This window comes from Larimichthys crocea, chromosome III, assembly GCF_000972845.2.
Source record: "Larimichthys crocea isolate SSNF chromosome III, L_crocea_2.0, whole genome shotgun sequence".
Taxonomy (NCBI): Eukaryota; Metazoa; Chordata; class Actinopteri; family Sciaenidae; genus Larimichthys; species Larimichthys crocea.
The window spans coordinates 52,015,273-52,087,361 of record NC_040013.1 but is presented as its reverse complement, the minus strand read 5'-3'; the positions used below and the strand labels follow the sequence as shown (position 1 = coordinate 52,087,361).

The following is a 72,089-nucleotide window of genomic DNA, read 5'->3' as shown; positions in this document are numbered from 1 at the left end:
GAGTCTAGAGTGTCCTAATGAGCCTGTAGTACTACAACTAGATAATCTATTTGTGAGGGCTAAAGGACAGACGAGTCCTCTGTTACAGAGACATGGCATTGAAATTCAGTGCTGAAGGAATCACTTCCTTAAATTTGGCACAGCACTATCAGATAAAACATCTGCTGTAGGAGGTTTCTGAAAAAGGCTTATATCCGTATATGAACCAAAGGTTATAAAAATGGTCAGACGGAAGAGGATCTGTGGAAAGAACAATAATAATCAATTTCAATGCCATAGAGACAAGATCAAGAGTGTGGTTCAACAATGAGTCGGTTTATTTACACAAAAGCCAATTGAGTCTAAAGAGAGATAAACGGAGTACTAAGACTATCATTGTGGTTGTCCACATGAATGTTAAAATCACCTACAATAATTGAGTGTGCGTGCAAGGCGCACACTATATGTTATCCATCGCGCTTATTGAGTGTGCCTGAAGGAGCACACTCTTTATTATCTCTCGGGCTTATTCTTCATCTTCCATTTCTTCTCCTGTGTTTTTCGGTTCGCTTCTCCTCCCAGAGTTTTTGTCGCACAACACAAAACAGGTCAAACGACCGGCTTATTCAACTTTTTCTACAAATATTACCATTTCAAATACATTATACAACTTCAAATCTTTATACAGACCTACAATTTAAACTACCTCTCCTTCCACTACAAGTTCAGTCAAACTACACAGTTCACCAAGACTTGTACGATTGAGTGGCGTGCAAGGCGCACACTATATGTTATCCACCGCACTTATTATTGAGTGTGCGTGCAAGGCGCACACTATGTTATCCACCACGCGCTTATTATTGTGACGAGTGCCTCACACACTCGTCAACTACTCCCAGAGATATTGTTCTTCCTGCGGTGTTTCATGCAATATATAGTGACGAGTGCGACACACTCGTCAACTACCACAGAGCAGCAGCTCGGGAGTAGTTGACGAGTGCCGTAGCACTCGTCAACTATTGTTCTTCTGCGTGTTTCAATGGCATTAAAATTATTAGTGACGAGTGCCTACGACACGTCGTCAACTATTGTTTCTTCTGCGTGTTTCATGGCATTATTATTAGGGACGAGTGCCTACGACACCGTCAACTACTCACAGAGCTACAGCTCTGGGAGTAGTTGACGAGTGCCGTATGTTCTTCTGCGTGTTTTCATGGCATTAAAATATTATTATTGTTCCGCCCTTTTTCGAACATGAATGCGGCCCGCAGCGGTGAGAGGACCCCAACAATATATATATCAAAACGTGCGTCTTGCCCGAATCGAGTGCTATTACTTTCTAAGAGATCGCGTGTTTTCGGCGAATTTATTCTGGAAAAATGCGAAAAATTTCCCATAGGAATGACTGGGTAGGCCTGAAAAAAATACATTTCAACAGACATTCAACAATGAACTGCCTGCGATACTTTAACCGAGAGACTGCATTTGAACTTAAAACGGAGGTATGCTTCCCTTATCTTCAGGATTCACGACACTCAATCGACAGCTTTATACCGTTTTTAAACTATCAAGGCTCAAAGTTTGAGCAGGTTTTTAGTCAAATTTCCTGGGTTTATAAGGGTGTGTAGTGGCGGAAGAGTTTGAGCTAGAGTGGATACATCATCAGCTTGAGTTAGGAGCAGGAGAAAAATCAGTGAAAAAATAAAACGTATTCGACTACCGTGGCCTCAAATGCCCAACTAAACAGACAGATTATCCCTCAAATGTAGGAAAATTCGAGGTGATCGCAGTGATAACACTGTTGAAGCTGGTCCTTTATAGTTTTGGTCCATACAGGCCAACTGATCGAGTACAATCCCCATCCTCACCTCATCTGACTCCCATGTTAAAAAAGGAGGGAAATTTGCTTAAGGAAGGCAGAAGTAACGTTTCTCTCTCTTGCTCCTGAGGGCACGTTCTGCTTCTTCTTTATCGACACAAAATAACTATGTAAAACGATCAGGAAGGGCATGCGATGCCCCCAGTTATGGTCGGTTTCAATGATTGGAAATACGGTTTGGTTCCATAAGCCCTCCTCTTTCGAGGGGCTGTCTCAGCAATTTTCCCTCTCTCTCTTCAGGATTTCAACTGCCCGTTCCAACGAAACAGTGCAGAAGCCCAGTGGCGGCCATTTGAGCAGTTATTGGCGTCATTTGAACTTGTCTGTGTAAAATGGCCGACAGATACAGCAGACAACTAGCCACATTAGCGCTATGGTAAGACAATGCTAACTGCTAACATTAGTCTGTCTCTCTCTCTCTCTCTCTCTCTCACTCACTCACTCACTCACTCACTCACACACACACACACACACCACACACACACACACACACAGTCCTCTCTCTCCTCTCTCTGACCTCTCTCTCTCCTCTCTCTCACACACAAACACACACCACACACACACACACACACACACACACCAGACTCCTCTCTCTCTCTCTCCCTCTCTCTTCTCTTCTTTCTCACTCCAACAAACACACACACACACAACAGTTCCTCTGTCTCTCTCTCTCTCTCTCCTCTCTCTCTCCTCTCGCTCCACTCACACACACACACACACACACACACACAAACACACACACACGACGCTACCGGAATTAAATACCTGTTAATGTTAACATGCTAATGTTAAGTGCTAGGCACGTCAGTGCTCAGCCCATAAGTTTAGTCACTAAGAAAACTCTAATGTTAATATGGTAATATGAATGTTTAGCGCGCCAAAGACAGCAGAGCAGCTAGCGTTAGCACTAGCTGTAAGACATGCTAACTGCTAACATTAGCGGCCAAAGCTAAATTACTGCAAAGGAATTGCTAGCGCGTCAACACTAGCAATTAACATTAGCCACGAATAACCAATACAGCAGCCGGCTAATTGCTAATGCAACATGCTAATGTAATAGCACTAGCCACAAAGAATTAAATACATGCTAATTCTAAATGTTAATGTTAATTGTTAGCCGTCTGCGCTAGCAATGAGCATTAGCCAGGAAGAATTAAATAAATGATCATTGCTAACATGTTTATGTTAACATGCTAATGTTATTAACATTAGCCACTGAGATTAAGTACAGGATCATTGCTAACAGGTATTGGTAACATGCTAGTTAATTAGCATTAGCCACTAGAAATTAAATACATGATCATTGTTAACATGTTAATGTTAACTGCTAGCTTAATTAGCATTAGCACTAAGAAAAAATACATGATCATTGCGAACAGGTTAATGTTAACTTCTAAAGTTAATTAAACATAGCCACTAAGAATGAAAACATGATCATTGTAACATGGTTAATGCTAACATGCTAATGTTAATTGCTAGCACGTTAGTGCTGAGCACTCATTTTCAGTCACTAAGACAATACATGCTAATCTAATTTTAGTCCACAGAATACTGCTAAGGTTAATATGGTAATATTAATGGTTAGTGCGCCAAAGACAGCAGAGCAGCTAGCGCGTTAGCACTAGTGTAAAGACATGCTAACTGTTAACATTGAGCAGCCAAAGCTAAAATTACTGCAATGGTAATTGCTAGTGCGTCAACACTAGCAATTAGCATTAGCCCTAAGAATTTATTACATGACAACTGCTAACATGCTAAGCTACTTGCAGCCCGTCGGGCTAGCAATTAGCCTTAGCCACAATAACCAAATACATGCTAACTTGCTATATGCTAATGCTAACTAGGCAATGTTAATTAGCACAAGCCACAATAATTAAATAAATGCTAATTCTACCATGTAAGTGAATTGTTAGCCGTCTGCGCTAGCAATGAGCATTAGCCCACGAAGAATTAAATACATTGATCTTTGCTACAGTGTTAATGTTAACATGTATGTTAATTAACATTAGCCACGAGGAATTAGTACATGATCATTGCTAAACATGTTATTGTTACATACTAATGCTCCTGGCTAGCGCAACGGCCCACTTAACATGAACATGGTAGAATTAGCTTTAGTTAATTATTGTGTTGGCTAGTGCTAATTACGCATGCGCATGTTAGCATTAGCATATAGCAGTAGGCAGGTGAATTTGGGGTTTCGATGTGCGTGCGCGCGAATTGCTACCGCTGACGGGCTAAGCCCAGTAGCTTAGCGTTACCAGTTTGTTCGCGTCGAGCATTCTTAGTGCAAATTCTAATTGCTAGTGTGACGCCACTAGCATACCATGTTGCGCGTAATTTTAGCTTGGGCGGCTACTGTTAACAGTTAGCATGTCTTTACAAGCTAGTCTAACCGCTGCTCTGCTGTCTTTGGCTCACTAACATTAATATTACCATATTAACATATAGCAATGTTATTCTTAGGACAAAACACACACGATAGCACTAGTCATAGTGACTAAATGAGTGGCTAGCACTAACGTGCTAGCACATAACATTAGCATGTGAGCATTAACATGTTAGCATGATCAGGTATTTCATTCTTAAGTGGCGTCATTTAATTAACTTTAGCAGATTAACATTAACATGTTTAGCATGATGTATTTCATTCTTAGTGGCTTTGCGATTAGCTTTTAGCAGTTAAGCATTAACATGTTAACATGATCATGTATTTAATGTCTTGTGGCGAATGCTAAGGAACAGTAGCATGTGAACATAACAGTTAGCATGACATGTACGTAGTCCTAGTGCTAATGTTAATGAACATTAGCATGTTAACATTAACATGTTTTAGCAATGATCATGTATTTAAATTCTTCCTGGCTAATTTCCTCATTGCTAGCGCAGACGGCGAACAATTAAAGTAGACTGTTAGAATTACATGTTTAATTCTTTGTGGCTTAGTGCTAATTAACATTAGCATGTTAATAGCATATTAGCAAGTAGCAGTAGTGTTTATTCGTGCAGATGTTAATGCTAGTGTTGAACGCGCTAGCAATTACCATTTGCAGTATTTTACTTTGGCCGCTAAGGTTAGCAGTGTAGCGATGTCGTTAGAGCTGGGCTACTCGCTAGCTGCTCTGCTGTCTTTGGCGCCTAACCATTAATATTAACCATATTAACATGAGCATATATCTTAGTGACTAAAATATGGGCTAGCACTGACGTGCTAGCCTGTAACATTAGCAATTTAACATTACAGTATTTAATTCCGGTAGCGTCGTGTTTGTGTTTGTGTGTTGGGTGTGTGTGGGTGGGTGTTAATGAGAGAGAGAGAGAAGAGAGAGAGAGAGAGAGAGAAGAGAGACCTGTGTGGTGGGTGGTGGTGTTATGTGTGTGCTGGCCAGAGAGCGAGCGAAGGAGCGCCGAGCGGAGCGCCTGGTGTGTGTGTGGGGGTGTGTGTTGTGTGTGGGTGTGTTGGTGTGTGCGAGCGCAGCGCGAGCAGAGCGCGCGCTAACGCGAGAGCGCCTGTGATGTGTGTGTGTGTGTGTGTGTGGTGGGGTGTGATGGGTTTTAGTGCGTGCGTGACAGTGCGTGCGTAGCGTGCGCGCGCGCGCGACGACGCGCGAGCCCGCCGCCATGTCGCCTTCGCCTGGCTTTCCCGCTCGCGCTCTTCTCGCTGCTCTGCTGCCGTCTGTCGCCCATTTTCCCCAGCCCCGTTCAAATGCCAGCCCCTACGGCTCCCTGGCCCGCCCCAGGGCTTCTGCCCCTGTTTGTCAGTTGGCACGGCAGTTGCACATCCTGCTCGAGAGCGAGGGGCACTGCATGCCCCAGCCCGCGCGCGAGGGCGCTATGGCCAACCGGAGTTCCCACTCGTGAACCGACCTACCGGGGAGGCATCGCATGCCCTGCCTGCGCGTTTTCAACTAGTTCTTTTGTGGCCGAGCATGCAGACACGTGACCTCAGCGCAAGAGAGAAACGTTACTTCTGCCGTCCTGAATAAAATTTACCTCCTGTTTTAACAGGGGAGTCAATGAAGGCTGAGGATGGGAGTTACTCGATCAGGTGGCCTGTATGGAGCCAAAACGATAAAAGAGACAGCTCAACAGGGTTTTATCACGGCGATCACCGCGAAGTTTTCCTACAGTTGAGGGATAACCATGTTCTGTAGTGGGGCAGTGTGAGGCCACGGGAGTCGAATACGTTTATTTTTTCACGGATTTTTCTCCTGCTTCCTACACTCAGCTGATGATGTCATCCACTCGAGCTCAAACATCCAGCCACATAACACCCATTATAAACCAGAAAAAGTTGACTAAAAACTGCTCACTTTGAGCCTTGATAGATGTTGAAAAACGGTAAAAGCTGTCGATGGAGTGTCGTGAATCCTGAAAGATAAGGAATCATACCGCCGTTTTAAGTTCAATGCATCTCTCGGTTAAAGATGCCAGAGCAGTTCTTTTGAAAATGGTCTGTTGAATGAAAGTAATGTTTCAGGCCGTCCCGTCCATTCCCCTGGAAATTGTTCGCAAGTTTTTCAGAATAAATTCGCGAAAACACCAAGCTCTTAGAAAAGGAAGAGCACTCGATCGGGATCAAAGACGCACGTTTTTGAATATATACTATGTTGGGGTCCCTCTCACGCTGCGGGCCGCATTCGATGTTCTAAAAAAGGCGAACATATAATAATAAGTGAATGCCTGGGAAACACGCAGGAAGAACAATACGGCACTTCGTTCCAACTACTCCCAGAGCGTGCTAGCTCTGTGAGTAGTGCGCGATTTCGTAGGCCCTCGTCCTAATAAATGCCATGAAACCGCAGAAGACAATAATTGCGAGTGTCGTAGCAACTCGGCACTAATAATTTTAATGCCAGGAAACACGCCAGAAGAACAATATTGAGACGAGTGCCTACGAGGCACTCGTCCAACTACTCCCGAGCTGCTACTCTGGGAGTAAGTTTTGACGAGTGTCGTAGCAACTCGTCAACTAAAATAAATATTGCATGAACACGCAGAAGAACAATAGCTCTGGATAGTTGACAAGTGTCGTAGGCACACGTCACTAAATAATAACGCGGTGGGATAACATAGAGTTGTGCGCCTTGCACGCACACTCAAATAGTACAAGATCTTGGTGAACTGTGTAGTTTGACTGAACTCTGTAGTGGAAGGAGAGGTAGTTTAAATTGTAGGTCTGTATAAAGATTTGAAGTTTTGTATGTATTTGAATGGTAAAATATTTGTAGAAAAAAGTTGAATAAGCCGGTCGTTTTGATACCTGTTTTGTGTTGTGCGACAAAAACTCTCTGGGAGAAGAAGCAAACGAAAAAAACACGGAAGAAAAGAATGGAAGATGAAGAATAAGCCCGAGGATAATAAAAGTGTGCTCCCTTCAGGCACACTCAATAAGCGCGATGGATAACATATAGTGTGCGCCTTGCACGCACACTCAATTATTGTAGGTGATTTTAACATTCATGTGGACAACCACAATGTAGTCTTAGTACTCCGTTTATCTCTCTATTATGACTCAATTGGCTTTTGTGTAAATAAACCGACTCATTGTCTGAACCACACTCTTGATCTTGTTCTCTCATATGGCATTGAAATTGATCATCTAATTGTCTTTCCACAGAATCCTCTTCCATCTGACCATTTTTAATACCTTTGAGTTCATACTACTGGACATATAGCCTTTTTGCGAGAAAACTCCTACAGCAGATGTTTATTGATAGTGCTGTAGCCAAATTTAAGGAAGTGATTCCTTCAGCATATGAATTCACATGCCATGTCTCAATGTAACAGAGGGACTCGTCTGCTTCCTTTAGCCCCTCACAAATAGATTATCAGTTGATAGTACTACAGGCTCATTACGGACAACTCTAGACTCTATTGCACCTCTGAAAAAGAAGACAATTAAACAAAGAAGGCTAGCACCATGGTATAGCCAGCAGACTCGTAACTTAAAGCATGTTAATATTAGCATGTTAGCATTCACATGTTAGCATTAGCATTTTAGCATTAGCATTGTTAACGCTGATGCACTAGCAGTTAGCATTAGCATGTTAACATGAGCATGTTAGCGTTAGCATGTTAACATTAGCATGTTAACGCTGATGCGCTAGCAGTTAACATTAGCATGTTAGCAGTAGCATGTAAACGATGATGCATTAGCAGTTAACATTAGCATGTTAACATTCGCATGTTAACATTAGCATGTTAACGCGGATGCGCTAGCAGTTAACATTAGCATGTTAGCATTCGCATGTTAACATTAGCATGTTAACGTTGATGCGCTAGCAGTTAACATTAGCATGTTAGCATTAGCATGTTAGCATTAACATGTAAACGATGATGCACTAGCAGTTAACATTAGCATGTTAGCATTCGCATGTTAGCATTAGCATTTTAACATTTGCATGTTAGCATTACCATGTAAACGATGATACACTAGTAGTTAACATTAGCATGTTAACATGAGCATGTTATCATCAGCATGTTAGCATTAACATGTTAACGCTGATGCGCTAGCAGTTAACATTAACATGTTAGCATGAGCATGTTAGCATTAGCATTTTATCATTAGCATTTTGGCATTAACATGTTAACGCTGATGCGTTAGCAGTTAACATTAGCATGTTAACATTAGCATGTTAACATTAGCATACTTTAATTCTTTGTGGCTAATGCTAATTATCATTAGCATGTTAATGCGCTAGCTGCTCTGCTGTCTCTGTCTGCCATTTTAGACAGACAAGTTCAAATTAAGTGCCAAGAACTACTAAAATGGCTGCCGCTCGGCTTCTGCTGGCCCCTCCCCCCTCTCCTCCTTCAAGCAGACTGAGGTTGCCAAGCAACCAGGACCTAATCCGCTGCAGCTAATCTGCACCTGTTAGAATTAACATGAGCATGTTAAGATTAGCATGTTATTGCTGATGCGTTGACGTGTTAGCAATTAACATTAGTATGTTGACATTAGCATGTTAGTAAGTAACATGTATTTAATTCCTAGTGGCCAATGTTAATTAGCACTCATTTTAGCATTGGTCGCTAATGTTAGCAAAAAGCATGTCTTTACAGCTTTACACAGACAGGTTCAAATTAAGGGCCAAGAACTACTAAAATGGCCGCCGCTCGGCTTTTGCTGGCCCCTCCCCCCTCTCCTCCTTCGAGCAGGCTGAGGTTGCCAAGCAACCAGGACCAACTGTAATCAGCAGAGCAGTTACTGCACCTGTTAGAATGTCACTTAGAAACTGAGAGAAAATGCTGAGACCTCCTCTCGAACAGGAAGGATTTCTGGCCAAAACCGTATTTTCAATCACTGAACCGGCTTAACCACAAGCAAGATGAGACCTTCCTGATCGTTTTACATACTTGTTTGGTGTCGATAAATAAAGAAACGTGCCCGTAGGAGCAAGAGAGAGAAACGTTACTTCTGCCTTCCTCCAGAAAATTTCCCTCCTTTTTAACATGGGAGTATATGAGGCTGAGGATGGGAGTAGTCGATCAATGAGCGCGTAGGGAGCCAAAACTATAACAGAGACAGCTTCAACAGTGTTATCACTGCGACCGCCTCGAATTTTCCTACGTTTTGATGGTACAATTACGTCTGTAATAATAATAATAAGCGCGGTGGATAACATATAGTGTGCGCCTTGCACGCACACTCAATAATAATAAGTGCGGTGGATAACATATAGTGTGCGCCTTGCACGCACACTCAAATAGTACAAGATCTTGGTGAACTGTGTAGTTTGACTGAACTCTGTAGTGGAAGGAGAGGTAGTTTAAATTGTAGGTCTGTATAAAGATTTGAAGTTTGTATAATGTATTTGAAATGGTAAAATATTTGTAGAAAAAGTTGAATAAGCCGGTCGTTTTGATACCTGTTTTGTGTATGTGCGACAAAAACTCTGGGAGAAGAAGCGAACCGAAAAAAACACGGAAGAAATGGAAGATGAAGAATAAGCCCGAGAGATAATAAAGAGTGTGCTCCTTCAGGCACACTCAATAAGCGCGATGGATAACATATAGTGTGCGCCTTGCACGCACACTCAATTATTGTAGGTGATTTTAACATTCATGTGGACAACCACAATGATAGTCTTAGTACTCCGTTTATCTCTCTATTAGACTCAATTGGCTTTTGTGTAAATAAACCGACTCATTGTCTGAACCACACTCTTGATCTTGTTCTCTCATATGGCATTGAAATTGATCATCTAATTGTCTTTCCACAGAATCCTCTTCCATCTGACCATTTTTTAATAACCTTTGAGTTCATACTACTGGACTATAAGCCTTTTTGCAGAAACTCCTACAGCAGATGTTTATCTGATAGTGCTGTAGCCAAATTTAAGGAAGTGATTCCTTCAGCATTGAATTCAATGCCATGTCTCAATGTAACAGAGGACTCGTCTGCTTCCTTTAGCCCCTCACAAATAGATTATCTAGTTGATAGTACTACAGGCTCATTACGGACAACTCTAGACTCTATTGCACCTCTGAAAAAGAAGACAATTAAACAAAGAAGGCTAGCACCATGGTATAGCCAGCAGACTCGTAACTTAAAGCAAGAGACACGTAAATCTGAACGCAAATGTTGTGCCACTAAACTGGAAGAATCTCGTCTAGTCTGGCAAGATAATCTCAAAACATACAGGAAGGCTCTCCGTAATGCCAGAGCAGCCTTCTACTCTTGATTAATAGAGGAGAATAAGAACAACCCCAGGTTTCTCTTCAGCACTGTAGCCAGGCTAACAGAGAATCACAGTTCTACTGAACCATCTATTCCTTTAAGTCTAAGTAGCAATGACTTCATGAGCTTCTTAAAATTATAACTATTAGAGACAAAATCCATCACCTCTTGCCCTCAACAGGTATTGATCTGCATTCTGATACAGCAAGTTTGGAAACAGCTGTTAAACCTGATAATTATTCAGACTCTTTTTCTCCCATCGACCTTCATCAAATAACTTATATATAATAATTTCTGCAGCTAAGCCGTCAACCTGTCTCTTAGACCCCATCCCAACCAGGCTGCTTAAGGATGTTTTACCTCTAGTTAGTCATTCTTGTTCACATGCGACCCATTTGTGGCTCAGGCAGCACCTATCCTGGCTACTGGGAGGAAGTGAACCCCGTTGACTGCAACTGAGCAGGCAAAGTCAGCACTCAGACACTGAGACATTGTGGGAGGAGTGGTCTTGGCCTCGGTGCTAGCACACCGACTTCGAGCAAGGCCAATCCAGCTCAGAGGCGCAAGCTGGTGGTCCAAGAGGTGCGTCGGGAAGAGGAAGCAGTAAGGCGCGCACAAGCCGCGGCACAGGTAAAGCAAGGGCAGTGGATGGCTTGGGAAGGAGTAGAGAAGAGAAAGGTCTCCTGGAAAGGCATGGAGGCATTCAGAGCAAGCTTCACAATCAGAGCTGCATACGATGTTCTGCCTTCTCCTGCAAACCTGAGCCAATGGTATGGCGACGACAGCACATGCTCCTTATGCCCTAGTCCAGCAACACTAAAGCACATTTAAGTGGTGTGCAAGACTAGCCTCACCCAAGGCCGCTACACCTGGCAACACAACCAGGTGCTAAGGTCTCTTGCAGCAGTACCGGAATACCCCCCCCATCCCACCGGCAGCCAACACTTTTTGTCCGCGAGGGTCAAGCCAGGTTCACCACCACCAGTAGGGCTGACATTGGGCAGCACAGGACTGGAAAATGCTGGTAGACCTGGACAAAAAACTGTGCTTCCCACTGGAAATTGCATCCACCAACCTGCATCCAGACCCTGTTCCTTGTTCTTGTCCTCCTTTCTCAAGCTCATTTACATCATTGAGCTCACGGTACCCTGCGAGGGGGCGGTAGAGGAGGTCTATGAGCGGAAGAAGCTGAGGTACACCGATCTCGCAGCAGACGCCCAACAATGAGGCTGGAACGTGAAGGTACGCCGTGTGGAAGTAGGCTGCAGGGGATTCATAGCCACCTCAACATCTAGGCTACTCAGGGAGATGGGAGTACAAGGGAAGGCCCACAGGCAGACAATCAAGGACCTCTCCAAGGCTGCTGCGAAGGGGAGCCAGTGGCTGTGGAGCAGGAGGAAGGACCTGACCTGGGGCTCTAAGTGGGTGATGGTTGATGGGAGTGAACCTGGGACGCTGGGACTCACTGCTGAACCCTCTGGAGGTGTCGTGGGCCTATCAGCGAAACACCCAAAAAGGAGGGCGCCCACTTGAGAACCCAAAGGATGCCATCACTCACTTGATGTCCACAGTGTCTCGTCGGTGCCTTAGGTATCTATTGGGATAACAACACCTAGTTCTACACAACAGATTTGGATACGATTAATCTGTCTTTATTTTCAGGATATGTACTACAGTCCTTTAAGGTAGCTGTAATTAAACCTCTTCTTAAAAAGCCCACTCTAGACCCAGAGGTCTTAGCCAACTACAGACCGATATCAAACCTTCCCTTTCTGTCTAAGATACTTGAGAAAGCTGTAGCTAATCATCTGTGTGACTTTCTCCATAACAATAGTCTATTTGAGGATTTTCAGTCAGGATTTAGAGTGCATAATAGCACAGAGACCGCATTAGTCAAAGTTACAAATGACCTCCTAATGGCATCAGACAAAGGACTCATCTCTGTACTTGTCCTGTTAGATCTTAGTGCAGCATTTGACACCACTGACCATCAAATTCTTTTACAGAGACTGGAACATCAAATTGGCATCAAAGGAACCGCCCTAAGCTGGTTCAAGTCGTATTTCTTAGATCGATCTCAGTTTGTTCACGTCAATGATGAATCCTCCATGCATGCCAAAGTTTGTCATGGAGTCCCACAAGGTTCTGTACTAGGACCACTTCTATTCAGTTTACATATGCTTCCTTTAGGAAACATTATTAGGAATCACTCTATCAATTTTCATTGATATGCTGACAACACCTAATTATATTTATCGATCAAGCCTGATGAAACCTATCAATTAATTAAACTCCAAACATGCCTTAAGGATATAAAAAGTTGGGTGAGACTTAGTTACTTTAGATGGGATCACCCTGGCCTCCAGCTCCACTGTAAAGAATCTTGGAGTTGTTTTTGATCAGGATTTGTCCTTTAACGTCCACATAAAACAAATTTCGAGGACTGCATTCTACCACTTACGTAACATCGCTAAAATCAGACGCATCGTCTCTCTAGCGGATGCAGAAAAACTAGTCCACGCATTTGTTACTTCTAGGCTTGACTACTGTAACTCTTTGTTATCAGGCTGCTCCAATAAGTCTCTTAGGACTTTGCAGTTAATTCAGAATGCTGCTGCACGTGTTCTGACAGGAACCAAGATCAGAGATCACATCTGTCACATTTTGGCTTCCTTGCATTGGCTACCTATTAAATCTAGAATACAATTTAAAATCTGTCTCCTTACTTACAAAGCTCTTCATGGTCAGGCACCATCATATCTAAAAGAGCTCATAATACCTTACTACTCCTCTAGAACACTGCACTCTCAGGACGCTGGGTTCCTTGTGGTTCCTATAGTTTCCAAAAGTAGATTGGGAGCCAGAGCTTTCAGCTATCAGGCTCCTCTTCTGTGGAACAAACCAGCATTCTGGGTTTGGGAGGCAGACACGGTCAACACTTTTAAGAGTAGACTTAAGACTTTCCTTTTTGATAAAGCTTATAGTTAGGGCTGGCTCAGGTCCCTTAGTTATGCTGCCATAGGATTAGACTGCCGGGGGACTCTCCTTCCCTTCTCTCTCTCTCCCTCTTTCTCTCCCTTTCAGGTTCAGACAGACAACTCCCTCTCTCCCTCTCCCCATCTGTGGAGATACATGTCTCATTAATGCATGTTACTAACTAAACTTCCCCAGAGTTTCTGTGCTCTGTCGTCCAGCAGGTTCTCGTGGATCGTGGCTGCTGCTGTGATCCTGCACGACATCCACTACACATATTATTACTCATTATTGCTATCATATCTGCTACTGTGGTCATTTTATCATTGTCATTGTAATTGTACAATATGTTTGTGTTGATTTGTTCTGTACACGTGACATCCACTGCACGTCTGTCCGTCCTGGGAGAGGGATCCCTCCTCTGTGGCTCTTCCTGAGGTTTCTTCCACATTTTTTCCTTGTTAAAGGGTTTTTTGTGGGCAAGTTTTTCCTCACTCGAACCGAGGGTCTAAGGACAGAGGGTGTCACTCCCTGTACAGATTGTAAGGCCCATGAGGCAAATGTACTTTGTAATTTTGGGCTATACAAATAAAATTGATTTGATTTGATCTTTTCTTTCACTTCAGTATTTCTAGAAGTTATCTGCAGTCTTTTTTGAAGAAACAGTGCAACATTATGCAACCCCAGCTTTAGATGTATGACTCACAACCAAGAAGTCAACATCTTTCCAATTATTTTCATTTCCTTTCATTTTTGTTTTTTATTTGATATTTCTTAAAATTATATTTATATAAATTATATATTATTTATGTCCCTAAAAATAGTCTGTATCTGAACATCAACAACATCTGCCATAAAAAAAACACCAAGCACTGCTGGACCCCCTGCTGCTTTCATGTTCAAAAACCATCTCCAGAACCTGATGAAGTGACCTCTATGTTAGCCTTTTGGTAGTGAACATGGTGCCACATAGGTTGCCCTCTACCTCTCTACCTGTTTCTGGAAATGGTCAAATGGTTCCCTGTGTTTTTTCATGATGTAGTAAACTTTGAGTCACTTAATAAAACACTGTTTCACCATAAATGTAACTTTCTGCATATTGGTGCCACTCAAAAAAAGTCTCACACCAAGTGTCATTTGTGTTTGACAATGACAAAAGAAACCAAAACTACAGATTAAAATACTGATGTGGAACAGTTTAATAGCTAACCAACTTACAATGCTACAGCATTAGCTTGCTAATCTTTGACTCATCTGGACTAAAAGCAAAACAGAGAAACTCTTTAAATTACATTTCACAATAAATAACACAATATATTAGAGTCAAAAACAGATAAGAAATATTCTTAAAATGAATAAAACAACAAATTTAGTGCAAAAAAATAATTCACAAGACATTTCTTGAATTACAAAATACTATACTAAAATTGTTATATTTGAAAGCTACACCTTTGTATCTGTGATGCAGCTAGATTTACACATTACTTACACATTAGTTTAGTAATGCCACCCTGTCCAGGTAGTTAAAGCCTCATGTCCTCACGTCCTCATTGGTAGCTCTGGCCCTGTTTTAGCACAATACATATTCTTTAGTTCCTAACAGGATACAGCTATACTTGCTTGAATACTTCACTTCTGCTCCAACCTGGAAAGGAATTGTTTTGTTTTTCTTCTTCTCCTGCTGTATTTACTGTCATATAAGCAGACACTCAAAAGCATTTTCCCTTATTAGCACAGCCTGGCCTTCCCAACAGCAGGGATTTTTCCCTCTTAGTTAACGTCACTGGAAATGTTGACACAACACCAGTCTTCTCCTGAAAAACACTCTTCTGCTTTTGTTGGATCCAAATTTCAGTCTGGTTTGACTCAACCCACATCCTACTCAGCAATGCTGTGGAGCTGTCGTCACAGCTCCAGCTCATTGTCGTACCATGGTCTGCAGGTTTGTGTCTTCAGCTGAATGGAAATTCTGCAGGGCTGTAGTAAATTCACTGGCACCGTGTCTGTGGTAGTGACTCAATGCAGGGCAACCAAATCCTAGTTAAGAAGAAGGATGCTGGCAATGCTTTAAAAACATTTCATTTCTTTTTCTGTAGACAATATGTGGGTTACATGGGAGCATTGAGAGCTGGATGTTGCCATGGGGTTGAACGGGGCACAGAAACTGAGTTTACCTCAGCTATACTTTTCCGAGAAGTGCTGTGTTTAAAGTTGGCATGGGACAATGTGATTTTCTCGGCAGGGATTAGAGTTGGGCGTAAAATCTCTCACTTAATGACAACTTTCCACTTCTGTTCCACTGATTGAACTTGATGTTTTTAAACTTGATGTTTAATCAGTGGAGCAGAAGTGCAAACATACCATAGGATGCTTAAAGGTCTTAAAAGTGGCCTTAGTTTAAGTGGCTTTCAGCCTTAATCATATAAAATATGTCTAAAAGTCAGATTTTTGTTCCACACTTCACACACAGACTCGCACAGTTATTGTCTGTTACTGCATGTCTAGAGGTGAAATAAAGGCAGCCTCTGCACAGCCATGCTGGATGACATGGGAATACTGGCTATACACACACACACACACACACACACACATACACACACACACATCGATAAGCATCTCTATATCTGTGACCCCTATGTGCTAGAAGACATACCTTGAAAGTGTCGAAGAAATCATCGAGTCCAGTTGTGTGTTTATTCTTAAAGCATGCCGGCACACTGGTGAACTGACAGTCACAGAGGGTATCTGATCCAGTGAGTTGACCCAGAGCAAATGAAGAGGAACACTTTTATACAGACAACAGCCATATGTAAATAGGGATGGAGCAAAAGGTGGGGAGGGTAAAGAAAAGGATTGGACAACAAAGGGTAGAGAGAAACAAACTGATTGTTAAACAGGTTCAAATGTATCAAGCAAATGACAAAAATTCAAAAACATGAAAAAAAAATGAAACAACAAAAAATTTCTTACTCAATCATAATCAATTGCAAAAAGAAATCTGAATTTTCGTCTGAATTTTCTTCCGTTTGTGGAGAAGGTTGGGTTGTAGTGGAATACATTATCTTCGTGGTTGTTGTGGTGACAAGTGATTTAAAAAGACTCTTGAAGCAGGAGATCAGGATAGTTACAACAAACACCTAGTGAGGACTCGCATGGCTGGTACCACATGACCCAGGCCACATTTTCCCAACCAGCCTATCGGCAAATGTTCATAAGCTTTCATGCCACAAATCCAGTATACCCCTTTGGGTAGAGGTATAGAACAATGGTTTACTAGTTTTGCAAGGTCCGTATAGTTTCTAGTAAACTCAAGTGATAACTGCTGTTTAGATAACACATTTGTTTTGGATTCAAAAATTAGTTCTTCTGTTGAACTATATGTAGAGTTGCATTTGGATGTTCCTAAATAAATGTTTCCTTTTCCTTCTATACACCATTTTAATATCTTTGGAACCATTGTGAGTGTGATAGGGTTAGGAGTGTTGCAAGAATAGCAGTTGTCATGTAGTTGTTTGCAGTGTAATTGTCTAGTGTGAGGTGGGTGAAAACAGGCACAATTTTTAGTGGCACTGAAATTCAACACAAGGCAAGAGTCACAAGGGGTTATATGTAAAGCCATAAATGGGAGTCCTTCTTCGGTGCTATGTGGAATGAACCCACAGACGTAGAGGTTGACTGTAGAGGTTCCACGTCTGCTTCTGGGCCTCTGGGGCTTGGCAGTCCTTCTGGTGGGGAGGTCTCCTCCATTTTATGGCACCGTTGACAATGAGTAAGATGATACACAGGGTGAAGAAGGATCTTGTTGATTTCAGGTTCATGCTGGAGGGGAAGTCTTTTTGCAGTGGGATGCGTGAATCCTTCACACTTGACTGCTGTGTTAGACGTGCTGGGGTTTTGACCAGCGTGGTTTCAGGGCGTTCTTTCTTCGGAACTCTCTGATGCAGACCCAATCCCCGGGTTGGATATCGTGGCACTGTTTGTCACTGGGGGAAGACTGGACAGCTTTTACTTGTCTGTGGATTGATTGCACAGCGGAGGTTAAAGCAGAACAAAAGGATATCATTGACTCATCCATTGCATGGAGATCTGTATTCTTTATACAAAGCACTGTGTAGCGTGGTATAGTCATTGGTCTACCCGTGATGGTTTCATGAGGTGTGAGTTTGTGTTTCCTGATGGGTGTAAACCTCATTGACATTAAGGCCAGGGGTAACAGCATTGTCCATCTCAGGCCTGTTTCAGCACACAGTTTGACTAGTTTGTTTTTCAAGATACCGTCTTACCGTGTCTTTCCACTAGTCCCGCAGACTGTGGGTGGTATGGACAATGAAGGTTTTGTTTAATCCCAAGTGATTCATAAAGTTCAGTTACTAAATCTCCCTTAATATGTGTACCTCTGTCTGAATTGATACACAGTGGAATGCCAAATCTTGGAACAATCTTGTCTTTCAGCAGGCATTTTGCTACGGAAACAGAATCAGCCTTTCTACACGGCCAGGCTTCAGGCCAGTTTGAAAACACATCTATACACACAAGAATTTTGTCATATCCATCACATTTTGGCATATGTATAAAATCTATTTGCAATGCTTCAAAAGGTCCCTGTGGGGGAGGATGTGTCGACATTATTGTTGGTACTGCTTTACCAGGGTTGTGTTGTTGGCAGATTAGACACTTTTCATAGTGCTTTTGTGCAAAGTTGTAAATCCCGGAGCATACCAGTCTTTTAACACTGTCAGACACATCCCCCCTTTGCTCACATGTGACTGGCCATGTTACATGCGAGCTAGCCACAGGTACAGAGAAGTGGGAGCCACGACGCAGCCATCGTCATGGACCCACAGGTTATTTACATTTTTACAACCATGAGAAAGCCACAACCTTTGCTCCTGTTCATCAGCGGCCTCCTGTAATAGAGCCACATCATTAGGAGATGCAAGATTGTTAGCAGGAATAGAAGGGCAGAGCTTTACATTTACATATTTTGCAGCTGCCTTGCCCTGCGGCTGCATGGTCAGCCAAGGCATTGCCTTGTGAAACAGGGTCATTGCCTTTGGTGTGAGCTTCACATCTAACAACAGCAATAGATGAAGGTAGTTGACTGCATCTAATAGTTCGCTAATTAATTTTCCATGTTTGACGGGTGTCCCCGAGGATGAGATGAATTATCGGTTCGCCCACAACTTACCAAAATCATGTAAACATTCAAAAGCATATCTGGAGTCTGTGTAAATGGTAACAGTCTTACCTTGCAAGATGACAGGCTCTCATTAATGCGTATAACTCAGCTACTTGGGCAGAGCTCGAGGGTGGCAGGGCAGCGCTTTCAACAAATGACAAATGATCACAAATTGCATACCCTGCGTAAGGTACACCATTTTCTCTATAAGCTGAGCCGTCGGTGTAGAAAACAAGATCAGGGTTGGAAAGAGGAGTTTCTGAAAGATCAGGACGGGATTTGGAAGAGCATGCAACAACATCCATGCAATTATGGGGATCACCATCATCTTCTGTAGGTAATAATGTAGCAGGGTTAAGAATAGAACATCTTTTGAGTGTGATGTGTGGAGCAGTGAGTGTTAGTACATATTTTACCTCTCTGGTCCCCGTTACATGCTTGTGTGCCTCTCTGGTGATCAGAGTGAGGGCATTGTGAGGAACCATGACTGTGAGTGGAGAACCTAAGACAATATCAGTAGATTTGTTAATTGCAAGTGCAGCTGCGGCTACAGCTTTTAGGCAAGGTGGCAGTCCCCTTTCTACAGGGTCCAGTCTGGAGGAAAAATAGGCAACTGGTCTGTAAGAGCAGTTATGGCGTTGAGTGAGAACAGATTGTGCAAACCCACGTTTCTCATGTACAAAGATTGTGAAAGGTTGGTTATAGTCTGGGAGGCCTAGAGCAGGAGCTGACAGCAATGCTTGCTTTAGTTTACATAATGAGTCATCAGCTTCAGATGACCAAGTGAGAGGTTGAGTACAAGTTGAAGGTTTGGACATGTCTTGGAGTGGTGCTGCAAGTGATGCATACTCCATTATCCATTGTCTACAGTAGCCAGTCATGCCCAGAAATGTTTTCATCTGAGACATATTTATGGGTTTGGGCACATCTAGTATGGCTTTCACTCGAGAAGGAGTAAGGACTCTTGTAGAGCCAGATAAGGTATGTCCTAAATACTGGACTTCACTCTGACACAATTGGGCTTTCTTTAGTGGTGTTTTGTGTCCCTTTGCAGCCAATGCCCTGAGAAGGGCACAAGTGTCAGTCTCACAAGCAGAGGCAGAGGGTGAAGCCAATAAGAGGTCATCCACATATTGGATCAGAGTAGAGCCTCCTGGGAAGAGAAGATCTTTGAGGTTATTATGCAAAATACGAGAGAAGATTGTAGGTGACTCAGTGTACCCTTGGGGTAACCTTGTAAATGTATACTGTTGCTCATCGTAGGTAAATGCAAACAAGTACTGACTGTCTATATGTACAGGCACAGAAAAGAAAGCACTACAGAGGACAAGTACGGTATAGCAACTAGAATTGGCAGGTATTGAAGAGAATACAGTGGTAGGATTTGGAACTGTTAGATCCCGAGTTACCCCTGTACAGGTGGTTTCGGCCCAGCTCTCCGTCTCATGGGTCCGATCCTCAAGCCCGTGGGTCTTACCCTATCGGGACGGTTTAGAGGACTGTTTAAGCTGGTGGTGAGGAGATTCGCCTAGCTTCTAACTGCCTTCATCCACACGTCTACCCTGCTTACTCTAGTATGGCACCTGACCGAAAAGCCCCTGTGGGCCAAATACTACACTAGCCGCGTGCGTTCACGGCAGCTCTCCTCTCATTGATCTGTGCACTTGGTATGGTGCTAGGATATTTTTTAGTGGCTCGGACAGTGAGCCCCAAGGGTCTGTTAATTTCAGTGGGCTAGAGTAACCTATTCGAACCTTATTTGATGTTGAACACACTATACCTCATGATTACACCCTGTAGGAGATGTCATAAATGTGAGGTCCACAACTTAATCTTTAACTGCAGTGGATATATTGTTGCAAAGTTTAGCAAGAGCAAGCATACAGTTTAATTCATTCAGATTTGATTAATCCTATCCTCTAAAATCACTATCATTATATTAATAAATTTGATAACCTGATACGAAGGCTGTTGCTGAGTTACGGAGGTTGGTCCAATTTGAGAGAGGGAGGGAAAGGTGAAGGGTGATCAGTCGATCCAATCCTTTCACGACTGCCAAACTGCTGGATTTCATCGAGAGTCCCTGGCTTTGTCCAAAGCCCGAAAGTCCCCGACCTCCACAGTTTCTCCTTGGCAGGATGAACACGAAAAGAATTCTGGTTGGTCCAGTTGAGACCACAGCCGGGTTGGGGTGGTTAACCTCCTTCGCACGGCTCCCCTCTTGCAGCTGTGGCTCCCCAGATTCTTCTCTTTGCGATGTTAGGCTGTTCGTCTGTTCCTTCTCGGTGGTTTAGAGTTTAAGTCCGTAGATCAATGCCCCATTTTGGTCTGTCGTCGCATGTCTCGAACTTGGGTGCCGGCTGACGAGGATAACCCCGATCTCCGTTGTGCAGTGGCTCTTATACTCCCTGCCGTTGGATTTCCCCCTACAGGCTACAATGAGTCACTTGCCGGAGTCCAACCATATTAGGTGGTAGCTCATCCTCCTTGTTCATTCCTCAAGAGTTTCCTGTTTGCTTCACTTGTTTCTCCCTCTGGTCCATTACGAACTCAATTTTCTTGGCCCAACCTCTCAGCATGATTTGTTATGGTTACTCACTTAGTACTAGCTGTTGCAATGATTCACAATTTCCAGTAGTCAGAACCAAAACACAGTTATAATCACAATCTTTTCTTATGGTTACACTCATTTTAACATTTCATCCTTACATTATTTAATACAGAATCATCATTGATCATATTTCAGTTTAGCTCATTTTCTCTTTATGTATTACTCAACTCAGACAGAAAGTCCCCAATTGTCCAGCTCAGAAGTGGAAAGTCCCAAAATGTCCGACGGTTTATGCCATTACTGGTCATACCAGAAAGTCCCCATGACTATCACATTAACTCCTTTGCAGTGTCGGCGGATCAGGGATCTCAACTTACTTGACACCCCCTCCTTGAGATCCCCCGCTGCTCCTGACGCCTATTCTTTAAGCCTCGGGGGACAAGAAATCGTCCCCCTCGCGTCATCTGGAGAAGCAACACGTCCGGGTCTCCGACGGGACTGGTGACAGGTGAGGCAGTTCTGGAGATGCGTCCCACCGATCAACGACGAGTAGTTCATCCATGCATAGAGTTTCTACTCCACATCGGCCGCTGGGTAGCCTGTCGCTGAGATCTAACTGGGTCAAGATGGCAGTGACCCTATCGTCGCTTGTTCCTTAACCTCCTGGTATGCCTTGGACACGGGATCCTCCCTTTGCAGGGTTGGTGGCTCCTCCGGTGTGTGGTTGGGAGCTAGGGGGTGGCTGCGGTGGCTCAGGTTCGATGTCCGGGTTGGCCTCCGCCGCTAAGTTATCCACCGCCATGGGTTCAATTTCGAAAATCTCGCCCCCTCTGTCTTCCCAGCACACACCATCCATTCGGTCTGCGTTTCCACGCACGGGTCACTGGTTTCGTTGGTCCGCAGTTTTTCCAGTGGCCGTCCAAAGTGGGGGCAACCGGGGTCCTACGCCGAACCGTCCGTCAGTCAGATGTGCCGTGGCACTCGCTCTCCCCCCGAACCCACATCTTGGTGTAGACCGGGTAATGGATACCATTGGGGTATTCTGTTACAACTGCGTCATCCGGGACTCTGCTTTCAGCGAATTCCAGACCACCCTCGGCTCTGGTTTCGAGGTCCATTGGGAGTTCTGGTACTATCATCGGCGTGTAGAGTCCATCTTTGCGACTCATTATGCCTCTTGCCGATTGGATGGGAAAATGGCCCACGTAGCACTCAGTGCACCACAATGCAGGCGTAACATCCCAAAGGATTTTGGCCTGGTCCAGGGTGAGTCCACAGCGGATACAGCCCACTCCGTTCTGTTATGAGATAAAACATTTTTTTAGTTTCAGCGCATGTTTCAGCGTAGCAAGCAAGCTTAGAGGTGCTCTTTCCAGAGTCCCTCTATTCTCTTCCCGCGGCACGTCTTTGAGCTATTGCAGCCAGCCAGGGGGATCTCAGAGTGATCGGCGGGCTTGGTCCCAGGCTGCTGGTAGTTCTGGATCTAGGGAAGAAGGCGGAGTAGGTCATAAGCCACATGACCACCACTATCTGGTTAACTCGTTTCATCCAATACAAAACTGCTATTACGCCCCAACCTAGGCACTAGAGGGTAGCGGCGACGAGCCTGATCAGCCAACGCCTTCTCCCTCTTTCTTGTAGGCCCGTGGTCAGGTAGGCCACGTGGCTTAATACGCCTATGATTATCAGGGCTTCGCACAGCGTACTGGCAATTTTGAAGGGTGGGTAGAAGATGTTTGCTGTGTCCAGGATCATCCAGAGCACAATTGCTGCGCCTTGGCAGATCCCCTTCCGATCGGTGGATATGGTAAGGCGGCCCAGCATGTAGGTTGCAAACATGGAGACTGCTAAGTCCTGCACTCCACCCCACATACTAAGGATGACCACTCTCGCACACCCTTGTAATAAAGCCAGTATTCTTAGCGGTTGGTCGGGGCTCCAGTGGCCAGTGCAGCAGTGGATCAGCCATATCGCCAGAAGAGCATAGAAATCTGCTGTACTCACTCGGAATAGAGCTGTACTGTCTGCATCTGTGGTGTTGTTAGCCATGTTTAATGAATCTTTTTTCTTCTTCCGTTGCTGGTTCTGTATTTTCTCACTTATCTGTTTACCAAGGCTGCCTATGCTGCTTCTTCGTAGAGTTCCGGGACTGCAACTGGCTAGGGCGTGCCGGGGTTGAGTTTTTATACGCTATCTTGCTCCTCCCCTTTCCAGAGGAGGGGTTTCTTGTCTTCTTCCTTTTTTGCGGATTTTCTCCTTGGGCATGTGATTGCTCTAGCTCCGCCCTTGACTAGGGCGGCTACTATTGCTCCTGCTATCACGAGGCCAATGAGCATCAGCAGATAGGGCCACAGTTGGGCGAGCAGGCTAGTTATCCAGCTTTTTATTACCCCAACTCCTTCTTCAATGATTTCTGTGGCCTCCTCGATTGCTGCCGTTACAACCCCCGTGACGGCCATTCCTGCCCTCTCGACCCAGGTGCACTCATGTTTTTCTTTCCCACTCCCACAGTGCAACCAGTGTTCCGCCGGGGAGTGACAGGTCCCGTTATTGTAGATCCGATTCGGCCCTAGTCATTCATACCCAGTGGTTTCTTTGCCCTCACACAGGCTCTTTCGGAAGGCATGTCCCTCTGCTAAGATGATCGTTGGGTCAGCTACAAATGGTACCATTTTTCCCAGTACTTCTTTCCTTTTTGACATTCCATGTCCCAGGATTACTTTGGCACATCCAACCCCCGGAGGGTAAGCTCTTACCCACTCGTCCTTTATCTTTTTCCAGACCACTTGGCTCCCATAGGTGTCGTACTTGCCTTTGTAGTGCTTTAGGCAGTGGAACATGTTGACAGTGCCTTCTTGCGAGACTGACAGTGCAGGTGCTGTTGGCCCTGTCACAACTCATAGCCCATGGTCTTGGACTTACTACGGGCATGGGTTTGCTCCACATCCCCGGCCATATGTCTCGATCTTTGGAATAGACTGTCGCGATGTATTGGTACTTCAGCCAGTAATTGCTGGTGTTTACTAAGCATGGCACAACCCAGCGTCTCACCTCGTCTTGTTCCAGTCCCCACCATGTTGACTTAGAGTCCCTTCGGTACCCTTCTTTCCAGGCTTGTAGGACCCCTTTTATGGTTTTATTGGCTCTCAGTCCGCTACAATTGTAGATCCAATGCGCCCATGCCGTCGTTCTCACTTGGTTAAGTGGGCATCGAGGTGATTTACCATCACTCACGAACACTGTGTTATTCAGGTCCTGGAAAATCTTCTCTGCTACGCATCGGTCTACATTCTGGAAATCCCCACTAGGCACTGATGTTAAGTCGTTGGGTCTTGGGACTTTTTGGACATACATATCTGTTTGGTATGGCCCTTTGAGTCCCAAGCCTGTCCACCGTTGTCCTTCAGGGAAAGTCCCTACGAAGTGCTGTAGCGGTGTGACCCATATCCAGGGCAGGGTGCTATTCAGCCAATCTTCGTGGTACGCATTTGGTATGGTACCATATGCCCCTTTCTGGTCCATGAACCATGGCCTGGTAGCTGGTGTTATGACCATGTAATTCTGACCATAACACTTCTTCCCGGTGTTCCAAAAGCATGGGTTTAGGCTTTTTAATTGTTTATACACACAGTTTCTGGTGACATCCCTGATCCATTGTGGGTACGGGCCCTCTTTGGGTTCAAAGCCTGGATCTATTAATTCCAAAGTGAACTCCTGCATTGGTGCTTTCACTGGTGCAGCTGTGCCTGGTGGTGGGGTAGTACCTGTTGATGAGGTATTTTCTGGTTCTGGGGATTCATCTGGTGTTGAGGTTGTGGGAGCTTGTGCATCATTACAGTCGGTTCCCTTCGTGGTGCTGTCTTGGTTAGTCCCTTTCTCTTTGGGTCTCCGGTTTTTAGGGGCTCGGCTACTGGTAAGATCACATGTGAGATTAAGGCTCCCCCAGAACGTCCACTTGGGGAGTGCAGCGGAGCATGTGTCGTTTCGTGATGGTGCTGGAAAAACGACTTCTTCTTCCCAGTACCCTTGGTTCTCCAGGCCTGCCAACGGCCTACATCCCCACGTGCAGTACCATCCCTGTTCTTCGGATCCTGGCTGTATCCACGTACATCTCACAGTTTTTGTTTCTTTGCCTTGTAGCTTTAATACCTGTAGCATGAGTCCTCTATCTTCCATTTGTTGCAGTGCCTGTAGCACTGTCTCCAGCAAGTCTGGTGCACAGTTTTAGTCGTCCCATGTTGGACCCTGGTATGGGCTAGGACCCAAGGGTGACTGCCATAATGGTACAGGATGGCCAGGACAGCCACCAGTCCTGCCATTACTGCCATTACTTTCGGCATGATTTTCATACACATGCAAGCTTTTTGTCCGGTTGAGCGTTTTCCTTGTGATTGTCGTTGTCCTTTGTCAGTGTTTTCCTGTTCCAATTCTTTTAGGTCCGGTGGGTGAGGCCCCTTTAATCTCGGCCTCCCCTTCCAGGCCTGGGCATGTAGTAGCGGCAGATCCATCCGTCCTTAAGTGAATAGGACCAGACAGTACTCCGCTTCTTGTTCTTGCTTTTCCGGGGTTTTCTTTGTACTGTTTCTAGTTGCACTATGATAGGAGGTGATCCCTTTGTACCGCCGCTTGAGGATCTGGTGGTTCGTTGCCTGAAGAGTGCCTTATACACTGGTGATTTGTACCGGATCTCAGGGTCCAACCCCTTCCACGCCCATTTCCAGCAGGCGACCAGCATCTGTTCCGGTTTGGGTAGGGGTCCCTCAGCAGGTGTTCTTCCTTCTCGATAACCCCCAGTTATGAGGCTGTCATATGCTTCCCAGAAATGCTCCCCGTCCCCTCAGGCTTGAGTCAGCATCATATACAGGGGTTGTTTAGGGTGGTAACTTTGGGTTGGTGACTCGATGGTGAGGTTTGTCACTCCAGCACGCATATCATGCTTTAACGCCTACTGCTGCTGCCAGGAATACCTATGGCTATCAATCAGGGGTCATCCTGCTGAGACATCCATTCTGCTGGTGACCCTCACGTGCTCGTGCTGATTCTCAACCACCACACTCCCTGGATCTCCCTCCTTTTGGGCGAGTTGTCGATACGTCTCTGGGCTGTTAGTCCAGATCTTTCCCGACCCTAGCCAGAGGTCAAAGTACATCCCCTGCAGGGGTTCGGCGTAATTGGGCCCCCATCTTAGTTTGAATAATTTTCCTTTGGTTGCTATGTAGGCCGTGTTCAATATCCACATCAAGTTCTCTGGACACCTTGGCACCGGCTGGTATTTGGTCATTGCGGGGTTATAGGGCATGTACTTCTGCAGCTACATTCCATCCAATATTACTTCTCGCCGCACCGTTTCCCCCGAAACTGATGGACCTGGGTTCAATGGATCTGGATCTCGCCTGTACTCCCAGTTGCTACAAAAATACCCTGCTGTGCCTCGGTTCCATCCTGTGTCGAAATCTTGTCTAGGCCAGTCCAAAAATACTATGAGGTTCGGTAGCACTAAGCTTGGTGGGCTCTTCTTACTGCCGGGACTGTTCAGGGTGAAGTGATCCAATCTAACTGTCCGTTTAGACTTCTTACTCATTTTTCATTGACTTTGGGTTATCCGATTCCTATATTCTTTATTCTCCGGGCTGAGGTTTCTTCTGTGATTTTCCTCTTCCAGGGAACGAATGCCAGAACCATGAACCTAGTCGCTTGATTGATCTCTTTTCCGGTGCTTGCTTTGGCTCTTCTGGCTTGATGTCTTCTATTACTGTTACATCTGCTCCTACCAAGTAGATTCCTCTGTATGGGACTGCTATCATCTGGACCGTTATTTCCACTTTTACTGTTTGGTCCGGCCTTATGGGCGTGGCCGCTCTACTGGCCACCCTTCCAGGCATCTGCAAGAGTCCATCCCTATGCCACGCTTCTGGTGTGATGTAGTACTGGGCCCTTTTTGCTTTTGCCTTTGCTCCGGAATTTCCCCAGGCGTCCAACCCCGTCACGAAGTAATACAGGTTAGTGCCTCTAGCCCCTTCTTCTCTTGGGACTTCGGGTAACTCTTCGGTTGGGATACTTGGGCTCTGGACAACTTCCTCGATTAGTCTTCCCCACGTAGTGAGCTCCCAGGGTCCTTCCCATCCTTTCTCACGGGCCTGCTGTCGATCGTCATCCGTCAATGTCTCGAGTCCTGTAGTGTAGCCTGGTTGCGCGGGGTCCCTGAACACTCTCATTACCAACGGGACCTGATTTGTGGAAAACGGTGGACATGCCATTTGCCCATACTGAGGGATGTAAGGCCATCCGTGGTGTATTGCTTCCTCCAAAAGTGATCTCCTTCTACTACACCCCTCAGCTATTGTGCTATATCCTTCTAATTCATCAGCCCCTATGTTTGGGTACAGGGCTGGTGCTGATGGGCTGGTACCCGCGTACCTTCGTGGCTCCTCGTTTCCGCTCCTCTGTGGCGCGGCTGCAGCCACGGGTAATGCGCTCCAACCCCCTTCTCCAGGTGGCAATTCAAAGCCTTTCAATGCATCCAAATACCTCCTTACTTGCCAACCTTTGGCTCTGCTCACCTGCAGAAGTCTTCCAGTTCTCAACTGGATGGAGCAACCGCTACAGTGCAGGATGTGGGTCCCATCCCACTGACAGCTACATTCTGATGGCTCCAATTTCGTTCCTCACAGATCCCATTGAGTCATGATGATCAGCCTGGGTAGTTGGACTATACGGCATAGTCCACAGACGTAAGCATCCATCACTTTTACTGGTTTGTAGTGCATGTTCTTGAATTCTCTTTTTGATCCATCTGGCTTGAGTGGTTTCTCACTCCCTGGTCCTTCCCATTGGACGGACAGGGTGGATGGCCTTGAGCAAACCACACAGGTATTCTTTACTTCTTTCCATTCGATGATCTCCTTCTCTTCTGACAGGAATCCTCGCTTAGCGCAATCTAGTTTTCTCAGTCCTCTGCCTGCCCAGAGTCCCGAGGTTGTTCTCCTTAGGGCTACCACCCCATAGACAGTGGCTACTCTGATGTAGGGTGGTAGGTTCTGTGTGTTAGTAGCCATTCTTGGTTCCTAGTTTCCTCCTAGCTTGGAACAGGCTTAAGCTGCTCTACCCCCTGGATTCCTTTCTTCTTTAGTAACACTGTGTTACTATCTAAGATCTTTTCTACTATGTCTGATACTTCGTACTTAGCTTTGACTGCAGTATTCACGGGGTGGTCGCGTGCTTTGATCCACACTCTCTGTCCGACTTCGAATGAGATTCTCAGTCCTGGGGCCGCCTTTTTCTCCTCTTCGCCCCGCCCTACCTTCTCTGACATGAATGGGCATCCGTTTAGCTCCTCTGAGGGGGAGGGCCTGCCACTTCGATGTTGGTCGTTTAGGGCCTTCCCCATCTCCAGGGCTTTGGTGCTCCATTCTTTGGTGTTGGCATTTTTCCCAATCCAATTCTTTACCAGACCAATAGTCCGTTCCACCACCCCATTTGCCTGAGGGGTGTACGGTGGAGAGTAAATTCTCATTACTCCATTCTGCTGGCACCACTGGTCCACTTGGGCATTGCGGAAATGAGTCCCATTGTCCGTTCGGAGTTCTTTGGGCACTCCCAAAACGGAGCATACTTGATCCAGCATGCTAACCACACTGCTGCCATTGATTCTCCTCACGGCTTTGACGAGTACGTACCCCGACATAGAATCCACTAGCACTAAAAGGTACTTCTCACCCTTTTTCCCTGTAATCCCCAGCGGGCCAGGTGCATCCATACATACTGATCCCCAGGGTACAGTGCTCTTTATGGTGAGGCCGTCCACCCTTCTTCCTCGTCGTCCTGCATTGTATCGACCACATACGTCGCAGTCCTTGAGGACTCAGCGGACTCGGCCTACTGGAATCCAGAGTTGCTGCTTTTCCAGTTCCTTCCGTGTAGGCATGGTGCCAACATGGCCTAGCGCTTCATGTACGGCCTGCACCACTTCTACCACGGAACCTTCGGGAACCACCCTTCCTTTGGGTGTCTGTTCCCACTTCTCTCTCCCAACGAAGACGATTCTTCTCTGTTGTACGTACTGATCCACTTCATCATTTCCTTTCCAGTGAGCGCCTTCTTTTCCATGGGCTTTCTGATGCACCACGTCTAGGCACATCTTTAGTCGTAGTTCAGCTATTTTCTTCCATAAGTCTTGGTGGGCCACCATTTTGCCTTTAGCTCACTCATAACCATTTTCTTCCCAAATGGTGAGGTCCTCTTTGAGTGCTTGCGTGCAATAGTAGCTGTCCGTTATTATTCTGGCTGTCTTTACTTTTCTTTTTTCCAATTCTAGCAGTCCTTCCAGGATTGCTGTTACTTCGCCTGCTTGGGCACTTCCTGAGGCTCGACCCTTCTGTCGAAACTGCTCTTTTCCATCTTGCTTGAGGATGTAGCCCCAATACGCAGTATCGTCTTGTCCTTTCCTAGATCCGTCGGTGTATAAAATCCATTCGTAGGATTTTTCTTCTGTTCCTTGTGGTTTCTGTGCCTTTCTGTTAGCTGGTTGTGCCGGGCCAATTTCAAGATCTGGGTCCAGTAAGATGTCCTCCCACCTTCCCCATCTTGTGTTCGTAGCTTTAGTACTTTCAATTGTCTCTTTCCTCAGGTACCGATGAACTTGGCTTTGGGTGATAACCTTGATTCCTTGCCCTTGGGCTAGATCTTTCATTGTGGCCCAGTATCTTGCCAGGACTGCTAACTCCTTTTCTTCTTGCGGGAACTTCTTCTCCACTGATGATAAGGTGTAGCTCCACAAGGTTACCATTCCCCCTCCTTCATTTTTCACCTTTACCACTGCATCGTCGTCCTCGCAGCTTACTTCAGCTACTAGCCTGGTGGTGAGGCTCCTTGGCTCCAGCCTGATGGCATCTTGAATCACAGCCTTTAGGCGTCCCAGATTTTGCTGGTCTGTTGCTGTCCAGTTCCACTTCTTCGGGGTTTCTTCCCCTGATTCTTCCCCTTTCTTTTTCAGGCAGGCATAGAGGGGCTTGGCATACTTCTGGTAGTTCGGGACATGGTCCCTCATATAGTTACATAGGCCTAGGATTTTCTGTAGGTCATTCTCCGATGCCGGTGGGAGGACTTGGTTCAGTTTTCGACAGTCCCAGGTCTGCAGCGACCTGGAACCCCAGATAGTTCACCCAAAACTGGCCAAATTGACATTTCTTCAGATTGAGCTTCAATCCTGCATCTGTCAATCGCTCCACCACTTGCTGTAGCCTTTGAAGGTGCTCTTCTTCGGTGTCATCCGCCAGGAATACATCATCGATGTAGATGGTCACTCCGAGGTCTTTCAGGACGTCCATTACAGCCGCCTGGAAGACATTCGGGGAATTCTTGTATCCCTGTGGCAGGCGCTGCCACACATAGGCTTTACCTTTGTGTGTGAACGCCGTTTTCCCTTGTGACTGTTCGGCCAGCCTGAGGGAGAAGAATCTGTTCGCTAGGTCGATACATGACTTAAACCTCTTCACCTGGAGTGTCTTCAGCGCTCCTTGGGGGTTAATCAAACTCGCCCGATTGGCTACAGTCCGTCGGTTAAGGGCCTTGAAATTAATTACGGGCCTCCAGCCGCCTCCCGCTGCTTCTGGTTTCTTGACTGCCTGAATAGGGCTGTTAGTAATCGGGTTCGGTTCTTCTCGAACAATTTCCAGTGCACTTAGTTCTGTTACTATCTTGTCCATTTCTTCTACTGCTCCTGGATTCAGGGGGTACTGTCTCACCGGTGGGTGTACTCCTCCTTCAATAGTATGGACATATTTAGATCCTAGATCCCCACAATCGTTCTTGAATCTGGCGACCGTTGCTCTTGTGATTACTTGTCTCAGCTTCTTCTTTCCTTCGGGGGAGAAGTCACTCTCCTCCAACTTTTGCTCCGTAGCTTCTGGTATATTTACAGCTTTGTACCATTCTCTCGCCGAGCCGCTCTCGGGGCCGGACACCAATCTCACTGCTCTGGATTGTATTGTGTCCAGCCTACGCCTCAGTGATTTCCGTCCTCGTCTTGGCTCGTTAAGTCTTTTTAGATCTCGGGTTGTTAGGAGGTTGTTGGGACCTTTAAGCCATATTACTCCTTTCCAGATCCCATACAGCATTCTGTCTATCTCTCCATTAGCCAGCATGATTTTTAGGTGTCCTTTTGTTTCGAGGCTCCTGCGGGTCATCGACACCTCTGCCCCGGAATCGACCAGGTAGGGCTTCCCATCCACGTTGGCATAGATGTCTTCCCCCACCCAGTAGGCATTCCTTAGGGTGACCCACGCCTCGGATGCCATTACTTCTGTGGCCCTCCGCCCTGCATCATTGCACGGGTGTTTTGGAGGGCCTTTCTCTGTTCTGGGGTTAGTTTACTATACTCTTCTGGAGGCAGATATCCACCTTTCTTAGCTGCCGTCTTGGACTGCTGCACTTGCTCTGTAGGGGCTCTCGACTGTTCAGCCTTGCTGCCCATATCCTGCGCTGGTTTGGGTTTTCGACTGATTTCCTCGTTCCTTGCTCCTTCTGCTCTCCCAATGCTGTTCGGCTAGGTCCCAGCTTTGTACCGCTGCATCCATTTGAGGCACCGTGGTGCTCCCCACGGGCATTTTTATGAATTCTAATTCCCCCGGTTTGTTGGCAGTTACCGCTCTCAGGGCTCTCACGTATCTTGCGGGGGCTATCGCCTGCTTCAGGGTGTGCCACACCTGTGTTAGGGTTTGATTTCGCTCCAACCCCGCTCGAGCCCGGGCAATGTGCGTGTCTTCATCATCCATGTCTTCCAGGACTAGCCTCTCGTAGCTCTGCCCAGCTGGTTCACTCCTATCGACTGGTTGGCTTGTAACATGACTGAGCCAGAGCCTCTTCGCCTCTTCATCGGCGGTGCCTCCTTCGACGAGTCTCCACACTTCTCTCAGATATTCTCTTATGTTTTCTCCTGGATGCTGGTCCCTTACCAGGAGTTTGAGCTTCCTGACCTTTCATCTTCATCTGTGGAGATTTCCTTCTGGATCTCCCTTATTACTTTTTGCGAGTACATCACCGCAGCCTTCTTCATTCTTCTTAACATCGCATCGTGTGCCACAGCGACGTACCCTATCCGAAAATTGCTGGTTAGCTCTTTGCATGCCACCAGAGTGGGGTAGGTGGGCATCATGATGATGTTGGCCCATTCTCCCAGGGTCGCTGTCACTTCTAGCTTCAGGTTTTCTTCCAGCCTGCCTCTCCAGCTGTCTGGGATGTCGTAGCCGGTTTGGCCAGCCTCTGGTACATAGGCTTGTCTCTTATCTTTAGTCTCCACGTATCCCCACTCAACGTCTCGCGCCATCCTCTTCGAGGCGGTCCGCACGTTGTATATTTCAATATCCTTTTGTCCTCCCTGTCGCCGGGCTATTCTTAGGTCTTTGCGTTCTTCGGTGGTTTGTCCCGCCACGGAGGATAGGCTACCCCACTCTTCTTGCCCCTCGGAGTCCTGCTCCTCTTGGTTTGCCTGGAACAAGGGTTCGTCTGTCTCCTCTTCTTCTTCCTCCTGACGAGACTGTCTGGCTGACATGCAGACTGAGCCGGGTGAGTTGCATTCCTGTGCCCCCTGTCGAAGTGGATAGCTTCTTCGTCGGTTCTCGTCTGGTCCTTTGGGTTCAGGAATCCGTTCATCGGGGTCCCCTTCTTGAGTCCTGGTTGTCGAGTCTCTGTGCCGAGGGCTGGCCTGGACTGAAGCTCTCGCCGGTGATGTTAACGCCTCCGGGCTTCTGGTGAATCCTTCTGGCTGCATCAAGGGCTGAGCCGGAGATCCCAACCAGCCATTTTGCCAGCTCATGCGTTGTAGCCCTCGACCCCCTTGCTCATCTCTGGGCAGAGGCATCAACTTTATCCCTGGTTCAGATGCCGCCCTTGGTCTAGGCAGTTTACCTGCCTCGTCTCGTAATCTGGTGCTGGCCAGGATCCTTTTCGTACGCTCTTGGTCTTGACTCTTGCTGGTCACTACCACCAGTTCTTGTATGCTGCCCCACATACCTGGCATCCTCATGTACAGCTTCGCCAGTGCTACGGCAGTACTTTCGGCTTGTTCCCAGGGCATGTGGTTGGACCTCAGGCCGTCAATGCACACTACCACTCTTCTGAATTGCATCACACTTGCTCGGCCGAGGCCCTTTTCCAGCTTGGCCAGCATCTCTTCCTGGTATTCTTTGAACTCTTCGGCTCCTACATAAGGGTCGATGGGTACGTGGAGAACGGCATAGTAGGGCAATCTTGCTCCACTTGTCATTATTACCTGTCGGGCGACTTGCGTTTCCCCAGGTTTCCTGCTTTTCCTTTGCAGTATTTCATCCTTGTAGTCCTGCCCGGCTTTGCCCACCAGGGGCCTCATGTACGAATACTTGCGTGGATTTCCTACTAAAACTTGCCGTACGCCAGAACCCGGAAACTGTTGTACGCACAAAAATATTCAGATGTATCAAAGTGTGCGTTCGCATGGATCCAAGCACGTTTCTTTTGTACATGCCAATCAACGTGGAATTGAGCGCACGTGCAACTCCTCCCTGTCCACACCCCCATTTACATATGCAAATCTATTTAAATAGGCCCTGGACCTGAAATTCACCTCTTTGTCCGATCAGATAACGCAATGAACAAAGGAAAGAAAATGAATTTCACAGAGTCTAAGCTAAAGATTCTCGTGAATGAAGTGGAGATTCTGTTTGGTTCCCTGTCAACAGGGATAAATATGACCAAAAAAAGACGTGAGTGTGAGCGTGTGTGTGTGAGGCTGTAAATGCCGTGGGATCCGAGCAGCGCACACACAGGTGTGGACAGGTGTGGCGCTGTGGCTGACATTTTACGGCCACTTTTACTGACAAGAATACTGAACACAGGGAGACAATCAGGGCTTGTTAGAAAGCTCTGCAGCTCTAATTTCACCAGCAGAAAATAAAGAAAACCAAAAACAAGATATTTGAATGCCACATGCCCAAATATGCACTGGCACACTGGCACGGCCTCTGGGTAAGTAAAGAGTTTATTCGTTTAATTGTTTCGTATGTAATCCAGCGTTACATACGGGACAATTAAACGAATAGAAGCCACCCATCGCGCACCGTGCCAGCCTCCAGCCTGTTCCCAACCATGCTGTTAGTCATAATGAATGAGTCATGCGTTGAACCAGGCCACCTTGCCGCGATATTAGTTAGCTGCATTCGCGCATCACATATGATTTGAACATTGATGGAATAAAAATGTTTCCTACTTACATAAACAAATTCATCCTGTGATGGCGCTTTTATAGTAATGTGTGTGCAGTCAATAGCTCCGATTACATCTCCGATTCCCGCTGGAATGCCCCTGTTGCCAGGAACCCCAGCGTAGTCAGGCACCCGGCCTGCCGGCCCCCGTTGCGCTCTAGGCCGGCCGCAGCTCTGCGCACAACTCCAGTAACACTGGCCTTGGTAACCGAAATCGTCTTATGAGCCAATTATCATTGTTTGCAAGTAAATCCTTGCGTTCCTTAAATCGCTCACGTCGGATCGCACCATTTACAAGGTCCTCTAACAACACTAACGCTGCCTTTGTTAATATCATTTTCTTCATCACATCACGCATGCTTTTATATCCACCCATATAATTGCAAACACGTGGGTGTGTTAAATGTTCATAAGTGTGTCTCTGATGTGCACATCACTCTGATGACTACTTGTTTTCACATTATTAACAGTTTCCCAGCGTCACCTCTAAGTGTCGCCAAAGGAACAATAGCTGTAGAAACGTGCGTACGACAGCTATGAAATTGGCGTGGGGCATGCACATTTCTACGATTGTTTCACGTTTGATACATTTGAACGTGAGCGTGGAAAAGGACGTACGCCCCTTTTTTGTGCGTACGCATGCTTTGTACATGAGGCCCCAGGTCTCTTCTAAAAGTGGCATTGTAGATTTTTAGGTTAATGTCAGTGAACACCAACAGTGCGTCTCCGTCGATCTGCCATGGGCTTCCGATCCACTGGTAGACTCCAAGCTTCCCCTGACTGGGGATCCTGCGAATTTCATCTGGGAGTCGGGCTAAGGGCCGGAGACGCTCGTCGTTCCTCCTTTCTTCTTCGCTCTCGCTGTCCGTTGGTGGGAGCAGATGCTTCTGCTTTTCTTTGCGTTTCTTCTGGGCTGAGGTTTGCGGCCGGGGGTGGTAGTTGGCCATCTTCCGGAGCAGCTCCCCCTGCCGGGCCAGATGTTTCCCTTGTTGTTCTGATGCCTTCAGCAGTCTCCGTATTGACGGGGTGGCCTCCCTGTTCAGGGCTGACGGGAGGTTTAGATTTCCCTCTGGTGTGAGGCCGCGGTTGACTCCTCGGTCCTCTTCCACGTCTGAGGTTATTTCTGTTACGGTTGCTAGGTCTTCATCAGGATTTGGCCCTAAATCTGGTTCCGATTCTGGTTCCTCCTGAGGGTTGATCTCTGGGTCTTCCGAGTCGGTCCCCGAGCCCTGACGACCTGCCGTACTGTTTTCTTGGTCAGATGCAGGGCTTTCCTCTGGAGGGTCCTCCGTAATACTCCGGCGATCATCCTCTTTGCTCATGGCCCGGAGAAGGGCCCCTCTGTTATGCAGCAGCGCTACTTGCTTTGTGAGACTGCTACTTCTGCTGGTCGCTCTGGTATGGTCAGGGTCTTCCAGGACGCACACTGTTCCCAAAATCCCTGCCGTCATTTTTATAATTGGGTCTTACTTCTTGGATGGGCTGATGAGAGCGGTTATCCGGCCTTCACGCCACCGATCCATCAGGTTTATCCACCATGTCAGCCAGGCCTGGACCTCTTTCTTGACTTCGGTGGGGTGCTTCAAAATCATGATCGCTTGGCTTCCCATTAACTGGGGCGCGTAGTAATACCCATTCCCGGCCATCGCCTCCACTATTTCGTCCTCTACTTCCGACGGTTCTCTCCCATCCACATATCTCATGAAGTAGTCGTGAACCGCGGGGCTCCAGCTCTGGAGGCCCTCTCCATAGAGGATAATCCGATGTGGGATCCTGGGCTTTGCTTGCTTCTCACTAGCTTCGCCGTCGATGTCTGGTGGATCTTCCTTCACTCCAGGGTTTCTCGGCGACTGTGGTCCCGCACCCGGTGCGGCCTCCGCCATCCCTGCCTTTTCTGTCTTTGTTGTTCGAGTTGTCTGTCTCGGGCAGGGGATGAGTCACAGACTAGTTGGGCTATTCAGCGCCGCTTCGGGTATTCAGCCTGACTGCTCCCGTCGGTCGCTCCTTCTTCCCGCTCCTCCTCTAGGGTCTCTGCGGGCTGGTGGCTCAGCTTCTCTCACTGGTCACCTAGCAGTACTGCCCTCTGGCAGGACTGCTCTGCCAAAGTGATTCCTCCTCTGCCGGGGGTTCTTTTTAGGCCCGATGAACCTTTTCATCGAGCCCCACGTTGGGCGCCACGTGTTAGATCCCGAGTTACCCTGTACAGATGGTTTCGGCCCAGCTCTCCGTCTCACGGGTCCGATCCTCAAGCCCGTGGGTCTTACCCTATCGGGACGGTTTAGAGGACTGTTTAAGCTGGTGGCGAGGAGATTCGCCTAGCTTCTAACTGCCTTCATCCGCACGTCTACCCTGCTTACTCTAGTATAGCACCTGACCGAATAGCCCCTGTGGGGTCGCCGGGGCTATTTTTAGGTCTTTGCGTTCTTCGGTGGTTTGTCCCGCCACGGAGGATAGGCTACCCCACTCTTCTGCCCCTCGGAGTCTGCTCCTCTGGTTTGCTGAACAAGGGTTCGTCTGTCTCCTCTTCTTCTTCCTCCTGACGAGACTTCTGGCTGACATGCAGACTGAGCCGGTGAGTTGCATTCCTGTGCCCCTGTCGAAGTGGATAGTTCTTGTCGGTTCTCGTCTGGTCCTTTGGGTTCAGGAATCCGTTCATCGGGGTCCCCTTCTTGAGTCCTGGTTGTCGAGTCTCTGTGCCGAGGGCTGGCCTGGACTGAAGCTTCCGCCGGTGATGTTAACGCCTCCGGGCTTCTGGTGAATCCTTCTGGCTGCATCCAGGGCTGAGCCGGAGATCCCAACAGCCATTTTGCCAGCTCATGCGTTGTAGCCCTCGACCCCCTTGCTCATCTCTGGGCAGAGGCATCAACTTTATCCCTGGTTCAGATGCCGCCCTTGGTCTAGGCAGTTTACCTGCCTCGTCTCGTAATCTGGTGCTGGCCAGGATCTTTTCGTACGCTCTTGGTCTTGACCTTGCTGGTCACTACACCAGTTCTTGTATGCTGCCCCCACATACCTGGCATCCTCATGACAGCTTCGCCAGTGCTACGGCAGTACTTTCGGCTTGTTCCCAGGGCAGTGGTTGGACCTAGGCCGTCAATGCACACTACCACTCTTCTGAATTGCATCACACTGCTCGGCCGAGGCCCTTTTCCAGCTTGGCCAGCATCTCTTCCTGGTATTCTTTGAACTCTTCGGCTCCTACATAAGGGTCGATGGGTCGTGGAGAACGCATAGTAGGGCAATCTTGCTCCACTTGTCATTATTACCTGTCGGGCGCTTGCGTTTCCCCAGGTTTCCTGCTTTTCCTTTGCAGTATTCATCCTTGTAGTCCTGCCCGGCTTGCCCACCAGGGGCCTCATGTACGAATACTTGCGTGGATTTCCTACTAAAACTTGCCGTACGCCGAACCCGGAAACTGTTGTACGCACAAAATATTCAGATGTATCAAAGTGTGCGTTCGCATGGATCCAAGCACGTTTCTTTTGTACATGCCATCAACGTGGAATTGAGCGCACGTGCAACTCCTCCCTGTCCACACCCCCATTTACATATGCAAATCTATTTAAATAGGCCCTGGACCTGAAATTCACCTCTTTGTCCGATCAGATAACGCAATGAACAAAGGAAAGAAAATGAATTTCACAGAGTCTAAGCTAAAGATTCTCGTGAATGAAGTGGAGATTCTGTTTGGTTCCCTGTCAACAGGGATAAATATGACAAAAAAAAAAGAGGTGAGTGGAGCGTGTGTGTGTGAGGCTGTAAATGCCGTGGGATCCGAGCAGCGCACACACAGGTGTGGACAGGTGTGGCGCTGTGGCTGACATTTTACGGCCACTTTTACTGACAGAATACGAAACACAGGGAGACAATCAGGGCTTGTTAGAAAGCTTTGCAGCTCTAATTTCACCAGCAGAAAATAAAGAAAACCAAAAACAAGATATTTGAATGCCACATGCCCAAATATGCACTGGCACACTGGCACGGCCTCTGGGTAAGTAAAGAGTTTATTCGTTTAATTGTTTCGTATGTAATCCAGCGTTACATACGGGACAATTAAACGAATAGAAGCCACCCATCGCGCACCGTGCCAGCTCCCAGCCTGTTCCCAACCATGCTGTTAGTCTATCTTGTCCATTTCTTCTACTGCTTCTGGATTCAGGGGGTACTGTCTCACCGGTGGGTGTACTCCTCCTTCAATAGTATGGACATATTTGGATCCTAGATCCCCACAATCGTTCTTGAATCTGGCGACTGTTGCCACTGTGATTATTTGTCTCAGTTTCTCCTTCCCTTCGGGGGAAAAGTCACTCTCCTCCAGCTTTTGCTCCGTGGCTTCTGGTATATTTACAGCTTTGTACCATTCTCTCGCCGAGCTGCCCTCGGGGCCTGACACCAATCTCACCGCTCTGGATTGTAGTTTGTCCAGCCTACGCCTCAGTGATTTTCGTTCTCGTCTTGGCTCGTTAAGTCTTTTTAGATCTCGGGTTGTTAGGAGGTCGTTGGGACCTTTAAGCCATATTACTCCTTTCCAGATCCCATACGGCATTCTGTCTATTTCTCCGTTAGCCAGCATCATTTTTATGTGTCCTTTTGTTTCAAGGCTTCTGCGGGTCATCGACACCTCTGCCCCGGAATCCACCAGGTAGGGTTCCCCATCCACGTTGGCATAGATGTCTTCCCCCACCCAGTAGGCATTCCTTAGGGTGACCCACGCCTCAGACGTCATTACTTCTGTGGCCCTCCGCCCTGCATCATTGCACGGGCGTTTTGGAGGGCCTTTCTCTGTTCTGGTGTTAGTTTATTATATTCTTCTGGAGGCAGATATCCACCTTTCTTAGCTGCTGTTTTGGACTGCTGCACTTGTTCTGTGGGGGTTCTCAACTGTTCAGTCTTGGCGCCCGCCGGGGCCTTCTGCTGCCCATATCCTGCGCTGGTTTGGATTTTCTGCTGATTTCCTCGTTCCTTGCTCCTTCTGCTCTCCCAATGCTGTTGGGCCAGGTCCCAGCTTTACCGCCGCATCCATTTGAGGCACCGTGGTGCTCCCACGGGCATTTTTATGAATTCTAATTCTCCCGGTTTGTTGGCAGTTACCGCTCTCAGGGCTCTTACATATCTTGCGGGGGCTATCGCCTGCTTCAGGGTGTGCCACACCTGTGTCAGGGTTTGATTTCGTTCCAACCCTGCTCGAGCCCTGGCAATGTGCACGTCTTCATCATCCATATCTTCCAGCACTAGCCTTCTGTAGCTCTGCCGAGCCGGCTCACTCCTATCGACTGGTTGGCTTGTAATATGGCTGAGCCAAAGCCTCTTCGCATCTTCGCCGTCGGTGCCTCCTTCGATGAGTCTCCACACTTCTCTCAGATATTCTCTCATGTTTTCTCCTGGCCGCGGGTTCCTCACCAGGAGTTTGAGCTTCTTGAGCTCTTGGAAATCTTGTCCCGTGATCGGGATCGTTGCTCTTTCCGTCTTGACCCGTAGTTCAGCCTTGGGACTCTGCAGGCCCGATGGTTGCGGCAGGCCCTCGTCTTCATCTGTGGAGATTTCCTTCTGGATTTCCCTTATTACCTTTCGCGAGTACATCACCGCAGCCTTCTTCATTCTTCTTAACATTGCTTCGTGTGCAACAGCGACGTACCCTATCCGAAAATTGATGGTTAGCTCTTTGCATGCCACCAGAGTGGGGTAGGTGGGCATCATGATGATGTTGGCCCATTCTCCCAGGGTGGCTGTTACCTCTAGCTTTAGGTTCTCTTCCAGTATGCCTTTCCAGCTGTCTGGGATGTCGTAGCCGGTTTGGCCGGCCTCTGGCACATAGGCTTGTCTCTTGTCTTTAGTCTCCACGTATCCCCACTCAACGTCTCGCGCCATCCTCTCTGAGGCGGTCCGCACATTGTATATTTCAATATCCTTTTTTCCTCCCTTCCCTGAGTCCGATCCCGATCCTGATTCCTCCTGGGGGTTGATCTCTTACTAAAGGCTCACGTCCCGACCAGGGCGTTACGCTCCGCTCATACAAACTGTCTAGTTGTACCCTCGCCTCTCGCAAAGCGAGGTCACTCTAAACTCTTCTCTGTGGTCGCCCCCAAATGGTGGAATGACCTACCAACGGCTACTAGAACAGCAACATCCCTTTCTACCTTTAAAAAACTTGTAAAAACCTTTCTGTTTCTAGACTGCTTCCCTGTCTAACAAAACTAACAAAACTAACAACTACTCTGTGCTCCTTTACACCTTTCTCAGCTTATGTCCTCCTCTGTAAGTCGCTTTGGATAAAAGCGTCTGCTAAATGCAATGTAATGTAATCTCTGGTTCTTCAGAGTCGGTCCCCGAGCCTTGATGACCTGTCGTACTCCCTCCTTGGTCAGACTCAAGGCTCTCCCCTGGAGGGTCCACTGTAACACTCCGGCGATCATCCTCCTGGCTCATGGCCCGGAGGAGGGCCCCTTTGTTATGCAGCAGTGCTATCTGCTTCGTGAGACTGCTACTTTTGCTGGTCACTCTGGTATGGGCCGGATCTTCCAGGACGCACTCTGTTCCCAAAATTCCTGCCGTCATTTTTACAATCGGGTCGTACTTCTTGGATGGGCTGATGAGAGCGGTTATCCGGCCTTCACGCCACTGATCCATCAGGTTTATCCACTATGTTAGCCAGGCCAGGACATCTGTCTCTTTCTTGACTTCGGTGAGGTGCTTCAAAATCATGATCGCTTGGTTTCCCATTAATTGGGGTGCGTAGTAATACCCATTCCCGGCCATCGCCTCCACTATTTCTTCCTCTATTGCTAACTGTTCTCTCCCCTCCACATATCTCATGAAGTAGTTGAGAACCGCGGGGCTCCAGCTCCGGAGGCCCTCTCCATAGAGTATAATTTGATGCGGGATCCTGGGCTTCGCTTGCTTCTCACTGGCTCCGCCGTCGATGTCTGGTGGATCTTCCTTCCCTCCAGGGTTTCTCGGCGACTGTGGTCCCGCACCCTGTGCGGCCTCCGCCATCCCTGCCTTTTCCGTCTTCGTTGTTCGAGTCGTCTGCCTCAAGGCCTCCCTTAGTACCTTCGGGCAGGGGATGAGTCACAGACTAGTTGGGCTATTCAGCGCCGCTTCGGGTATTCAGCCTGACTGCTCCCGCCGGTCGCTCCTTCTTCCCACTCCTCCTCTAGTGTCTCCGCGGGCTGGTGGCTCAGCTTCTCTCACTGGTCACCTAGCAGTACTGCCTCCTGGCAGGACTGCTCTGCCGAAGTGCTTGGGCAGAACCCTCTTCTACTGCACACTTGGCTTTTCTTCTCGGGTCGTCTCACACGACCAGCAGTGGATTCTTCCGCCTGGATTCCTCCTCTGCCGGGGGTTCTTCTTAGGCCCGATGAACCTTTTCATCGAGCCCCACGTTGGGCGCCACGTGTTAGATCCCGAGTTAACCCCTGTACAGGTGGTACCGGTCCAGCTCTCCGTCTCACGGGTCCGATCCTCAAGCCTGTGGGTCTTACCCTATCGGGACAGTTTAGAGGACTGTTTAAGCTGGTGGCGAGGAGATTCGCCTAGCTTCTAACTGCCTTCATCCGCACGTCTACCCTGCTTACTCTAGTATAGCACCTGACCGAATAGCCCCTGTGGGCCAAATACTACACTAGCCGCGTGTGTTCACAGCAGCTCTCCTCTCATTGATCTGTGCACTTGGTGTGGTTGCTAGGATATTTTTTAGTGGCTCGGACAGTGAGCCCCAAGGGTCTGTCAATTTCAGTGGGCTAGAGTAACCTGTTAGAACCTTATTAGATGTTGAACACACTATACCTCATGATTACACCCTGTAGGAGATGTCATAAATGTGAGGTCCACAACTTAATCTTTAACTGCAGTGGATATATTTATTGCAAAGTTTGGCAAGGGCGAGCATACAGTTTTATTCATTTAGATTTGATTAATCCTATCCTCTAAAATCACTATCCTTATGTTAATAAATTTGATAACCTGATACAAAGGCTGTTGCTGAGTTACTGAGGTTGGTCCAATTTGAAGAGAGGGAGGGAAAGGGTGAAGCGGTGATCAGTCGATCCAATCCTTTCACGACTGCCATACTGCTGGATTTCATCAAGAGTCCCTGGCTTTGTCCAAAGCCTAGAAAGTCCCTGATGTCCACAGTCTCATTGGCAGGATGAACACAAAAAGAATTCCGGTTGGTCCAGTCGAGACCCACAGCCGGTTTGGAGTGGTTATCCTCCTTGGCTCGGCTCCCTCCTGCCAGCTGTGGCTCACCGGATTCTTCTCTTGCGATGTTGGGCTGTTCGTCTCTTCCTTCTCTGTGGTTTGGAGTCTAAGTCCGTAGATTCAATGCTCCCGATGTGGTCTGTCGTCCAGCATGTCTCGAACTTGGGTGCCGGCTGACGAGGATAACCCCGATCTCCGTTGTGCAGTGGCTCTTATACTCCCCGTTTGTTGGATTTTCCCCCTACCAGGCTACAATGAGTCACTTGCCGGAGTCCAACTGTAGCTACACTCGTTCCAACCATATTAGGTGGTGATTGTCATAGTTCATCCTCTCTGTTTGTCCCTCCAGATGTTTCCTGTTTGCGTCACTTATTCCCTTCTCACCCTTTCTCCAAACTGGTTGCTCAAGTTTCACTTGCTCAACCCCTCAGCATGATTTAGTTATTATTTTTTCACCTTAGCTACCAACTTATTGCAATGATTTCACAATCTCCAGTAGTCAGAATCTTCAGTTATAATCACAATCTTTTCTTATGGTTACACTCATTTCAACAGTTCATTTTTGCATTTGTTTAAACACAGAATGATCATTAATCACATTTTAGCTTAGCTCATTTTTATCTTTATGCATTACTCACTCATATGTATTTTTTAAATGTCCAAAGGCTTAACATTACTGGCATGAATTAAAGGTCCCTTCGTTCCCCATTCTCAGGCCGTCTGCTGGGGGGTTTCACTTCCCCATTTGCAAGGCCAGACAGTAAGAAACTCTCTGTCATCCGTTTCACAGGTTGTTATTTTAACTTTTCCGTTGTGTCAGCGGATCAGGGATCTTAACTCACTTGACAAATGCAAGTCCAAAGTCAAAACTAACATTACTGTACAGTATGTGAAATATGTGGATTTAATTGGCTAATGTTAGCTTGCTTGCTAACAAATAACTTTGGAATTATATTAAAAATACTGTCTTCAGCTAATCATCTGATCTGCTGGTAAGTTGGCTGGCTTGTTGTTTACAGGTGACTTCTGTCAGCTGGCATTGCAAAGCAGACGGATACATGCAGGGTCGCCGCCCAGGTTGCAGCTGGATGATTAAACTTAGTCTGCTTGCTCATTGATGTCCCCAGCCATGGTAATCTATGCTTCTAACTACACTTTCATCCTCTCAGGGGTCAGTCTGAGTCTTCGTACTCACTCTTTTCCTATGAAGCCACACTGTGATAATGTGCACAATGTGCCACAATAATGTCACACTCAGTGATGCTGAGAGAAGCTCAGCCTATGTAATAATGTCATACTAAATGGTGTGTGATGATTTTTGTATTAGTTTGAACTTACAGGGTGCTGCATACACACATACAAGTTATTTTTAGTAATTCACACACACACACACGCACATGCACGCACGCACGCGCACATGCACACATGCACACACACACACACACACACACACACGCACACACACACACACACACACACAGCTCCCTAATATTACAAAATGTCTTTCATGTATTTCTCTTTATGTGACTCATGCAGGTCTTAAATGTCTTTAGAATAAGGCCCAATCTCCTCAGCTGGCTTTGATGTTCTCAGCATTATTATTTTCCTCAGAAATCATGTGTATTTTTAAATTGAGAGTGGCACAGCAGCTCACATGAGATCCATATAGGTATTTCATTTATGATGAGGAGAATAGAGAGGTTTCATAAGTTTCATCCACATAGGGACCTGTAGATGAGGACTTACTCCCTCTATTGATATAAAAGGCTCATTCTAACAAAAACATAAATATTTGTATTATTTATTTTCAGGTAATTAAAGATTAATCAAAACATAGTTATGAATATTTAACTTTTCTCCTGTGTTAGCTTTCTGCTACCATCCCCGGTGTTAACGAGTCGGTTTCGACCCGTGTCTTAAATCAGCTTTAAAATACACTAAAACAATCACCTATCATCCAATTTTTTTGTCATCTCTTGGTTACCTTGTTAGGCTCCCTTATCCATGAAAATGTTGGTTAATATTTTTGGTGTGGGTCTCTGGGCTTTTTTTTTTTTTTGTCAGTATACCTCTCGATTTCAATAAAAAAAAGAAAAATTAACCTCAAGAAAATCATATAAATAAATAAAAGGTTGTTGTGTTGCCTGAATATTACTGAGGGGTATAGAATACATATCTGAAATAAATTTGCTTGATTTATGTTTTCATTTTAAAATTAATAACTGTATTAACATCTATGGTGTTATGGGTCAGTTTCGACCCATATATATTTTCTTCAAGAAAATGAAAAAAATATATATTTTTGTCAGCAATAGAACTTTAATATAAACACATTGGAGCATAGAACAGGTCATAACACAAAATATTGATTTGCAAGTTCAAACAAACAACAACCAATCAAACAAATCAAACCAATAGAAATCAATCGCTACTTCCAAAACTATTAGAAAGCTAAATCAGAGTAAAAGTCTCTGTGTGCAAAAACACGCTTGTGTGTGTGTGTGTGTGTGTGTGTGTGTGTGTGTGTGTGTGTGTGTGTGTGACTGGGAGGGGAGGTGGCTGTCAGTGTGTTGGCTGACAGTTCACTTATGATTTAAATTTTGGCTCTAATTATTGCTTATTTTTATAACCAGGTCGAAACCGACCCTAACACCACAAAGGACATAATTTCAACCAGAGCATTTTATAATGTAGTGAAAAAAAATGTTTTGTTTAATTTCGTTGAAATCAAGGTTCCTGACAAAGTCAAAAAGCACTAAACACATTTGAAGTAATTCCTTTATGCATTTAGTTTGTATAGTTTTCCAATAATCCATATTCCTACAATAAGTCTCTTTAAATCAACCTCTCTGGGCATGCAGAGTCTGTGTCACGCTCTCCAGCCTGCTCTTTCCCCTGCGCAGAGTCCTTCAGAGTCTCCATGGCAGCGCAGTGTCGGTCTCCGTCATGAATTCTGGATGAACTTATTGATTCAATTATAAAACTGATCTAAATGTCTGCACTATTTATTATTGATATCATCGTGAAAACTGTATAAAGTGGAAAATAGCGGACGACACAGAGCACTTTTATTTTCCCTGCTCATATTCAACAGTGGACTCTTGACATCTGCGAGTTGAACAGCATCTGACAGCACGGAGGCAAGTCATGTTCACGTTTCTCCATAGATTAACCTGTGGCGCACGACAGCACCTTCTCTCAGACACATGTTAACTTCACGGAGCTCTGACTCAGAGCTCCAAAGATACTCCTGAAACGACAGCAATATAACGTAACTAAAAGGAGTTCAAACAACTTTGTCAGCATCATCTCTCCAGCACAAAGACAACAAGAGGGTAAGTAAGTTTTTTATTTTTATTTGCATGTTTCTTACTGATTCATGTTTCACTTTTTGAGATTGTGGGCGGATTGTAAAAAATAAATATGCTTATATATCTGTTATATATGTTACGGTGAAATAAGTTAATTCATTCGTTTTAGTTACTGGATTGTGTCTCTGCTATTTTAAAAGAAGAACATTTCATCAGTGAACATCATTTCACACTGTGCTCCACCAGCATCAGTGTCTCTATAAAACAATAATCACGATGTGGACTACACACATTTTTTTCTTGTTATCAGGTCAGATCTATAGTGATTCCGAGGCTATAGGTCTGTTCATATAGAGAGCAGCACAGCGTTGCACAGTATGCATTCATACAATCCAGATATATTTACTGTAATTTATATACATGTATACCATCATAGATATCGGCATATTGCAGACATATTGTTTCATGCATGTTAAGTAATATGATATATAATGCAGAAAAAAATGCTTGTTATATATTGGTGTCACTGATATGTTTTTGTATATATATGTACAGGAGATGTCTGAGTTGATAAGTAGTGGGCGAGAAATGTATAGTACTGAGGCAAGCAGCACAGAGTAAGAGAGAAGAAGCAGCTCTCAGCGATGTTAACCAGAATTGGTCAACAATAAAATGATTAACTTGTCTTAAACATTCTTTATAATGAAGTGTATTATTTGCCTTCTAGTCATACTGGTTCAAAATCGATGCACAATTCAGAAAAGGTTGGGACGATATTTAGATGATTTAGATCAGAGGTGTCCAAACTTCTTTTAAAGAAGGCCAGATATGATAATGTGAAGATGCCCGGGGGTCAATACTAACATTTTAAAAATAAAAAAAATACCAATAAAAGTTACACACAAATCCACTGTTCTGTAACAATTTTGTTTTCATTTTCACAGTTTCACAAAATAATTTTTTCAATGATTTGATCAAAGAGTAAATAGAATTTTTAGTAATTAAAGGCTTTCTTTCATTGACTACAGCTCTACATACTTAAAATGCCTTATGGTCTGCTTTTTAAAGTGCTTTGGCACAACTACTGCATTTTGAACATTAACATTAACAAACTATGAATGCTACAGTTTTTCAGGTCAAGACAGTAGTGAAAGTTGATATAACAGGAGATCTGTGGTTGTGAGTTTCCACTGATGCTCATTCAGTGCATAATGCAGGTTTCTTATCAAAAACTCTGAGACTATGAGACAGATGGTAGAGTTAGAGAGCATGTATCAAAGTTGATTTATTCATCATTTTTGCAAAACAGAATTGTACAATGGGATCAAGTGCAGTGGTCAGCATATCAAGTTGAGGAGTCTCACAGTCTGAGCAAAGAAGTCTGGCGGTCCTCATTAAAATTACAATTCCCTCGTCGATGTAACATGTCGATGCTCAATTGCCTGAAAGACATTTGAAAAACTGTCTATGAGGAGAGATCCAATGTGATTACAGAATTACATTAGAGTAATCAGTTGATTTAGCACTGAACTCACAAACAGCAAAAAGATCAAAATCGATGCAGCAGAACCAAAGATATTGTTATATTTATATATATAGTTCATCCATTTTTGAAGAGAACAAGAAGTTAAAAGTGAGGCCAGCAGAAAATACAGTCATGAGTAACGTTGATGCCATCCAAGGTTAAATTATTCGAACTTTTTGATGTACTACCCTTCAGGCCGCTGAGAAAACTGCAACAATTAATATGATATGGTATTACGCTCTCTATCTCTGATTCTCTGACTCTCTCATGTGTCACCTGCAGTGGTGTATGGTAGTCCTTGTACCCCGGCCACTTGAACCACAGTATTCAAGTGGACAATACATATTCATGGAGCTGAATGAGTATTTTAAGGCTTCAACTTTAAGTGAATTTCTGTTCGATATGTAATACAGTATGAGGAGACTTTTTCAGTAAATTGAAAAAAGATGAAAAATGTGAATTAATATATATTTCCATCAGTTACTGTTACCCAATTATACAACAAGTATAAGCAACTGACCGAGCAATCTGATTGGTCAACTAGACATTTAGAGCGTGCTCAAATCAGCATGATAGCACACCTGACTCATCACTAAAAACATTACTCCGTCATTTCCACATTGTCACATCCTGAAAATATAGAACATGTAAACAAATACGAATAAGTCCACTGGAAGTCAACTTTAATAAAGTAATACATCTGAATTTACAATTTCAGCTTTCTTTAATGAATATTCTGTATGTTATGGAGCTGTTAGACCGCCTCGTTAACACAGGTGTGTACCTCGTCAGGTTAGTGAAAATGTTGTTTTTGAAGACTAAAGGTGGACTAATGTGGACTGAAGAGGCTATTCCATTAGATAAGAACATGTTGTTAATGTTGGAAATGATTACATCGATCTTTGTTCAATACATTTTGACTTTTGGACTTTACAACTCTGTGGAGTTACTGGAAATGTTTGGATCATCCTCCATCAGCTGTGCCGGTCAGTTGCTCAAGTTCACAGATTTAGGAGGAAAATCTGTCCATGGATAAATCTCTTTTTCAGCAGATATCTCTGTCACTACAAGGCTGAACTAGCAAAGCATTTTAGTGTTTATATGTGTGCTATTTATTCAGTTTGGGAAACTCCACCATCTCCATAAGCTTTGACGTGACTAGAAATCATCTCCGTTGCTAGGTTGTTACTAAAGCTTGTCCTACTTGCTGGAGTAGTAATATAGGAGTCTATTGCTGTGACTGACTGTTTTCCAGATATCGTATCTCCATGGAAACTGAGATCAAAACAGAAATGGCGAGCAAAGAGATGTTTTGAGAGCAAATTGCTCCCAAACATGAATATTTTATTGAAATTGGTAATTGTTGTATACCACAATATTACACTCAATGGCGGAGAACAATGTTGAGAGCACGATGCAAATATGGCAACTCTGTTCGTTTCATGTATTAATCTGAGGGAAGATTAGTCTCCTCGTCTCTTTGTGCCACGTCTGCCAACTTTCACTTGGTCATATTTTAGTTTTGGTATTAAGAATTTCTTTTTATTGTTATGCATTTATTTGTTCTGATTGTGTCACTTATTGTTTAGATGCCCAGAATGAAAATGTGCTTTCAAACTGATCTGCAGAGATCAACATAATTATTCATTACTGCATGCAATATAAAGTACTGTAGCCAGTAAGACGAGGTGAGATCTTACTCACCTTACAACAGATCAATGAAATTTCATCCATGCGACGCTAATTCATTTGGAATGCAAATTGTCTTCATATTCAACACATAGGAGCAGTCACCTACATGTACCCTCTAAACAACAGTTTGGTGGCTAACAAGAACTTTTCACTGCGTCATCTCCAACAAAAGTGCAAGGATGCCATTAGCTGAAATTAGACCACATCACTTGTGGAAATTGTCAGGTATTTTCAAGTCATATTAATCAAAAAGCAAAATTTTTCCTTTTTGTCAGATGAAGTGAACAAGTTGCTGTTTAATTAGAAGCAGCGTGCAGAGTGCAACACATGTATAAGTCCAAAAAAAATGTGTTTTGTGAACAGGCAGGAGATAAATTCCCTCACTGAAAAATGAATCACCTCAAAAGGTCATTTTAAATCATCATAATAACATTTAAACGGTATACATCTGCTTCCACAGTGATGTCATGCAAAATTCTTTCACCCTGAGTTTGACATTTCCAACTTCCTAAGGGAGTGCTGGAATTAGCTTGTCTCCACTTTGTGCCTTTAGGTGGACACCTATGTGAGCCATCACTTTGAATATTAACAAGCACAGTACATGATGATACATATTGCACAAAGTCTGACACTGTTGAGTCATGTAGCACTGGTGTTGCCAGTGAGATGTATGTCTCATATGTCTTATGTGTCTTCAGACTAAAAATACTGATCGTGTTCAGTGTCTTGTGGTTTAATTGCTAACATTAGCTTGTTAATAGGCTCAAAATAGCAATGCTGACAGGCTGAACTTTACAAGATGTTAATCACATTCATTATCTTTTTTTTCTTTTAATTAGCACTCAAAACAAAGTACAGCTAAAAGCTGTCATTAGTTTTGCAGATATTTAAAAAACAAAAAACAAAAAAAAACACCAGCAGGTTAAATGGCTGTGCTTGTAATTATTATTATTTATTTTCAGGTTCACAAGAAAATTATCCCGCTATCCTGAAATGAAAACACTTGTCAAGACAAGCCAGCATGCAAACAGAGTGAGAGGGGTTAGGGGATGGTGTAGAGGCTGGATTGTAAGTGGGCCAAAGACTCAGAAAAGACAAAGGGGAAGAAGGAAACAGAAGAGAAAACAAGGATAGACATGTCTGTCTAACAAGTTATGTTCACAGTTATATCAGAAGGACAACTTGCTCACTAAAAGCCAAAATAACTCATCATTATATTGAAGCTTAATGAATTGGGGCATTGATATTTTATAAGTGTGCTAATGCTAATACTATATGTCATTACAACCTATAGAAAGCCCTTCACTGTTAATCAGAAGGGCTGACAAGGAGCCATTTACTTTTCTCTAGTGGAAAGTAGTTTGACATGTTCACTTAAGATATCTGTAAAACAGTAACATGTAACAGTATATATTTTCAGATGTAGATATTACATTTGATATCTTTATTTTAATTATAGACTTCAGTAATTGCTTTTGACATAAATGGATTGATTGTTATGTGCTAGTCTATTATTTTCTCAGAATCTAATTATCTATGATTAAATTCTGAGGAGGCAAAATGTATTGCAATGATTCGAATAAATGCATGGATTGTATCTACTTCTTGTTATCAAATTATCATACTAATTCTGAGGCTGACTTCAATAGGCGCTTACATCAGCTGGCATCTGACTACAATAGTTGTACATTGTTGGAATATTGTTGATATTATCAGGGCTTATGCCACAAATGAATGCAAATAGATATATCCATTTTTAGCCTGCCCTTGTGAAGCCTTGCTGTCATACAAATGATTGCCTACAGCTCGTTTTGTGTATTTGCATCACCAGGGTGCCTCTGTGCCAGCACCCAGCACAGGACTTGTCTCACTCTGTGCAGTGAGCTTTGCCCCGAGCACATGCACCCCATGAGATAATATGTTCTTCGAGGTTTTGCTGGCAGCATTTGCTCTTCATATGGGTTGGCATTTCCCACACGTTTGCTCGAGCAAATCCTCTTGATGCTTCAGCTTTGCAGTCCAGTCAAATCAAACAATGGTGAATGCTGCAGTCCAGCTCACTGCTCTCATCTGCAAAAATAAAAAAGGATGCTCCTGATGTCTGTTTCTACAGAAACAGGACATCAGCCATCATCACCATCGCAGCAGACCTGTAAATGTTAAAGCAGACTGTTAGCGGTATACGTTACATTCACTTCACCTTCTGTTGAACAATCTGTTTCTCTGAGTGTCTTCTTTGTTTTCCTCTCCTTCTTTTTTTGTGATTAACAAATTTTGTTATTATTTCAACAACAACAAAAATCAATAATATAGAGATAGAGATAATTTGTTAACAAATAAAATGATTAAAAGTAATAATAACAAAATAAAATACATACAGAAATAAGAAGAATCACTGTTATGTATTTATCCACAATTAACTGAAGACTTGCGTCTCTCCACTATATAAACCCTTCAGGAGCAAGTATTCACCCCACTTTGCTTCATATAGATCCAGTCTACCCTGTTGTTTATATGACATTTTTTTAAATGCTTCAACTCGTGCCATCTCCACAGCCCACTTTTACAGAGAGGGCAAACCCTCCATCTTCCATCCCCTGATAAGTATTTGTCTGCCAATAATAATACTGGTTTGGACATAGCTTTTAATATGTTTATTGTCTTGTCAGAACTGAATGATCACCCAAAACAAATAATCTAGGACTAAATGGAATTTGCATCTCTTTAATCTCACATCGATTATCATAAATATTGGTCCAGAATTGTTGGACTTTGTCACATGAACTAAATTACCTTCCCCAGACTTGCATTGCCAACAATTTAATGTGGATAATAATCTTAATCTAAATAATCTGGAAGGAGTCCAATACAAACAATGTATAATTTGGAATTGAATGAGGTGTACTCTTGCATCCCTTGAAACAACTTTAACATTTTTACAAATTCTGTTCCAATCCTCATCACTGAATGTCAAGTTCAGATCCGTTTTTCATGTCTTCTGCAGAGCTGAAATGGGCCGATTACCAAGAGTCTGAATCATCATAGAATAATAGACAGCTGCCTTGTGTCCTTTTTCAAAACGGTTTAGATTTTTATCTAGGAGTTCTGCATTGTGGGGAACCAATGCCGTTTTCCTCTCTTCTTGTTGGGTTCTGTTTTTTCATAGGCTGTTAGAACTTTAAGTGATTATATATCACAGTAATTACTTAACTGTGTTAGTGTTCAATAAGCTCACTGCATGTGTTATTAAATGTGAAAGAAAACTCATGACGGCGAAATAAAAAAAACAGTTACATTGTTTCTATTGCAATCACCTGCATTTATCTAATATATTAAAATTGTATTGAATCACTGAAAAAGGTGAATCTGACCTTTGAATAGACATTTTTTCAAAGCAGCCATTTTGACATAAAATAGTCTTCAGTGATACTGATTAAGGTTCAGTTCCATTCAGGTCAAAGAGTCAAAGGTGCATGTTGGCTCACTGGAAAGGCTCTGCTGTAATAAATGGAACTGAACCTTAATTCATATCACAGAAAACATTTGTGTTGACTCTACTCTACCTAAATTATGGAATTGATCAGCTGGTCCCTCAACGCAATTGATACTATTTTTTCACGAAGGAATGCTGGTCCGGGAGAACCGACATGTCCTGACGGGACTTTTGCTGCTGGGTACGCGATGGACTCTTGGAGCAAGTGGAACGTCGTCTGCCTGGGAGCTCTGTCCCTAGAAGACATCGAGGATTTCTACATATTTGGATCTCTGATAGCAGGTGTCCTAATGATTGGCATCGGGATGGCCCTGATCTATCGAAAAATTGGGAAGCTGGCAGCCAAAACAGAATCCCCAAAGCTGTCGGCTGTCATCACACACCATTGCGGAGCCATTGCTGACCAGGTGAAAGGACTACAGCAGAAGGTGACACAGATTGAGGAACTGTTACGTGACACCGCAGTCCGGTCTGGGGAGACTCGGAAGAGGCTCGACCAAATCTGTGATCAATCTGTGGATACCCCCCGACGCTTGGATACCATCATGAACACGTTTTCGGAACTGGGTAGAAACATCTCCACCCAGGCCGCGATCAGTGTTACGCGCCTGGAGGAGGTGACTAGGGGTCTCTCGGCCCTGCAACGGAATCTCGAGTTGGGGGGCAGGCAGGATTAGGTTTTTTAGACTAAATTGTCAATTTTTCCTGAATCCCTAAAATGAAATGTTTTTCTTGCTTTTACTGTCCCTGCTAAAATCGCATCTCAGAGGTCTTTCAATGCAGTTTACTTGTCTTATCTATGCTCCACGGCACTGGACACTCCAAGGACACTCCAAGGACACACAGCTGTGTAAACAACAGCTCACAATGAACAAAAAGAACATCATATCAATTTGGCAAGGCTGACTCCACGTATTGTAATCTCTCTGCCCTATAGTCATACTGCCTGGGTCGTCACATGTTTCTCTTCTTTCCCTATCTGTACCCCGACCCCATCTCTCTCCTAAAATGTGATCCAACAAAAAAGACACCTCATGTAAACCAATCCAATGTATAATGTCATATGTGTTTGTGATTGTTTTTTTGCCTGTAACTGCACTTTTTTTTCTTTTTCTTAAAAATGGTGGCGCGAGCAAATGGCTGGCAGCCGTAACCGAATTTCCCTTTTAGGGATCAATAAAGTCCTATCCTATCCTATCCTATCCTATCCTATCCTATCCTATCCTACTATTTCATATTTGCTGTGAAAAAGGTAAATTAGAGCTGAGTCATTCCTGACCAACACTGAAATATCATTCTTGAGAATGTGTACTTAACTAAACAAAACCCTTTAATGTTTACATCACGACAGGACAAGTTCACATCCTGACATACCGCCTCCACTTTTCACAATCTCTGGTGCGTCTTGCAGATACCACTTTATGTATCAGATATGAGTGACGTACTGTACAGTATCCATGCTCTCAGCTATGTATGTTGAATATAAAAAAGAAAATTAGCTGCATGGCAGAAAAACGTTTACAACCCGAAAATACATCAGGTTATTAGTCAGAGATTTGCTTTTACTTACAGTGACTTGTTGGGTCACACCACTACACACAGTTTGCACAGACAAGTTTTTCCACAGACCACCTACTGAAATGTGCCTTTTCAGCTCATTGTAAAATGCCAGAGAGACAGTCAAGTCTGTCTTTAATAGTAGTGCTTTTACTTCCGCCTTGTGAAATTAAAAGCTTGACACACTTGCCATTATGGTTGCTACGTTATGATTGGCAGTCAGATGACACAACACAGATTTTCCAGACGAGACATCCTTGCTGAGTCAAGTGTTGTTTCCAGAATGAAATCTGTTGCATACGTTAAATGGTTTGTTTCATATGTTGAGTGATATTTTTGAGACGATTTGTTCCAAATTGAATTCTAAGTGATCTCTTCTCTTCATGATTTGTTTTCCCCTGGTTCATCAAAAGGATGGAGACACTAAACAACGTGGACAAGGAGGGGATGGAACTGGAGGGATCAGCCACCACGGCAGCTGTTACAAACACCACCCTAGATGAGGCAGCCAACATCACCAACATTACCTTTTTCCCCTATTATCAGCACTCTCTGTATGTGGCTGCCAGCTACATTCTGGCGTATTTCTTCATCTTCCTGCTGTGTATGGTGGGAAATATCCTGGTGTGTCTCATTGTACTGAAAAACCATCGTATGCGCACAGTCACCAACCTCTTCATCCTCAACTTGGCTATCAGTGACCTATTAGTAGGCATCTTTTGCATCCCTACAACACTGGTGGACAATCTCATCACAGGTAATCCTCTCCTCTGCAATAACACGTCACCAGTGTGCTGCAGGAAAGTTCTCAGAGTTGTTTTGGAGACAGACATATTGCACTGCGTGTGTGTGTTTGTGATGCTACACATTTTGACTGGATCTCAATGCTTTACCAGCTTTAATTTAATACCACTACAATGGTGCAACAGGTCACACTAGACTGTGATGCTGCTACATGTATCCTTGATAGAGATGTATAGAAAAAGTTACAATAGCATGATTATTTAGTATCAGGTCATATCTGCTAGATTTCTAAAGCCACTCAGTCCTCAGTAAAAGAAAATCGTGTCCAGTTCTCCGCTCTCTGTGCTTGTCTCTAAATGGAATAAAAGCAACCACTTATGAGCAACAGTACATGAATAAACATGAATATTTGGTGAATTATAATTTATTATTATAAGTTATTTTTTGTTTGAATGTTAGAGTGGGAAGTACATGGGGGGCTAATTAGGGTGTGCAACACAAGATCATCTTTTATCAGTATAGGAAACCTGTGGTTCTGTCCATTGCACAGTAATCATGTTCTTTGTCCTCACTTGTATGAAGAGACATGACAGGTGAGACAGGACAAGACAGACTTTGAGAAAATGATGATGATGGTGATGTATGAAAAATGATTTAGTACAGATAGTAATGAGAAAAATTGACTTGAATTTTCCTGGCAGAGGTGGCTCCTTTACACCTCTTTGTGTTGAATTATAGAGGGCAGAGAAAATTTAGCTGAATTTATTTTGCATTACTTGAGGTCGGCATAGATCCGGGTTTAACTCGTGATTGATTATATTATTATTTTCAGCTTGAGAGCCAGTCTCCCTTATATTCCAGTTTAGGAATTCTAGTTGAGTCATGGTTGGAATTCTGTAAGTGTAAGCGTGACTGTGAGTGAAGAAGAGTGACAGTGAAAGAGAAAGAAAGACAGAGAGAGTGAGTGATTGAGTCCATGTGTGAGAGGCAAGCTCTTATATTTACCCATGCCATTGCTAGATTGCTAGAGAAAAGCCATGGACTGGTGTCAGAATCATGGTATAGCTGTTCTTTTATGTTAGTTTGTCCACAACCAAGTCAGCACATTCATTGATTTGTGTGTTTTGTTTTAGGATAGGACAGAGAACTTTGCATCATTCATATGTTTTGCGCAGGAATCGATAACTGAGTCCATATTTATTGTCTTTGTCTTCCCTTCCTTTACCTTTGATAAGAAAATCTGGTTGTTTTGTAAATGTTAAATCAGACCTTCATGGTTTAAATTTCTGCAAAGAAACTACAAATGACGGAGATGAACAAGAAGAAAAGTGCTCGGGCCAAGAAACTGTGAATGGACATGAGACCAGTGGATATTTGTACTTTGGTCTGATGAATCGAAATTTAAGATTTTTGGTTCCAACCGTTGTGTTTTTGTGAGATAACGAAAAGGTAAACAGATGTTATCTGCATGTGTGGTTCTGACTGTGAAGCATGGAGAAGGTGTGATGGTGTTGGGGTGCTTTGCTGGTGACACTGTTGGTGATTTATTCAAAATTTAAGGCACCAGTATGAACCAATGAACCAATATGGCTACCGTAGTATTCTAATCTAACAATGAACCAAAACACACCTGCAGGCTATGTGAGGCTGTTGGACCAGGAAGGAGAATGATGTTGAGTTGAGTTGAGATGGTTTGGGATGAGTTATTGTTGTGGAGAAATTGCTGAAGTCAATGGTCAATGGTGAGGTCAGGAAGGAAGAAAGTGTTCAGGAGCCTCTGATGTCTTATGTGCTGTATTATTTATTGACGCTTGGCCAAGGAGAATTAGAGACACTCATCAGAAGTACCTGAGTCGGTCTCACATTCTGCTGAACTCATCCTGGTGGTCAGACTTTAAACCCCAAGATAACACCACAAGTACTATACACCCAGAATCAGCCAAAGTGAATGTCTTTACCCATGGAGGTGTTTTTGTCAGCATATTCTAGTCTGGGGACACAGATGTCTGTTTACGAAGATTGGAACGTCAACGGCAAGCTATCTATTATGACTAGGAAGGCAGAAATAGGTCTCTTCGACCCTGGCCACCTATCGTTTTTAACCAAAGCCAAACAACAATACTGCCGAGGACCTTAAGGCCCCCATGTGACCTCATGTAACTAAAGGATAGAAAATTCCATAACAAGTTGGACCATAGAGTGAAGGAAAAGCAGCCAACAAGTGCTCAGTATGTTTGAGAACTCCTTTAAGACAGTTGGAAAACAGGTAACGACTTCATGAAGCTGACTGAGAGAATGCCAAGAGTGTGCAAAGCTGTCAATAAAGTAAAAGTTGTAGAAGTTAACTTTTTGTTTACCACATAATTCCATATGTATTATTTCATAGTCTAGTGTATTCAGTTCTTTTCAATATCAACAATGCAGAAAGGCAAACAAAACACACTAAAACACTAAGAAAATGAGCTGATTGTGGGTGGACGACTAAACTGTGCACAAGAATGGCATTAAGACAGGTGAGAACAATAACAAGCTCACCTATTATTATCTTCACTTAATGCTTTCTTCAAACAAGTGTGAACATACACAGTGTATAATATATAGAAGTGTGAGTTTCACAGTTCAGCTATTTGACCTCACAGAGCCCTGCCCCTTTCCATCTTGAACAACATAAATCTCAGGTATTGATTTTTCCTCTCTGCCAACAGCAACACATGGCACTGAGGACAGAACTAGAACAGAACTTTTTTAATTATAACCTCAGGGACACTGATGTATATGATCAAATTAAGAAAGAAGTATATACGTCTCCACTCCATCTGTCTACTAGTGAACTATATCAATATCCACAGTTCTTACACAATCAGAAATTCAGGTCTCCGTCTGTCTTGATCTCATGGCATACCACAGGTGTCAGTAATCATCTAGATAGTTGTTGCATGAGAATCTAGCATTGATGTACAACTTTGAGGCCTCAGTAGTTAAATAATTCCTAATGTGTTGATTCCATTCACAACTTTTTAAACTCATGTTTTGAATGTGAGTCTATTATGATGCCTTAATAAGGAAACGTGTGCACTTCGTCTTCCTGCTACTATAACATTGGAGTCATTTGCAGACTTTGAAAAGAACAAACACACAACAAACAAAGTTTGTAACAACAGAGGACCCAAAGCTTACCCATTTGAACGAGATGAGAAAACAGCATTAAAATATGTCTACAGCTATCAGTGACATTTTGGCCACATTGCAGCATGAACAGGGAAGATACAGGACAATGTTTACTGCAGACCAGCAGATGACCTGTTGGCCAAAAGTTTTTATCCTGAAAAGTTCTGGCCAAGTTCAAAATATTGTGTTGCTTGCTTGATTGCTTGACAAACCACTGAAATATTCAACATGGAAAAAATGTTGAAAAATGAAAGAAATAGGACCAGTTCTGTAAACCATTCAAGTGTGGGCCAAAGAACCACATGTGATCAGTAACAAAACAAATTCTGTTTAATTTTATGGAAAACTGACTACTGATCACTGATACTAAGGAGTAATTCTAAGAGAGATAAGTCAAATTATTAGTACAATAAATTCGGCTCCAGTGTGTAGCTAAGAAGCAGTACACAGCAGATATGCATTTATAGTCACAATATGGAAAGGGGAAATAAAGCAGTGTTCATTAAGAGCATTCCTGGACTTAGATGGACCCATCCACATCCTCTTTTATTTTTTGTGTAATTTCCATCCATTCCCTGCAGCTCCCGCACATATCTTATAAAGCCGTCTGTGTTGCAAGTAGCTGACTAAAGACACTAGCCAGATGAAGTGTCACTACTGCTGTATTCCTTGGCATGCAATGCAGTGAAAAATCCAGACAAATCTTTTAGTTTTGATTGTCCTCTACAGTTTTACTAAGAGTGGAGCAGTTGACTAAGCAGTTACAGAACGAACCCACGTAATTAGCAGAAAGGTTGGGAACCACTGAAGCAAACAGACTTTAAGAATTTTTTCACCAACTAGTTAAAAGTGGGTCCCACGTCTTAGAGAAATACACCTAAATTTAGAATCATGATTTCTGTCTAATGTTATATATAGGTATATAGGCTGTTGTTACTGCACAAGCACAAACCCACCCGCCTCCCAAAAAATCTATTTTCTCTCGCATCTTATGTGTACAGTTCAATACCTGATATTCACAATTAGGCAGTGAAACTGGAAAAAAACCAGAGTAAGAGAGAAAAATAGCTCTCTTTGCACTGTGAGTCATGAGGGAGAGCACACAGTTAAAGCACTGGATAAGGATAACAAACAATCAAACAGTCACAAGTGACAAAGCACTCAAACCAGAGTGAGAACATTAGAGATATGCTGCAGATTGAACAAAAGTGCCTAGGGAGTAAATAGATAATTAGAATTAATATGCATACATATGCAAACTGCAGTTCCTTGAATGGCCACACCAGATCGATCAGTCGCCATAAGCCCCCATTTTAAATGTCTAACTTCACAGCAGAAATAAACATCTATACAGCCTGATACAAAAAACTGTATAATCTCTATAGCTAATTTTCCTGTTCCCCTGTTGAAGTTGGACATTTTAATATGGGGAGTTATGGAGGCTGAAATGTTCTGTAGCCAGCCTCAAGCAGCTGCTCAAGGATTTACAGTTTTTAGAACTTCACCACAGGCTTGATTTCCAAGGCACAGAGGCTGTAACTTGGGAGAAACCAGAGCACTTTCGAGGCCCTCTGTTGAACAGATCGCAGATACTGAGAGACGCTTTGCTGAAGCAACAGCACAAACAAAAAGAGATCTATTATATTATATTATATTATATTTATATTATATTATATTATATTATTATAATAAAATATTTCTGGTTCATTATGTAATAATTATAGCCATATATTACATTATAGTGTGTGTGTGTGTGTACACAAGTCAGGATGAGCTGCAAGCATCAGGGGCACCTCTCCCTCGTGCTTTCTGCTGCCTCTGCTCGCTTCTGAGTCTCTATAGTGCTCAGTTACTATAGCAACACCACGGGCATAAACCTGCTCACCACTGCTGAAAAAGTGGAAAAGAAGTATGCAGAGCCTTTAGTAGCAATACCACATAGCTTGTACGCATAATTTTAATAGCTGTTTTACATTTACAATTCTGGTTTGTTTGAATGTGTTCCTTACACTTAATGAGTAGTAGAGGTAACATTTTATACAAGTATGATCTGATCTACAGTAGTTTAATACAGTAGCCAACCAAACCTGATTGGTGTGCATGAGGTCTCTATGTTTTTTATTGTAGCAGACTGGTGTCAATTTCAGGCAATTGGATGAAATTAAACTCAATTAATGGCTGTGTGTAATGGCACTACACTCTGGCGCACCACCTATCAGAAGCTGTGAATTTATCAACACAGCAGTCCTTCTGCCTTCAGATGCGGCTGGGATTCCATTCATTGAAAGTGAAGCCTTTCACACAACAATGTGGATATGAATCTATAATCTTATAACTTGCATAATAGCCCTGTTGACCAATCAATCCTATAAATAGGGCCTTTCTAGTCTTCAATCATTTTTTTGCACTGTTCATAGATGCTGCTGTAATCAATAATCATACTGTCACTACTTCAGCCTTCCTCTACATGCCTCTACAAACTATTGTAAACATTGCCCATTGTGCTGCAAATTCAAGGTTATACTCACTCTGTGAGGAATGTTTGAAGCCTCTGCTTCTTCAGTGACAGGGATGATGAAACAATGTTCATGTAGAAAAAAAGAAAGCAAGGTGTGAGGATACAGATTCTTTAATGTCTCCTTGTGTCCTACTCTTGTTCCTGCCACACTGTAATAATTGTGTAACCTTTCATTACAAATGTTTCTCTGTATTAATGTGTCATTTTTTCTACAGGTTGGCCCTTTTCCAACTCCGTGTGCAAGATGAGTGGCTTTGTGCAGGGAGTGTCTGTTTCGGCATCAGTCTTCACGCTGGTGGCCATTGCTGTTGAAAGGTTAGTGCGTGCTGTGGTTTGAAGGCTAATGCTAAGACTACAAAACTGACACAATTATTAATCTGACAGAAAATTAGAATTAATAAAACATCCACGCGTTCACCACATTCACTGTCTTTGTTTAGCATGTTATGGTGTGTTCACACAGAAAGTGACACGAACTACTGCAGTGTGAGCTTAAAATAAACAGATTTAGCTGCGACTTAGGGCTGCAAAATTAATCAAATATTAATCATAAATAGAAAACTGCATTTCCTGCAGAAAATCTGGTGTGGATGCCTTCTGCCGAAAATGCCTGATGCAAAAATGTGAAATGAGCTGAAAAACAGTGGAATAGAATAAAGTGTGAAATGTTGAAAAAAGTAGAGTATTGTAATGATGTAATGCTGAAAGTATGTAGAAGTACTGGAAATTTAAAGTGTTTGAAATATTTGATTTGAAGTTTGTTCCATTCACGTTGTTTTGTGGAATAAGTATGAATGGTATGAATTAGTGAAATGCATGCCATAAGTGCTGAATGAGCTGAACATAGTGATATCTGAATGAAGTCTGTAGCACATGTATGTAGAAGTAGTGGAAGTTGAAAGTGTTAAAGGTTTGTAGAAAGCATTTATTTAAATGTGAAAGTGCTATAAAAATATTTTGTCCCTAAAATAATGAAGCACTACTGTGATTTAGGCTGTAGTTTATAGTAAAATATTACCAATAGCTAAAATTTTGTAACAGACATGTTTTCAGAACTCTCTCTGTAATAGAAGGAAAGTGATAGAGAGCTCTGCATATGCACAGAAAATCAAAAATATATTCAATAATTTAATACAAAATCAATGTATTAGTGCAAGTTGAAAATATTCAGCTTTCAGAAAAAGAAATGTGTGTATCACAGGGCTCTGCACAGTCCCCAATTTGTTTAAATTTGCACCTATTCGTATCTTTGCATTGACTTCGTGTCACATCACATAAAATATGTGCTTTGTTTCGTGTGAACTTTATGCTAATATTTGCTAATTAGCATTAAACACAAATTAGTTTTGCACGTATTTGGGCACAACTCAAAATATTGGACAAATTAAAAAGTTAAAACAATTTATTAAATGGCAACATGGATATTTGCACCAAATTTCATGGCAATTCATCCAACAGAGACATTTCACTTAAAACCACAAACGTCAGCTTACGGTGACCAAAAGAAAAGTCAGAGGATTATCAAAGTCAGTGTGATTGTCATGTAAATAAAATCAATTAAGAAGATTACTAAGTAGGAAGTTTAATGTTATAACTATGTGTTTGTTTAAATATATTGCTAATTAGTCACAATGTTCTTTTTCTCACGTCTACTGCAGGTTTCGCTGTATAGTGTACCCTCTACAACCCAAGCCGACTGTACGTGTGGCCAAGGCAGCCATTGTGTTAATCTGGTTACTAGCTGTGGCGATCATGTGTCCTGCTGCTGTGGCACTGACTGTGGAGCAAGTTCCTTTCCACTACATGGTGTACAATGATGACTTCAACCACACGCTCCCCCTGTACACCTGCTACGAAAACTTTGCCAACCCTCAGATGAGAAAAGTCTACACAGCGGTTCTGTTTGCACACATCTACCTGGTGCCACTCAACGTCATCACACTAATGTATGGTAGCATCGGTGTGAAACTTTGTTCCTCTGTTTTTGCAAACAGAGAGGCACAGCCGGCCAACGCCACAGGACAGGTTGAGGGTAGAAGGGCTGGTCAGCCAATGATATCCCAGAAAAAGATCAAAGTCATAAAGATGCTTATCTTGGTGGCTTTGCTTTTCATGCTGTCCTGGTTACCACTCTGGACCCTCATGATGATGACTGACTATGCAGGCTTGGACAGAGACCAGCTAGACCTTCTGACCAGCTACATTTTCCCCTTTGCTCACTGGCTTGCTTTCTCCAACTCCAGCATCAACCCCATCATCTACGGCTACTACAATGAGAACTTTAAGAGGGGCTTTCAGGCTGTGTGCAAGTCATGGAGGAGGATAGCCAGGTGGGACAGGAAAGAAAGGTCTGTGCGAGGAACTCGCAGAGGTACTGCCACTAGGAATCACAACCATCTTGTTTTGGGACTGAGAAATCGAGTCCATAATGACAATAAATTGACTGACACAGCAGACAGGAATAGGAGTGCAAGGGTGGCTTCTGTGGTGGTCCACTGAGAGAGTAGTAATGGTGAAGGGACCAAATGTAGCCATAGTATATTGCATTATAGTCCCAAGATAGAGACAATTATCAATCATCTAGCTCCCCAGTTTTTGTCAATGCTTCTGTGTAAATCCATAAATTGCCCATTCTCAGACAACCAAGGCAAACATACCCTTGCTGTAGATTAGCATAACATTGTACTCACCCCTGCAACGTAGAGACAACAGACATTAGGCTTCACATTAGAGTGAAACTAGCTGAGGAAAAAAAAAGGATAAGTAACGTCATTACTGCTCTCCTTTCCCTTGTCAGCAAAAGGAAAGGCTGAGCATCCACATGCTGGGTATGAAGACTGAGGTTTAGTAATGTAAGCCTCAAGATACAATGGCCAGTCAGTATTAATCTCAGGTATAAATAATAATATGAAAAATGAAAAGAGACAGATGTAGACATTGTTCAGTCCAAAGGTGGTGTAATGTAAAGCCACACATTGCCAGCTGTACAAATCTCCTCCATCATAGGATCCATAATCAGGTTGAGCCCTGTTTGAATGGAATTTGGAGAGATTATGTGTAGTTGTGTCATTATTGTTATGTGTGTTCATGCTGTTACACAGAATGGCCTCAGCAAGGAGTAGCAACAAGCGTAGCAACCATACCGCCAAATCAGGCTACTTGCTTTTGCAACATCTATTGTAATATACTGAATGTATACTATACGTTTTATACTGCAAACCATTATTGACCTCAGTGTTTAATTTAGTGTGAAAATGATGATAATCAATGAATCTAGTGGTCAGCCGACAGAAAATGAATTTATCAGTTTATTAAGAAATATATTTTGAGACTGACTTAAACTGTTCAAACTGCTGACTGTAAAAAAAAAAAAGAGTTTAACATTTACATTATAAAATCAAGCATACGGTGGAACCATTCATATCTGTCATTCATCACATAAAATTATTACATTATTATTCTGCCTTTCTCTCCATAAAAAAACTCTTTATTGTGCATTAAAGATCAGTCCCTCACAGAATTGTTGAAACAGGAAATACATCATAAAGTAATGATACCCTATCATAAGACTATCATAAGACAAGTTTCAGCTGACATGCCTCCTTCAACTACATTACCACTCTCTACCCTAGATTAGTTTACAGGTGGGCTGTTAACTTCAGAGAAACTGTAAAGCAGTAAAATTACTGTGAAATAGTTCTGCTAGATGATGCCTCTATGGCAACGTCATATGATGATGGATATTGTAATATATAGTAGTCACTGAAAGCAATCTACCTTAATCTAATCTATAATGAAAAAACTCTACCACAACATTGCAAATATAGTCAGTGACATTTTATTACAATTTATAATATTTACATGAAAGCAATAAATAACCTTACCATTTAAAATGTCCGTTCTGAATAACATTTCATTCAGTAATTGTCTGGGGTTGAGCAAGAGCAAAATATTTAATGTGAGATAAAACAGTTGATACCCCTGGAAAAAAAAATATTGAGATGAACCTGAGACTTCTTTCAAATTATATGTTGGGAAATAGTTGATGTAACCATGTGAAAAGACTTTGATTGATATATTACTGAAATGTGGAGTTAGAGGTTAAAAGGTTTTTCACTAGTTTTCAGTTCAGGATTTTTTGGGCGGTCCTTAAAGGGTGGCTCGATGACACACCGAGGCCACCCTGAGCATACCCCTGCACCCCGAGCAGAGAGATAGAGATTCATTCATGTGTGTTGTGTTGTGTTGTGTTGTTTTGTGATGTTGAGTGTTTCAAAGTTAGTCATGTCACTTTCTGAACTCATCTGACACATTTCAGTCGCTTCAAAATTTCTGCCTGAGGGTATGTGGCTGCAGGGGGTGTGGCTTCAGCACATTTAGCGGACACGCCCCCACAGTCCCGGAGTTGAGAATACTGCTCATTTTTACCCGATTTTGACTTAAAGTGATGCATAATTAACTGTGTGGCTGCTTTGATTGACAGGTGGGTGCTGTTAAACGTGGCTTGTTTGAGTAACCAGGCTTCATTCAGCCTGTCTCAGTTCTGCTGATGATCCACATCTTTGCCAAATTTTAAATTAGCCAAAAAGTATAAGCGGCAGGACTGCCAAGACTGGGTGGGTGACCTGCAGTCACTTGATATATTACAAACATACAGCAGTATTCTCATTGTGCCTTGTCTCCGTAGTTGTGAGTTTTACAGGGACTGTTAAACAAAACAGTAAACGTGAGGCATGCTAACCATAGTTTTTACTGCTACAGTCGCTCCAGGGTCAATATACTGAACTCTGTTATAATAAAGGTTGAATGTTTTCCTGAGGTTTTAAAAGGACTTCATTCCTGAAGAAAAAAAAATTAAAATGGAATTTTACATATGCATTGTGGACATTTAGGAGGCAGGGGAGGTCTAATTAATGATATATTCCAGTTGCATTATGGGAAATGCTCCAAGGTTTTTGGAGCTTGAGATACACTAGGGACTGAAAGTCAGTTCATCTGTAGTCCTGCAAATACCAGATGAATAGAGATGTCCCCGCCTACCAATCGTGTACGGATTTCTAAATGTAAGGCAGTTGCGAGAAGCAACAGTTAATAAACATGTGCCACTTCAAGGACACTCAATGTTAGAAACAATGCTCTCCAGAGAAAGACTTTGGATTGGAATGGTTTTACCAGCAAAAAGTTGGGCGATTGTTGAGCAGAGCATTTAGAGACTAACCTGTAAGGATATCTAGGACGTCTATGACGCTGCTTTGGAGTACCCCTTTAATCACAGAATTGTTGAAATGCTGTCTTGTATTTTTTATGGTTTATGGTTCATATGTTACATTATGTGATGATACTTGATACATGAATCTCAGTCAACTGAATCAACTTTGAGGTTAAAAAAACTGACACTGACAAACCTTGTCTGATTAAAGCAGCTGTTCAACTGCCTGCAGAGTATACTCTCTAGTAGTGTGCCACTTGCCTAACAGATGGCAATCTTAACATTTGTCAGTGATATCTAAAAAAAAAGACAGAGGAACACACAGGTTTGCTGTTAATCACACAGCTGACATGAAATGTTCAACAGCTAATGAATATTTGTATGCTTTATGCTAAAGCTGTTGTTGTGTCGCTTATACTTTAGAGGTGTTTTGCTTATGACTGTGATGCACATGGTGTTTGCAACAGTTGGTGGTAACAGAAATATACCACCACTACTACATAAAATGCAAATAAAAGATTATATATACAAAATATATGTACTTTGTACAGATTTATCTACAACCCTAATTTGAAAACAGTTTAAGCGATGTGTGAAATGTACATATAAACAAAAGGCAACGATTTGCAAATCCTTTTTGACCTGTATACAACTGGTTAAAAGGGTTTGCAAATTCTGGTTTTATTTACGTTTTACTCAGCGTCCCAACTCTTTTGGAATCAGGGTTGTACCCAACCACAACCAAAGAACTGGATAGAACAAAAGAAGGGTTTATCCTGATGCATATATTAAAGTGAAGAGCTTCTGTATTCTTGTGCTTTGGTGCCTCTGTTTTATGGTGTGATGTAACTTGATCTCTTCCTGGGTTGTTGTCTTGTGGATGCGTGTAGCATTGTACTGTATTCTAGCCAAGCCCTGAGGAGACATACTAAATGTACATCACCGGTTTAATATTTATGCCCTGGTCTGTTGCAGATGAAACCAAAATGTATGTAGATGATAGCAGAAAATAAGCTGCTTTCGTGTACTCTGTTTCCAAGTGTTTACATTTGCATTCGTAGTTTGAAGCATGTACGCTAAGTGACACTTGTCGCACAGCTTTGGAATATGTTGTTCTGTTGAATTCAATTTGAATGTATAGCTGAAATCAGCCGACTACTGTAATGGTGTGTATTGTTGTTCTTTATGCTTTTCTCATGCTGTGTAACTGGCTGTAATAATGTAGTTCTGTTTCTATTTATGTACTAATGTTCAACTGAAATGGGTTTATTAAAATGTATGTACTGAAGCCCTCAGCTTTGTTCACATAATATACATTTATATATACACTCAAACTGTGAGAAATGCATGAAGCAAAAAATAAAATAAATAAATAAAGTGAGAAATGCATGAAGCAAAAAATAAAATAAATAAATAAATAAAATAATAATTGAACCTGAAACAAGCCAGCAGCATTTACATTAGTTCTCCTGTCTACAGTTTAAAGTGATGGAAGATGATAAGCTGACTTGTTTCTTTTTTGACAAAAAGTCATCTTATTATTTTTAAAATAAAAAATGTGACATAGCTGGAGGCATAGCTAAGGGCTAACATCCCCTTAGCTTGGAGCAGTTAAATTAAATATTGATAGAATAAAAAAATAAAATAAAACAAACAAAGCATAAAAATCCAGGCTTTGGTGTCGGGGGGCAGAGGATGAGTTGGCCCTTCCCATGTTCTACCTATTAGCCCTTTCAGACACAACATGACAATGGCACCACTGTGCTCTGAAACCTATTATTATAATTATTTCCAAACATGCATTATGCCATGGTTGGTAGCTTTTCAGTTCGCTACAAAAAGCCAGGTGCGCACAGTTAAACCAGGTTGGGCACAGACAGGTGAGCACAATGCACATCTGAAATTTCCATAACTCTAAATGTGCACTAAGACACTACACGACTCACAGCTTTCTGCCTGGTAGGAATAGATTTCTGCAGGAATTATGTATTTTTGTTATAAAGGAAGCTCAGTCTCAGCCAGTCTCAATATTAATAAATGCATTCACAAATGTATTTTGAGATTTATAAATAAATGACTCGAGGTCATTTGCAACCATGAAAGACAGAAGTTGAAGAGGAGATTTGTCCTTAATCAATGTGTAACCCAATGAGGTAGGTCTTTACCCAAATAAAGCCAAAGCACTTATTTAAGTGAGGCTATTCAGTTTTGCATCATTAAAATTGGCTGATGGTTCACTAAGCTTTATACAGTTGACTGAAGCCAGAAAATCAAGTTTTCTCAAGTTCTTTACCTTGGATGTATGTAGAAAGAAAGTCTCTAGTACACTTGACACATTGTTGGTAATTACTGTTGCTTTCCTGTCATCACTGACATCATGAAAGTCCTAAACAGCTTCTTTCACCTCCCCACCGAAGGTGTAACAAAGAATGACCAAGTTGAGTCTTCTTAGTGATATCTGTATTTTCTGGGCGCCATGGCAACAAACTGTTGCACACACTCTTTCTTTATGTCATCAAGTGACTTTTGGCGTGCTGAGAAACATTCAAGGTAACACCAACTGGGAGGCTAAATTACCATCCTTGCTGGATAACAGAAAACAAAAGGCTAGCTCCTGTTTACAATTGGCACTCTTAGGTTCTCTCTATTTTTCCTGACTTCTTAACAATGGGTGCTAACACTGAGCCACTATGATCTAAGGCCAGGTTAAATCTGGTGTTCAAATGTTTTAAGAGCAATCTGGCTCTTAATGTGCGCCACTGATTTTCTATACTTTGGTATCGTACGAGCCAAGTTGTTCAATACATTGCATTAGTCCAGATCTTGACGGTGGTGCCACTAAACGGCGAACATGGGTAACAGAAATAAAGATTATCTCATTCTCATGAGAAAACAAGATAACAGGATAATTAACTTGTGATCTTGAGATAAGGGCATTAAAAACACTAGTAGTAGTAGTAGTGAATCCTTTTTGTGCATTCATTAATAGAGGCTGATTTGACTCGCCCTGGTTTGCTCGTTATCATGAGAAAACAAGCTTTGTTATCTTGAGATAAACGGCTAATTAATTAAAAACCAGTAGGATTTTTGCATTGGATTTTGGAAGCTCTGTTGTGAATAAAAGTTTCTTATAGTTACATGTTACACTTTTAGGACATCTCTACATTATTAGTGTTCTATATCATCGAACAAAACATGACAATTACATTTTTGAAGCATCTAACTCGAAAACCCAAATGACTTGACAATGACCCAACGACGAGGGAACCAGCTATTGCTAACTCATAATGCTAACTCATTTTGGGGTTTTAGGACTCCTGGATTCCCATACTGTAGATACAGATATGTAGATACCTCAATGGCCACGGCTGTATGTCGCCCATAGTACACACTATTAAAGACTTCACTGCAAAACTGACTGTAACTCACTTAATTCTGATCTAACTTGAATGAAATTTGGTTTGTTATAAACCATGTCTTTAATATTTTGTACTACTATGGAAAAAGGTTCAAACATGGATAACAGAGTTTTCTGTGTGTGTTATTGTATGCAGCAACCTACAGTAGGTGTACATGTTTGATGTGTCCATGATCAGTGTTGTGTCATGGTTACTAAATGAAGTACTCACTCCGTCCTGTTCACATGTACTGCATATATACTGATGTAATTCAGATAACTCTACATCCTCAGCTGTTTTCTTATGAGTGAACTTAGACTACAGCTTAGAGAGCTTCATCAAACCTCCCTCTAAAATGTAGTTGATGCACAGATGGAAACTATTAAATGTGACTTTCTAGTGTGAGCTGGACTGGCTTTGGGGTTGGTTACATTTATGAGGCTCAAAGATTTATTTAAACACAGTGACTGTCTGGCGACCTGTCTGTGTTCTTGTAATATGTCACAGGCTCTTTTGGACCCCTGCTATTTTCTATTTAGCCTTTACTCTAGGCAGTAGTTATCAGATGCTGAACATGATGTGCAGACAGAGAAACCATTCCAGAAATATGAAATATTTACCCGTTGTTGTGTTGCTTTTTGGTGAAAGACTTCTAGTATTAAAATTATTTATCCTTAAAAATTCAACAGATTAAATGAATTAAATATAGTTATGTACTTAAAGCCTACTGCATTATAATGAAGGTAGTCTTCATTACTTACTTTTGGTTATTAATAACACAATAAGTTAGCATATTTAAGAATGAGGTACAAAAAAAGTAGCAAATGTTTTATTGAATTTGTGTATACAGTGGTCCCTCGTTTATCGTGGGGGATACGTTCTAAAAATAATCCGCAATAGACAAAATCTGCGAAGTAATCAGCTTTATTTAGCTTTATTTTACAATTATTATACATGTTTTAAGGCCCTAAAACCCCTAACCACACACTTTTACACACTTTTCTCAGACAGGCATTAACATTTTCTCACATTTCTCTCTTATTTAAACACTCTCAAAGTTCAAACTTTTGCAGATTTAACAAAAATAAGTACAATAGTGTATTAGTAAATGAAACCAAAGATCAAAACCTGTTTTCAAGCCCAAACGTTTTTAACAAATTTAATTTTAATGATCAATCTACGAGGTTTGACACATAAGAAATTATTACCAGTAACTCACGCATATTCCACAGTTCCTCTGACTGCAAACATACAGCACTTCAGAGTCACACTGCTAGCGATTTCTGTAAATCTGGCTAGCCGAATGCATTTTGTACAGTACGCAGAACACAATGCGCGTTCATACTGTACGGTACGCTGTAAAAAAAACCTGCAAAATGACACAAAAAAAATCTGTGAAACAGCGAGGCTGCGAAAGGTGAACCGTGTTATAGTGAGGGACAAATGTATTGGGTTAACAATATGTGTGTGCAGATCCTGTATTGCCCTCAGCAAGGAATGAGTGGAGACCAGGGGCCTCATATACAAATATTTTATTTGGATTTTATACTGAAACTTGGTGTACGCCAAAACCTGGAAACTGTCGTACGCACAAAAAAATTCAAATGTATCAAAGTGTGCGTATGCATGGATCTAAGCACGTTTCTTTTGTACAGCCCAATCAACGTGGAATTTAGCGCACATGCAACTCCTCCCTGTCCACGCCTCCATCTAAATATGCAAATCTATTTAAATAGGCCCTGGACCTGAGATTCACCTCTTTGTCCGATCAGATACAACGAACAAAGAAAAGAAAAGGAATTTCACAGAGTCTGAGCTTGATATTCTAGTGAATGAAGTGGATATTCTGCTTGGTACCCTGTCAACAGGGATAAATATGACAAGATGTGAGTGGGAGCGTGTGTGTGAGGCTGTAAATGCCGTGGGATCAGAGCAGCGCACACACAGAGAGAGGCGCCGCGACATTTCCAACTTTACGCCCGCTTTTACTGACAAGAAATCTGAACACAGGGAGACCATCAGGGGCTTGTTAGAAAGCTCTGCAGCTCTAATTTCACCAGCAGAAAATAAAGAAAACCAAAAACATGCTATTTGAATGCGCACATGCCCAAATGTGCATTGCGCTGGTTTACATACGGGACAATTAAACAAATAAACTATTTACTTACCTAGAAGCCACCCATCGCGCACCGTGCCAGCCTCCAGCCAGTTCCCAACCATGCTGTTAGTCATAATGAATGAGTCGTGCGTTGAACCAGACCCCCTTGCCACGATGTTAGTTAGCTGCAGTTACACATCACATATGATTTGAAAATTGACATTGTGATGGTGCTTTTATAGCAATGTGTGTGCAGTCAAGCTCCAATTACATTAGGGAAACTGGCTCACGCTGCAAATTGGGCTTTAATGTCGGCCCGTTCAACAGCATTGTACGGGAATCTGATATACCTGGATGACATTCGGATGATTCCGTACCACACAGCTGGCATGGCTCGGATCAGGGTTGACTGGCACACTCCTGACCGATCGGCCAGCTCCCGCTGGAATGGCCCTGTTGCCAGGAACCCTAGGGTGGTCAGCATCTCTGTGGACACAGACAACCCCTGGCTCCTCGCCGTGTTGCGCTCTGCGCACAGCTCCAGTAACACTGGCCTTGGTAACAGAAATCGTCTTATAAGCCAATTATCATCGTTTGCAAGTAAATCCTTGCGTTTTCTTAAATACTCACTCACGACGGATTGCACCATTTGCAAGGTCCTCTAACAACGCTAACGCTGCCATTGTTAATATCATTTT

At 43.5% G+C, this 72,089-nt stretch overlaps 1 protein-coding gene across 1 annotated transcript; it reads left to right on the top strand.

Annotated features, from left to right (window-relative positions):
• Positions 1-45,759: 45,759 nt before the first annotated feature.
• npffr1l2 (neuropeptide FF receptor 1 like 2) lies at positions 45,760-64,488 on the top strand. The gene is made up of 4 exons (XM_010738503.3): positions 45,760-46,013; positions 54,670-55,013; positions 60,902-61,001; positions 62,345-64,488. Exons 2-4 carry the CDS (start codon positions 54,671-54,673, stop codon positions 63,183-63,185), a joined length of 1,284 nt encoding a protein of 427 aa, XP_010736805.1. The 5' UTR covers positions 45,760-46,013; position 54,670; the 3' UTR covers positions 63,186-64,488.
• Positions 64,489-72,089: the final 7,601 nt, after the last annotated feature.

Bases quoted from the DNA above. Each gene is read 5' to 3' on its own strand.
- npffr1l2 (XM_010738503.3), top strand. From the start codon at position 54,671: ATGGAGACACTAAACAACGTGGACAAGGAGGGGATGGAACTGGAGGGA. The intron at 55,014-60,901 runs GTAATCCTCTCC...TTTTTTCTACAG, and splicing joins GGTGGACAATCTCATCACAG to GTTGGCCCTTTTCCAACTCC. The intron at 61,002-62,344 runs GTTAGTGCGTGC...CGTCTACTGCAG, and splicing joins GTGGCCATTGCTGTTGAAAG to GTTTCGCTGTATAGTGTACC.